This window comes from Triticum aestivum, chromosome 7D, assembly GCF_018294505.1.
Source record: "Triticum aestivum cultivar Chinese Spring chromosome 7D, IWGSC CS RefSeq v2.1, whole genome shotgun sequence".
Lineage (NCBI taxonomy): Eukaryota > Viridiplantae > Streptophyta > Magnoliopsida > Poales > Poaceae > Triticum > Triticum aestivum.
In genome coordinates this window covers 425,724,827-425,795,459 of record NC_057814.1, presented here as the reverse complement: position 1 = coordinate 425,795,459, position 70,633 = coordinate 425,724,827, and the positions used below count along the sequence as shown (strand labels likewise).

General features: G+C 46.3%; 6 protein-coding genes across 11 annotated transcripts; 1 reads left to right on the top strand and 5 right to left on the bottom strand.

The window, feature by feature from the left end:
• The first annotated feature begins 29,776 nt into the window (after positions 1 to 29,776).
• LOC123168144 (PLASMODESMATA CALLOSE-BINDING PROTEIN 5) lies at positions 29,777 to 33,843 on the top strand. 2 transcript variants are annotated; one of them, XM_044586019.1, is made up of 3 exons: positions 29,777 to 30,276; positions 30,434 to 30,461; positions 30,591 to 33,544. In XM_044586019.1, the coding sequence occupies exons 1-3, from the start codon at positions 29,922 to 29,924 to the stop codon at positions 30,595 to 30,597; spliced, it is 390 nt and encodes a 129-aa protein (XP_044441954.1). In that variant the 5' UTR covers positions 29,777 to 29,921; the 3' UTR covers positions 30,598 to 33,544. The 2 variants fall into 2 exon arrangements, with proteins under 2 accessions (XP_044441954.1, XP_044441952.1); XM_044586017.1 differs by lacking the exon at positions 30,591 to 33,544 and adding an exon at positions 33,551 to 33,843 and having other exon boundaries at positions 29,780 to 30,276.
• An 83-nt stretch (positions 33,844 to 33,926) lies between these two features.
• Positions 33,927 to 34,776, bottom strand: LOC123168145 (E3 ubiquitin-protein ligase EL5-like). Its single transcript, XM_044586020.1, has one exon. It carries the CDS (start codon positions 34,757 to 34,759, stop codon positions 34,313 to 34,315), a length of 447 nt encoding a protein of 148 aa, XP_044441955.1. The 5' UTR covers positions 34,760 to 34,776; the 3' UTR covers positions 33,927 to 34,312.
• Positions 34,777 to 36,057: 1,281 nt separating this feature from the next.
• LOC123169917 (RING-H2 finger protein ATL39-like) lies at positions 36,058 to 36,646 on the bottom strand. The gene has a single exon (XM_044587768.1). It carries the CDS (start codon positions 36,631 to 36,633, stop codon positions 36,070 to 36,072), a length of 564 nt encoding a protein of 187 aa, XP_044443703.1. The 5' UTR covers positions 36,634 to 36,646; the 3' UTR covers positions 36,058 to 36,069.
• An 86-nt stretch (positions 36,647 to 36,732) lies between these two features.
• LOC123169918 (RING-H2 finger protein ATL68) lies at positions 36,733 to 38,320 on the bottom strand. The gene is made up of 2 exons (XM_044587769.1): positions 37,791 to 38,320; positions 36,733 to 36,906 (listed from the first exon to the last, which is right to left on the bottom strand). Exons 1-2 carry the CDS (start codon positions 38,313 to 38,315, stop codon positions 36,733 to 36,735), a joined length of 699 nt encoding a protein of 232 aa, XP_044443704.1. The 5' UTR covers positions 38,316 to 38,320.
• A 611-nt stretch (positions 38,321 to 38,931) lies between these two features.
• Positions 38,932 to 53,627, bottom strand: LOC123165520 (protein GFS12). 5 transcript variants are annotated; one of them, XR_006483024.1, is made up of 19 exons: positions 53,284 to 53,627; positions 53,011 to 53,045; positions 51,178 to 51,249; positions 49,019 to 51,088; positions 48,566 to 48,893; positions 48,233 to 48,448; positions 48,081 to 48,153; positions 47,800 to 48,005; positions 47,242 to 47,304; positions 46,925 to 47,130; positions 46,724 to 46,844; positions 46,132 to 46,641; positions 45,430 to 45,716; positions 44,808 to 45,051; positions 44,633 to 44,706; positions 44,178 to 44,313; positions 43,833 to 44,003; positions 42,043 to 42,184; positions 38,932 to 39,408 (listed from the first exon to the last, which is right to left on the bottom strand). XR_006483024.1 is itself a non-coding variant. In XM_044583181.1 (18 exons), the coding sequence occupies exons 1-17, from the start codon at positions 53,425 to 53,427 to the stop codon at positions 43,848 to 43,850; spliced, it is 4,941 nt and encodes a 1,646-aa protein (XP_044439116.1). In that variant the 5' UTR covers positions 53,428 to 53,627; the 3' UTR covers positions 41,867 to 42,184; positions 43,833 to 43,847. The 5 variants fall into 5 exon arrangements, 4 of the variants coding, with proteins under 4 accessions (XP_044439116.1, XP_044439118.1, XP_044439120.1 ...); XM_044583181.1 differs by lacking the exon at positions 38,932 to 39,408 and having other exon boundaries at positions 41,867 to 42,184; XM_044583183.1 differs by lacking the exon at positions 38,932 to 39,408 and having other exon boundaries at positions 41,867 to 43,218; positions 46,724 to 46,835.
• Positions 42,186 to 42,772, bottom strand: LOC123165522 (uncharacterized). Its single transcript, XM_044583186.1, has one exon. It carries the CDS (start codon positions 42,770 to 42,772, stop codon positions 42,413 to 42,415), a length of 360 nt encoding a protein of 119 aa, XP_044439121.1. The 3' UTR covers positions 42,186 to 42,412.
• Positions 53,628 to 70,633: the final 17,006 nt, after the last annotated feature.

The following is a 70,633-nucleotide window of genomic DNA, read 5'->3' as shown; positions in this document are numbered from 1 at the left end:
TCATTTCATATCATATTTTATTGCATTTTGGTTGATCCTAGAAATTCTACGCAACTCAAGGACCCACGGAGAGAGTTGGGGGTTTCGTTATTTTCATATTTGAGTTTTCTCAAATTTTGAAAAGAGGATCGTTTGATTTTAATTATTTTCTCTTTGAATATTTCTTTTATAAAAATAAAAGAGAGAGAGGATAAAATGACTTCCTCAAAATAAAGAAATATTGGAGATTTAATATTAAAATCAAATAAGAATTTTATTCGCAGTTTTATCGCTATTTTATTTGAATTAGGAAAAATATGTGTTTTTCAAAATTGCATTTTAGGCCCAAATAAATGTTCACCTTGTCCTGCCTATTTTGGAGGACGGGGAAAATTCATTTCGGGATTTTTGGAGTCCGTTTAGTACTTCTTTTCTTTCTTTTTCTGCACGTCAGAATTATTTAAAAAAAAGAAAAAAGAGAAACCGACTCCGGGTCGTACCCGAGCGGGACTCCGCCCGGGGGGCTTTATAAGCCGCCGCCCCGAGACACCCCAAGGCCCAGCCACCGCCGCCAGCCCGCCCGCACCCGCTCCCAAACCCTAACCCTATCCGCCGCCCGCGCCGCCGCCGCCAGAGCCGCCCTCGCCTCGCCGGACCGCCACTGGAGGTAGCCGCCGCCGCCGCCGTTCGTCTCCGTTTTTTTCGGTTAACCGTTCTTTTTTTTAAAACCTAGATTCGTTTTTTAGATTATATTGGTTCGGTTTTTTTTCGGTTTAGTTATTTAGCGAACGCCCGTTCATACATTCGTTTTAACGAACGGTTTTCACTGTTTAGCCGCAGACAGCGAACGTTCGTTCGTTAGCCTGTTCGTCAGTTTTTCTTTTTCTCGTATTTTCCGCGATTATTTTCGATCGCGATTTCTGATCCGATTTTCGTTTTAGTTTAACTTTTCGCTCGTTTATCGGAATCAGGCGATTCAAGCGCCTAGAGTTTTGTCTCGAAGCCCTCTTTCTATTTAACCAACTTAAACAAGTTTTTGCTACTGTAAAATTTGACTTTAGTCCAGATTAGTAAACGAAGCTTGTTTCTTTCGCCGTTTGAGTTTTGTTGCTTCGTTTGATTTGATTCTTTTTGCAAACCGGAGTTCTTAAGTTGAACTTTCTGGTTAGATCTCTTATTTGAGTTTTACCCGTGCCCTTGCTTGATTGCTTATTGTATGCTTGTTTGTTTGCGATAGAGTACCTGGAGTGCGAAGCGTGCTACTACGAGTCTCTAGGTTTCACGGATCATCAGCAAGGCAAGTAACACTTTGATCATACCTCTTTACTACCCAGTTTTATTGCATTAGATCAATCCTCAAACAATTGCATGGTTAGGATCTGATTTAAATTGTGGGTTTGGGAAGTAGATGAGGTAGTACCTATTCACCTATTTATTATCAAACCTTGGGAGTTACTCCTACGTTGCTTATACTGCTATGCTATGCTCATAGACGTGGATTGGGTTTGAGTGTATTCAGGTCAGATGTGAGTATTGTTGATTAATGGTTAACTTAAGGTGGCAACTTTAATACACATCTAGGTGGATTGAGGCACCTGGGGAATTCCAGTGATTGCCTGTATTTTTTTGGAAATCCCGGGGTACCGTGTGATTCTCCTATGGACTGCCACCCAGGCTCAAAGGGATCATAAGATTATTCATGCTAGAAACTTCCGTGTGCAGCCACATGCCAATATGGGCTCTGGCATAGTTGAGTAAGTTGTGGGAAACTTTTCCATGATGGGCTAGCGGATGTAGGGGATTGTAGGTGTACAGGCCTATCTATCGGTTAAAGGGACCTCTTCGGAAAGATTGTGTCTCGGTCATCCGTTTCTCAAACATCATGTAGTGCGAGAAATCAAATGGAGGAGATCAAGTCTTGTGGGAAAAAGTGCACAAACCTCTGAAGAGTGTACAAACTAATCATGGTTAGCCGTGTCCCATGTTGCAGACTTTTCTGACGGCGAGTAAGGAGCGTTAGGTCGTGATCTTTCACTCAGTGATGCCGTTGGAGTTGATGGACTCACTTTATCTTGCAAGCCTTCCTATGTTATCGTATTAGATGACCTTAAGCCAAATTTATTGTATTAAGTTCTCTTTTGAGACATTCGTTGTAATAAGTGTGTGATTGCTACTCTGTTATAAATTCTTCAAGTATTGTGCGTGTTAGCATTACCGATCCAGGGATGACACTGATGCACAGAGATCAGACTGTTTGAGGTCTGGTTGCTACAGTTATTCAACGATGGAAAGAACATTTCACCTATGATTTACCAAGTGGGAATTTAATTTCATTTTTTCCTTCAGGACCTTAATAATGTGGTCAGTCTCAGCTTGCTTCGTTTTAAAATTCACCAAATATTTAATGGTTGTCTTGAGTACTGCTACTGATTGTGTTGTTTGCTTCCTCAACATGTCAACTTCATCTCTAAGTGCAGAAGAAGAATCTCATTCTACCACTAGTTTAGCCTCTAGAGCATCAGCAGTTGGCAATTCATAATGCACGATTGGGCCGGTGCCACTACTATGGGATGATATAACGTCCATGGTGACCTCGCTCTTTGATCTTGGGCTAACCTGTTTTGCCATTAAAGTTCCGATTGGATTGAGAAAAGTTGAAGTTAGCAAAACATCTCAACTGGGAGTTATAACAGCAAACCAGTTAAACAAACAAGGAATTAAAGAGTTTCAATTCGATGCTGAAAAGTAGTTATTAACATCATTGTAACCCGTTGTTGCAGCAGCAAAGAATTTAAACAAACAAGTAGCTATTTAAGTTCGGGCAAACAGGTAATTCTTAACAGTAAGTATCAAACACATAGATAGGTGCAGTCTATAAATAGGATTAACAGGCTGTGGCATTATGTAATCAGTAGCAAACTACATTAAGCCAAGCAACATAATTGAACAATATTGCAATAAGTGGCTAACTAAAATTCTGAGAAGCAGGTAGCTGAACTTACGCTAGTTCTTTGTACAGGCACACTGCAACTTCTTTTTCACTTACAAGGTTGTACGAAGGAGTCCAGGGCATCAATTGCTTGGATACGCAGTCCCAATACTTCTTTCTTCCCACACTGCATTGGTAAGTCGAATGGTTAATCTGGTAAGATGGTGCGTCCTTGATATGTTATATGAGGACGTGTAGTCAGACTAGTTGTAGCCACACACATCACACTGGCTTTTACTGTATATTTCATGCGATTACTTTTGGCATATCGAGATCTAAGCAATCTACAATTGGATGAAAAGACGGGCATCCTTCACATTATTGGCGAACTCAGTTCATAGAAACAAGCAATTCAACCATTCTGTGGGTAAATCAAAAGCGCCACTGGAATATTTTTCACTACCCCTATCATACACGCAAAAAGGGGCGACGCCACCATAGGGGCTGGTATGGGCGGCCGCCTCGGGTGGCTTGAAAGTGTGCACCTAGTTTGAGTCGTCCAGGTTGGCCCAGGCTAGTTTTGTTCATCCCAACGCACGAGCCGGCAATGTAAAAAATGAATAAAAATGTTTCAGTTTGGATAGGCCAATAACATAAGGCAGGCCCTATAGTAGGCTCGCGGCCCAAACGAGCGCCACCCATATCGATCGACAGCAGGAAAAATCCCAATTCATCCGCTCCAGCCTCCAGTCTGGTTCGCTCCTAACCTAGCCGCCGCTGGACAGACCGACATAGCACTTCCTTGCGCCCTCGTTGGAGGGCGGTCGCCGGGCTTCAAGCGAACGGAAGGACAAGAAGATGAAGATCCAACCCTGGGTGTAGCCTGCGTGGGAGGCAGCGGCGGCAGCACGGGCATGGCATTGAGCTTGCGCAAACGGACAGTCGCAGCTTGCAAGAGTAGCATGCGCAACGAGCAGGTACATCACAGCCCTGATTATATCTAATTCAACTCTTCAATTTCTGACCAATAGTTAAACCTGACGGTGTTGTAAAACTGCTTGTATGTAGGGAATCTATGAGAAAATGAAACCAATTTCTACTTATTTTATAACTCCCCCAATCAATACTGAACTGACTGAATCTGATGTATCTAATCAAGTTTCCGGTGCAAACATCCAAGCTCATGTTGTTCTTGAGCCCGAAGTGTCTAATGAACAGACTGCTAATGAAGGATTTGATGCAAACATTTTACATGCTCCTGGTGATGAACATAGTGTCTAATGAGGCATCTAATGCAAGCATTTTGCAAGCTCCCATATTTAGTGTCTAATGATGATCTGCTATGTTGAGAGAGACATAGAGATTTGCAGGCATTGATGACAAGCAAATTATAGTGCATTTTCATGGCTTGAGGAAACATCGAGGCCATCTACCAGAAAGTCCCCATATCATGACAACGTAGCATAAATACTTTTCTAATCTGTAGTTTGAAACTATTGGCATACTTGTGCAGGATAGATATATTGATATGCAGTTTGCACACTGGTTATAGGTGCAATTACACTTCGATATTTTCAGCCAGAGAACGAATAATTCAAGCAGGTACAGACCATGTTTGTAGTCCTTCTACACCATGTTGCATTTTGTGTTTTTTGGTGCTTGCATCATTTAGTGTTTATAATTTGAACTACTTTGGATCATTAGCTGGTTTTCAAAGTGCATGTAGCTTCACATTTTTCAAGTTATGTTGATTTCCGGAGTGCAAGTGCCTTCGTATTTTTTAAGTTAAATGTTCGCCCCTGGTAACTTGAATTCGTGGATCCGCCACTGCACACAAATCATACACGAATGCCAGTACGAATTAAATGAAATGCAGGGACTTACGCTAGCTCGTTGTACAGGCTCACTGCAGCTCTGCTTGCGCTTGGGATGTTCCATGTACAAGTCCATGTTACCACTTGCTTGGATGTGCAGGTCTTGTGCTCCTTGCATCCCCCTCTGCATTTTTGACACGGCGAATGGCTGATCAAGTAAGAGGAATCGACCTTGCTGTTTTACCGGAGGACAGATACTTACAAGGTTATACGGGTGTGCAGGATGTGTACCAGATCCCGTAGCGCCGTCATGCTTCGCTAAAAATGGATTTGCTTGTTTCAGATGATATCTTCAGAAGAAATAAGAGTTAAAGTCAGAGTTGGATAGGTGTGTAAGCTAAGAGAGCAGTGAAAGGATATCCAAACATCGTCGGAACAGTGAAGGGAGTGATGTGTGGATACCTAGTTCGGGCCAGCGTTTGGGCATGCTCGCCTAGCTAGAGTGCGGGTCACTTCAGAGCTGTTGAGGGTGATGCGCTGGCGTTGGCTGGCCGCGCACGGATGCAGATCTTGAGTGGCAGCGGAGCGCTACGATGCGGTGGACGAGACCGTTGGTGAAGCCCCAGCGGCCTCGGGGGGGCGGAGGCGCGACGATGTGCTCAGTGAAGTAGCCCCGGTGAGCTGGGAGACGGTGTCGGTGAAGCGCACCTGATGCGGTGGAAGTCGGTGTCTGTGAGGCACGTCGGTTGCGGCGGCCGACGTTGTCAGTGGACCACCTGGTGCGGTGGACGAGGGCGTAGATGAGGTAGCTCCGGTGCGGTGGTGAAGCGCGACCGTCGTCTTCGTCGTCGTCGTCCGGCACAGAGGTGGGGAAAGAGACGAGACGAGGGGCGATTCGAACTTTCCTTGGGTTGGCGGCGAATTAGGGATTTGAGCAATCTGGGCGCGGAAGGGGACGGTGGAGAAGGGAGATTTTGTAGGGCTGGAATTGGGGCTGCCAGATATTTCAATCCGAAACGTGGAAATGCGAACTTATTTTGTCGTCGTCCTTTTTTTGGGTGGGTGGCTGGGTGCTACGCGTCTGTCCGACACACGCGACCACCACGACACAACCCTGGTGCGCCTACATTTGAGAATGCAAACAAATCTTCTTTCATTTGCAAACGAATCTATATGTATTACCATGCCCGTGTTTTCCTTGCAATAATTAGTCATTCGAAACGAGATGCTATAAATTAATTAATGAGTTATTTGAAAAAAAATCGAAACGGTATCCACGCTAACGTGGATTAGAGTGTGTGTCACATAATTAGTTATTTGAATTAGAGTGTGTGTCACATAGCGATCTCCAATTCTAACGTGGATTTCGCATTTCACTGTATCCACGCTACTTTTTTAATACAAATTCATATGTATATGATGAACACCATGGTAGTGAGAAAACTTTTGGATGGATTCAAACATATGACCTACAAAATAGCACAACAAATCGAGTCAATGTCAACTTTTCGAAACCTAGTATGGCACGAATTCGAAATAATTACCCATATGCATGGTCCTCAGTTCAAATCTTACAATGTACATCGAATTGAAACATCGATATTAAGTCTCGTACTATCTACATTCAAATGTTGCTTTTAGCCCCCCCCCCCCCGCACACACGCTACATACTTCCTATATCGGTCAATCTTCCTCTCCTAACCACCTTAGGAAGCTATTGGTTTCCAACACACATCCATTCTTTCTCTCCATGTTTCGATCTCTAACTCTCTCAGCTACACAACCCCCTTTTTCCACTCTGTTACGAAATGTATTTACCTCACACACCCGCCATTGCACCCCATGCCGAGCTCTCTCTCTCTCTCCCTCTCCCTCTCACCCTCTCGCGCTAAATACATGCATTGCCTATCTAGCCCCCCAACCTCTCGTGCGCACGCACGCACGTTGTCTATCTAGGTCACTCCCTCGAGACTGTCTCACTCTTTCTTCCGCACGGCAGGCCACACTCGCTCAATCTCGCTCACTTTATCTGAGTCTTGTTTAACCTCATTTTCTTTCACACACAAATGATATATCTCCCTGTTCGGGCCTCGATCGGCACACTCTATACTCTCTCACACAGATTGTCTATCTAGGTCAGTCCATCGAAGCCGCCCCCACTCTTTCGACCTCATGCCGGGCCACGCTCTCCCTCTCTCCCTCTCTCTCTCCCTCTCTCTCTCTTTGTATGTCTCGATTGACCTCGCTCTTTCTCGGACAAAAATGATATATCACCATGTTTGAGCCCAATTCGACTTATTCACATTGTATACTCTCTCACGCACATTGTCTATCTAGGTCACTCTCTCCAACCCGTCTCACTCTTTCGATCGCATGACGACTAAAAGAACATGCGGTGCCCCCATGTTTGGTTTTGGTAATTGATGACAATCTCTATGGACTAATGGTTGCCTTGAGTTATATTTGAAGTATTTGTCCATAGGCATTTCTTGAAGTCCATGTGTTGGTTTCAAGGAGTTTATGTGGTGACCAAGGTGTTATTAAGGAATTATCCAAAGATTGGTCATGTGAGAGTAGAACTTATTGCAAGCATGTCTTGAAGAAGAAGATTGTGTGATCATTCATGTTTACCTTCAAGACATCATCCAAATGAAGAGAGTTGGAAAGAGTCAAGGTTGATCAAGACTAAGTCAAGAGTGAATCAAGTTGATCAACACACAAAGCGCACAAGATGTACCGAGAGGGATCAAGCGATCCCATGGTGTGGTAAGCATTGTCGATTACGCTTTGTGTACTAACCCATGATCTTCGTGAGAGTTCTTTGTGGGGTTAGGTTGTGGTGTGCAAGTTCAAGTGAAGCATCATGAAGAGATCAAATGCTTGAAGCTTGCCGTCCATTGTGGTGACAATGGACTTGTGAAGATGTTGCGGTGTGCAAGTTCAAGTGAAGCATCATGAAGAGATCAAATGCTTGAAGCTTGCCGTCCATTGTGGTGACAATGGACTGGTGAAGATGTGCGGAAGAGTGGCTCACCCATAGTGGAGTATGGGGGAGTAATCAACTAGTCTTCATCGAGCCAACACAACCAAGAAAGGTGGTCCAACTTGAGGGAGTCAAGATCGTCATCATCTAGCTCAAGTGGACCATGTGCAAGGCAAAGGTTTGCTCTTGATAGGTTTTCTATTTTACCGGTCTCATGATGGTAGTTGGGAGACCGGGTTATAGGATCGATTGCCGTACTATCAAGGGGGGCTCTCGATGAGTAGCTTGATCGTATCGTTCATAGAGAGCTCAAACCATTGCATCCTTGCATCATCTTTGTTGGTTCTTGTTTGGTTCTTCTCTTTGTGAGTTTTGGAGCTTATGGTCATCTTGATGACAAGCTCGAGTTCATCGAAAACGGAGTTCACTCGCATCTTCTATGATGTTTTCGATGTTGGAGGTTATGCCGGTTCTTCTCGGTTGGAGGTTTCGCTGTTTTGATGCTACTCGTCTTTCTCAATCCAACAAGCTTGAGTTTGCTCAATTCGGAGCTCATATGCAGAAGTTATGGCAGTTTTGGTTTCCTAGCGGTAGTACCGCGGCCAGAGCGGCGGTACCGCTTATCACCCCAAGCGGTAGTACCGCTGTCCAAAGCGGTAGTACCGCCTATGGCCATAAGCGGTAGTACGGCTACGGTTCCGCGCTGGTACCGCCTCGATTTTGGGTCTTGCATTTTTCGTGTCGAGTTTTGCAGTAGTTGCACGGCAGTAAGGCACGCCAGTTCCACCTATAAGCGGTAGTACCGCCCTGATGGGCGGTAGTACCGCCTATAAGTGGTAGTACCGCTCCGGTCGGGCGGTAGTACCGCTACTGTTTTTTTTGGTCCCGTGTTCTGCTCCTCCAGCGGTAGTACCGCTGGGGTGCGCGGTAGTACCGCTTATAAGCGGTACTACCGCCCCAAGGTTCATGTTTGGTTGCTCCTTTTCCCTGCTTCTTCCGCCAGAGCGGTAGTACCGCTCGTGGAGCGGTAGTACCGCTCGTGTGCGGGCTGAGCACATAACGATTGGATTTTTCCCCTTCTATAAAAGGGGGTCTTCTTCCCCATTGAACCTTATCCTTTGAGCTCGTGTTCTTCCCCCATTGTTGACCTTCTTCGAGCTTGCTAACTCTCAATCCCTCCATGGATTCTTGCTAGTTTTTGAGGGAAAAGAGAGAGGAGATTTAGATCCACATTTCCACCAATCACTTTCTCCTCTATGTGAGGGGAACCCCTTGGATCTAGATCTTGGAGTTCTTGGTGTTCTCCTTCTTGTTCTTCCTCTCATTTTCCTCCCTAGCATTAGTTGCTTCGGTGGGATTTGAGAGAGAAGGACTTGGGCACTCCATTTGCCCTTGCCATTGCATTTGGTGCATCGGTTTGAGTTCTCCACGGTGATACGTGGAAGTTACAAGTTGAGAAGCTTACTACTCTTGGGTGCTTGGTGCCCTTGAGCTTGTTCCTCTTGGGTGCTTGGGCGCCCTAGACGGTTGGTGGTGTTCGGAGCTCAATCATTGTGGTGTAAAGCTCCGGGCAAGCGTCGGGGTCTCCAATTAGGTTGTGGAGATCGCCCCGAGCAATTTGACGGGTACCGGTGACCGCCCCCAAGGGTTGCCAAAGTGTACGGGTTCGGTGACCGCCCCCAAGGGTTGCCATTTGTACGGGTTCGGTGACCGCCCTCAAGGGTCCCTTAGTGGAATCACGGCATCTTGCATTGTGCGAGGGCGTGAGGAGATTACGGTGTCCCTAGTGGCTTCTTGGGGAGCATTGTGCCTCCACACCGCTCCAAACGGAGATTAGCATCCGCAAGGGTGTGAACTTCGGGATACATCATCGTCTCCGCGTGCCTCGGTTATCTCTTACCCGAACCCTTTACTTATGCACTTTACTTTGTGATAGCCATATTGTTTCTTGTCATATATCTTGCTATCACTTAGTTGTTTATCTTGCTTAGCATAAGTTGTTGGTGCACATAGGTGAGCCTAGTTGTTGTAGGTTTTGTGCTTGTCAAATTAACCGCTAGGTTTATTCCGCATTTGTTCAAGCCTAAACCGTAATTATTTTAAAGCGCCTATTCACCCCCCCCCCTCTAGGCGACATCCACGATCTTTCAACGATCCTATGTGATCGATCGACCTTGCTTCCTCCCACGCACAAAATATATCTACACGTCTGTGACTGGATCATCTCACAAGCTCTACTTACAGCCCTCACCCTTGCCAAAAGCTCAATCGGACAATATCTCTCCAGAGCATATATATTTGTTCCATGAATGTCGGACCACACTCACTTTTTTCCTCTATCTATATGTCTCTCGATTGACCTCGCTTTCTCATGCCGTATCTTCCACACATTGAAGCTACCTCTCCATCCCTCGCAAAGCCGGAGCTATTTACATTGCGAGGGGCACTCCAACCTTGGATTAATTTGTGTAGGTATTTATTCCGGTCGGTTTAGATTATATTTTCATAGTATTCGGCCCACAACTACTCAAAACACCGTTGCAACCCCCGCAACTCCCCTAGTTGATTTCCCTCTGGCTCGGTCATCGCTCTCTCGCACGTCCTTTCTCGGCTTCAACGTCGCACCATGGTATTATTGCAAAAAACTCTGTTGTTCTCTTTAATTATTATAAATAAGCTACAAAACTACACACCGATAGTCCACTTGGAATGGAACAAATTTGGACCCACAAATTAAAGTGCTACAAACTACACACCGAGGGGCCCACATGTCATGAAACAAATTTGGACCCATATACAAATTAAAAAATAAAGGACGAGGATCGAACATGCGACCAGGGCCTTCAAGCCGCACGTCAATAGGCAACATACGTAGAACAACAATGTTTGTTGTACCTCCCTTTGTTCACATAATGTTTTATATTACCACAACCTATTTAATTGATAACATGTAATATTATTTTTAGTACTATTCGCCTTCACTTACTGGTGGGTTCCATGTGTGCTCTCTCTCTCCCTCCCCTTCTGCGTTTAGACGCACGGGCATACACGAAGAACTCGCGGGCGATGTTGCCGTTGACCATATCTGGACGCATTCATAAGTTACGGCACCAGTTTCACGTGCTAGCAGCACTAGTCAGTGTGTACGTGCAATGCACGTTAATTTGGAAGTATATTAAGTGCATGCGGATATTAAGTTGGATATTATTTGCGTGTTATTATGTGATTAGCACTATTTTTGGCATGAAATTAACTGCACGCTAAACGTGTTGAGCGCTCGACATTGAAGCAGTCTAGGTCATTGGATGACAAGGAATACATGTGGCTTGATGACGTTTTATATTTAATTTGATACGGCTCTAGCAGAACATTCAATCGATCAAACCATAGATTTCATTCAGTCTGACTCCAACTTTAAATTATACGACGATCGATCTAAAATAAACAGAAATGATAAACGTTCAGATTTTAAGCATGGCAATCCGAACGTTTTTCATGGCAAATTTAGATTACGCGGCGGCGGCGGGGGCGTCTTGCGGTGGGAAGCGGCTCCTCTGCCGTGCTATGTGTGTCGCCGGGCCACTGACCGACGGCGACGGCGGCGTCTTGCGCCGTTGTTGCCGTACTCGTGGACGTTGGCCCTACCTTCAAGGAAGGCCACAATGTTCTGGACTTCGGTCTCCAGGAGCGAGTCAACTGGCGGGAGGAGGCGACTAGCGTTGGTGCAAGGAAGCGGTCGACGGCGGCCATCCATGCCGCTGAGGGGGCACTGGCACCCGCGCGGGGACATGCGCTGTCAACGGAGCGACGGAGACATTCGTGTGCACGGGCACGGGCACGAGCACGCACGTCAGTGCATGCGCTGGCAGGTGCACGTGCACTGGCACGGGCATGCGCGTCAGTGCACGCGCAGGCGCATGCGCTGGCAGGTGCACGGGCACGTGAAAGTCGGCGGGGACCTCGTGGAACCCCGTGGCATCAAGCTCGGCGACAATGTGCGGCTCCCAGCCCATCAATGCCACGGGGATGGGCGCTGGCGTAGTCGGGGCGACGGGAGCCGGAACGGGAGCGGGGACAGGCGCGGCGCCTTCCCGCAAGGCCAGTTCAAGCTCGTCCCAAAGCGCCTTATGTTCTTGAGACCCCGGCTGGGTGTCTTCCTCAGGAAACTGGAAGACTAAGGGCAGACCATCGTGATGCGGCAAAGCGTACGTTTAGGTCAGGCTGGTTGGAGGTAGACGACAAGAGAATCGGAGAGGAAGAGAGAAGATTGTAGCGATACCGGGTAGTGCGGGGTTGATTTTAAACTGTGGCGCCGGCCACATTAAAAGTGGGAGCAGTTGGGACAAAGGTGGGCGGCGGAGCCTGGTCAAAGGGCTCGCCTCCCGGTGAGCCTGCACAGCGGTCTGCTCGCACGCCTCCCTGTCAGCCGACGCAGTGGTCTGCTCGCACGCCTCTCGTCGACTCACACGCTTGCTCGGACGGCACCTGCCGATGAGAAGCGGGACTCGTGGCAGCACGTAAACGCCCACGGTTTCAATAGTGAAAGCGTTCGCCTTAACATGACAGGTCTTTGTTCCAAAATACCTTGGCTCTTCATTTGTGCAACTTGTCATAAGCAGCTTGTCTCAAATTGAAGAAAAAAATTACGAAGTAATATTTGTGCCATATCACATGACCATGCTCAGTTTCAAGAATTTATGGTCACTTTTGGATTTTCTGAAATTTAAGATCCAGGATTTGAAACAATATCATAACCTGCATCATGCAATAAATTTTCAAGCCATACATCTGTCCTGTTGTATTTCTTAAGAAAGGATTTGGTCAAACATTTTGCTTAGTTAGACTTCAGACAAGTTATATATGCAGAGCAAAAGGATAATCCCTCCGTACCAGTGCATTGCCTGATATATTAACTCAAGTACTATGCACGAACAAACGGGCTCAATTCTGTGCTCATCCTGGTGTAGTAGTAGTAGTAGTAGTAGTAGTAGTAGTAGTAGTAGTAGTAGTAGTAGTAGTAGTACTACTACTAGGCAATGCAGTTGACGGGTGGCCTTGGCGAGCGGCGACCGAGGGAATTGAACCGTGCTTGGCACGGTAGGTAACGTTGTCTAGTTACTTTTTTTGAACACAACGTTGTCTAGTTACTAAAGCATCCCTCCGTTGTTCATCGGTAGTCATTATGAACCGGGGACATGAGGGGAATTTCCTAGGGCTGGAATTCTGTCCGCCAGATATTTCGACTCGAAACGCGGAGGCTCGACTGGTTGGGGTTGCCTAATGTGCGTACCACGCACGCCACCAGAAGGACACGAGCCCGGTTTTTTTATTTTTTATTTTTTTAGGATCAACACGAGCCAAGATCTGGCTAGTACGCCGTTGGGTCCTACCATTCGAGAATACGAAAGGAACCTTTTAAGTTGCCGAACGAATCTATGTGTATTACAATGCCCGTATTTTCCTTGCAAATACTAATTTCAACGTGGTAATTGATTTATGACGAGTTGTTGAATTAGAGTGAGTTTGTGATATAGTGATCTCAACGTGGATTTCACATTTCATGGTATCCCTGCTAAGTTTTTCAATGCAAATGACACCCACACACGAACACAACAACAATCCAATAAGTATAGTGCATCTATTTTTCCAAACCATGCATGTATGACACGAATTCAAAAATACTCCTTCTGTTCCTAAATATTAGTCTTTTAGAGATTTCAACAAGCGACTACATACGGAGCAAAATGAGTGAATCTACACTCTAAAATATGTCTATATACATCCGTATGTGCCAGTCCACTTGAAATCTCTAAAAAGACTAATATTTAGGAACGAAGGGAGTAAAATGTAAGACATGCATGGTCCTCAATTCAATATTTAAAACGAACATGAAACTGAAACATGAATATTAAGTCTAGTACTACAGTACATGCAAATGTTGTGTTTAATTAGGCGGAGCTATGATTGTCGGGGGTCACCCCCTCGACCTTAGATAAAATTGTGAAGCTCTGTTTAGGGTTGTTTAGATTATATTTGTCCCCACCCTCCCAACCACCGATTGGTTGTGCACCCCCACCCCTCCTCCCCGGGAGAATATCATGTGCCCCCATACCTTAGATGCTATATGCCGATACGAGTTGCTTGGAGTTTGTAGATCTGAGATATAGCAGCTCACATGATGTCTTAATATTTTTACAGGAAACCTTGATGAGTTTGAGAATTGCACACAATTTGTACAAAACTACTTAGATGCCCTTGGATCCCATATCCAACGACCTCGAAGCTAGTATCACCGTAGCATCTAAGATGAAGGAGGACATCATATTCTCCTGTATGTAAGAATATCATGTGCTACCACACCTTAGATGCTTTGGTGATACAAGCTCTTCGGAGCCGTTGGATTTGTGACCCAACGCCTCCTTGGTGGTTCGAATGGTTTTTTGCAGAAAAGCCCCCAAAGAGTTCGGCCACTGCTTACAAGCACAAAGACTGCTCAGATGCCATTGGATCTCGGATCAAACGACCTCGAAGCTCGTATCACCGTAGCATCTAAGATGAAGGAGGACATCATACTCTCCTGTATGTAAGAATATCATGTGCTACCACACCTGAGATGCTTTGGTAATACAAGCTCTTCGGACCCGTTGGATTTGTGACCCAACGCCTCCTCGGTGGTTCGAATGGTTTTTTGCAGAAAAGCCCCCAAAGAGTTCGGCCACTGCTTACAAGCACAAAGACTGCTCAGATGCCATTGGATCTCAGGTCAAACGACCTCGAAGCTCGTATCACCGTAGCATCTAAGATGAAGGAGGACATCATATTCTCCTGTATGTAAGAATATCATGTGCTACCACACCTTAGATGCTTTGGTGATACAAGCTCTTCGGAGCCGTTGGATTTGTGACCCAACGCCTCCTCGGTGGTTCGAATGATTTTTTGCAGAAAAGCCCCCAGAGAGTTCGGCCACTGCTTACAAGCACAAAGACTGCTCAGATGCCATTGGATCTCAGATCAAACGACCCCGAAGCTCATATCACCGTAGCATCCAAGCTGCGAGAGAACCTTATGTTTTCTCGCACGGGAGAATATGAGGTGCTCCCGCACCGTAGATTCTATGGTGATACGAGTTCACGGAGATCTAACGGCCCACAGTAGGAGGTTTGAATGTTTTTGCAATATACGGCTGAGAGAGTTTGGGAATTGCGCAGAAAGTACAAGTACGACGCATGTGCCATCTGATCACTGATCATACGACCTAGATGCTCATATCACCGTAGCAGGTAATTAAGCTACGGGGAGCACCTAATATGAGCAACAGGGAGACGTTGGATCCAAGATGCAGCGGCACACACGAGGCCTGAATGTTTTATTTGCAAAAAAACCTTTGGAGAGTTTGGAAATTGCGCATAATTACAAAGACTACTCCCAAGCCATTGGATCTCACTTCCAACGGTGTAAAAACTCGTATCACCATAGCATCTAAGCTGCGGGGTGGATGTGATATTCTATGCCGCTGTCATTTTTGTTCGTAAACTTGCAAAATACGTGTAACTTGTGCCGTTACTTGTCTAACCGCGCAAAGTGTTTGTTAAAAAAACCATCCTACACTGAAATATCGGAACAACACACGGGGGTCCCACTTGTCATTAATCAAATTTGGACCTAAAACTAACAAATCTGAAAGACGAGATTCGAACTGGCAACCTGGACTACAAAGCGTAAGTCGATAGCCTGAAACAACAACGGTTGTTGGCTTTGTCCCATAACTTGATTTTATACAGTATTACGTTGAGTAGAGTAGAGGGAGTGCCTCGTCTACACGTGCATGACCGTTGACTCACTTACTGGTGGGTCCCAGGTCTGCGATCTCTCTCTTCTCTCCATCGTCTAACCTTTGCACGGGCACACACGAAGAGCGGCGCTAGCTTGCCGTGGTGTTATTACAACTAAAAAAAGCTTGGAAAATAGAAGAATCGCCTAGAACAAGAGACGTTGTGGCTGGTCGAGACGGAGCTAACCACACCTATCCTCCGTGCCATGTTAGCATGATGAAGCTGTGTGGCTAGTGGGGTGTTTTCGACCGACTGGCTGGGTCCCGAGGTCGAACCATAGGTACTACGTCTGATACAGTAAATTTTTACACGCACATTTTTCCTCCGTGCCGAGACATGGCACACCCTACCGCGCGGTTTCGGGGTCCTCCCGGGTGGTGCACGCATATATTCTTCCTGACGTGGGACGCCCTACCGCGCGTTTTCGCCGAAGCAAGTAAATAAATGAGTCGTCAAATCACGAAAGACCACTTTTCCCGCCGAGTACATCAGTGAAGCACGGTGGCTAGCTAGTTGGGCTAGTTCGACCGATTAGCTAGGCCGCCGCCACATTTGTTTTTTCACCCCTTTTTTTATCTACTTGCCGGCAGGTAAATTTAAACATCCACCGCGGCGTTGCTCTGGTGTTTGAGTGCGGCAGGATTTTTAATTTTTTGATTGACGGGAGCAGGCGCGGCAGGATTTTTAATTTTTTGATTGACGGGAGCAGGCGCGGCAGCAATTAGTCACGATGACTCCGCCTGTAAAACCCACTGCTCCCTGATGTGAGAAGTCGTCGACTGGTGTTTTACCATGGTGAAAACCAAAAGATTCCCCGCTCCTCGGCTGGCTCCCTCCGCCTTCCCGTAGATTGCATTGCCTTTCAGCCGTTTCGCCCCTGCATCACCAACGTCGTGCGCCTCGAGAAGCAGAGGGACTTCGGTGGTGTTTAGGCGCCCTCTGCATGGGCATGTCCATGTCGCGGCGCAACATGACCGTTGGATCAAACTCAGACGGTGCAGATCAGTCACTGTAGCACAAAGCGTGTGGGTGTGTTTGGTTGCATTCTCATCTCAATATAGTGTGTAAGTCACCTTACGAAAACCAAATAATCCCAAAACACTTAGGCACGGTACATTAACTCCCTCCCCGTTTCTTGTTTTGTGACATATCAACCAATAAGAGACGTGGGCCGTGCATGCTTTCAATGACTTGAGACTAATAAACATGACATGCAGTGGTTAGTTCATTGCATGCAATGCTATTAATTAGCAAAAAGACATTAAGTTTTCTCGTTTTCCTCTCCGCCTTGGTCGCAGTGCACAACGTAAGATGACTTACACACCTAGACGGAGTAGTTGTTTCCTCTTCGTGTATTTGTGTTAACCTACTAGTGTGGACTCATGCACCCTTCATGCACTCTGCCAAACACCCAAAAGTGGGTCGAGAAGGGAACTTTTGCTCCCATCCCGTGCACCCTTCATACACCCTGCCTAACACTATTCGTGCTTCATATGGTTCATGTTTCGTGGAGTACTGTAGCACCGTACTCTCCGTGCGCTGTAGACCTAGTTCTGTTAACATTGATCTCACCGTTCATTCTCGACCGGACAGTCGAGAAAGCGGTACTATGTTACTACATTACTGTTCATATAGTTGACATGCGCACAACATCATTTGTCGTCGTCATATCTTACTACACTAGCAACAAGATTATGTAGTACTGACGTATGAACCACTGCACATGCCTAGTAGTAGGAGCACTGTGTATGTTCAAGTGGCTGCCGTGTTTCGCACTCCTCCGTCGTAAGAGTGGAAACGCTTGCTGTAATCATTTTTTTCTTCAGAAAAACAGTGGACACGCTCTACCGTGCGGATCCTCCTCCAGCCATGCACTAAATTACTCACTTTCGCCGACGTGTGGGACAGCCAGCATCGGGGTCCACCAGCCATGCACTAAATTACTCCGTAGTAGAGTGACGGTAGACTACCCCGATCGAAGCGCCGCAGTAATGCCCAATGAGCCGTCAAATCACAAAACCCCCTCCTTTCCAGCAGTAAGTTGGACGGACGAAGCAACCATCATTTCACTCTTCTCTCTCAGCTTCCTCTCTACCCAACCCTCGCTTCTCCCTCATCTTGTTCCTCATTTCTTCAAGAAAACCCCGACCTGCTTCTGCCATTGTTCTTCTCTCCCAAAGAAGGAAAGGTGAGCGCATCAATGGTGTTGATTCTGGCCAAGGCCCGGTCTTGCAACCCCGAGACTGATCCTATAACTCCCTCTCTTTTCTTCTTTTGGGTTTGTGATTATGGTTTCTTTTCTTTTATTTCTATTTGACAGTTTCTTGATGGACGCTGGAGCACCGGCCGAAGTGATGTCTATGGCTCTGGCCAAAACCGTCGAGGCTCATGGTACGAAGAAGCGCAAGCACCCCGCCGAGACTACCGCAGACAAGCTCAAAGCCATCGCCCTGTCCAAGCCCCCCTCTCCGGGATCCCTCATTAAGCAAGTCCAGGTAATATCTCTTCTTGACGATCTTTTTCTCGATCTTGATCGTGTTTTTTCATCTAACACGCAGTACTAGTACTAGTAGTACAACTTTCTGGGTGATCTTGCATGTGATTTTTGTGTGCCAAATGACGGTTCTAAATTCCTCTTTTGACCAAAACATGCGAGAGGTTGACACTGATTTCTTATAGATTACTTTCAACTACTCCCTCTGTCCCAAATTTCTTGTCTTAGATTTGTCTAGATACGGATGTATCTAATACTAAAATGTGACTTGATACATCCGTATCTAGACAAATCTAAGACAAGAATTTTGGGATGGAGGGAGTACTTTATGAACATCAATGCTACCTTTGAAGAGGGCATATTTGCCTCAGTAACTTGTGTTATGGATATTGCAAGTAATCCCTCTGCTCTCATGCCTTTGAAGACATGTTCTAGTGTCTTTGTTCACTCATTTCTGTGCGTATATGTAGTCATATATGGAGTATAATATCGAAAATCATCTTATATTTCTGAACGGAGGTAGTAATAAAATATGGTTTCTGTTTGAATTAGAACCAGGTCCGCGGTGGAGATGAAGTTCTCAAAGTCATGCCGTGTGAACTGGAAGACCTGAGGATGAGTTCTACTGCTAAACTATCCAGCTGCTGTGTCCTTGTCGCCACGTGTCCTGAACTAGTGTTTTCCTGTAGCATTGTTGTCAGGCGTGTTCTCGAGTCTGTACTTGACCACAACAATTTCCTGGCTGTGCCTTCGATTACGAAGGGTGTGGTTCTTGTAAAGCTTCCCAACAAATCTGATGCGGCCTGTCTTCATGATCATGTTTATGAGTGGAAAGACCACTCTGTTAGGTTCTCCAAGGTTGACAAGATGGTGATGGTGCATGTAGACATCTCTCACGAAGTCCATGGCCTAGTCAGTTATGCGGGGTTCATCCCGTAGGTCGGTGGCAAGAATAGTCTGCAGAGTTTAATTAGTGCAACTTTGCTTGTCTGTAGTAAGTACTATTGTTCAGTACTTGATTTGTGTTTGTGAACCCTGTATTGTTTATTAGTACTGCCGCTTTTGGTGTGTGGTCAGTCCTGAGAACGGTCTATGTTAATGTCTGTCCACTCAATTCAGTCTGTATATTTTGAAGTATCCAGATCATCTTTTTTGTGAGGACGGTTTATCAATTATGGTTACACTCCAATATCTGTATGCATTGCAGGGTTTATCGCACCCACCAGGATTTCCAGTCCCATGGATGTTCGGTCCATACGATTTGTCACGACCTTTGGACTGTCCTGCTTGTGGGAGTAGGCGGGGCCCCTGCATGCCACCCGTAGTTGGACGATCAATCTTCTGTTTAGTACTTCAACATAGTGATTTCCTGGTAAGGATTCACTCGTGTCACATCAAGTAAATCTTATTGATTTACTGTCTAAATCTTATTGATTTAATGTCATGTTTTCTTTCTTTTCCTGCAATTTTACGATGCAGGTTTTGCCATGTGACATTCATCACAGAATAAACCGTTTGGTTTGCTCTACGATGGCTATTTTTGCAGGTTTCACTTCTTATGTCGTGTCAGTAACGAAGGCACTGTCCATCACTTATATTACTGGAAAAAATTGGATCAGTCTGTTGTCTGAGTACAAGCTGAATCCCTATGATGAACTGCAGTTTGGTTTAACAAAAACGCCACAATTAGTCCTTCTCGCGTTTAAAAGAAATGAAGAAAAAAACTGGATCACGGTCACGAAGCCTAGTCAAGTTAGAAAGCTGATCATACCAGACCAGACACGATCGCCGCTGTCTCGCACATCGGTACCACCTTCAGCAACGGATCGAGCACCGGCAGTTGCTCTAGCACTGACAGCGGCAGCAGCTCAGTCTGATCCAGCTGAGGATTGGGCACCGACCGCGTCAGCGGATCAGGCTGATCTACCGGAGGATCGGGCATCGACACCGGCACCTGCTCCGACACCGGCACCAGCTCTACAAGGAGCACCATCTCCGGCAGCAGCAGCGGCTTCGGCACCTGCACCAACACTTGCACTTGCATCTGCTCCGGCCCGTGCAGCGGCAACCGAACGAGCAGTTGCACCGGCAACAGACTGGGCTGCAGTTCGCACTTCATATACCAAAGTCCTTACAAAAACCGACATGTCCACCTTCTTGGTAAGCATTGGCCGCCCAAGTGTTTCGTTCTTTTTTATTTCCATGTTGTTTCGCATGATTCACTGTGTTGATCTAACTGTTTGGGTATGTCTTCTTGTTTGCAAACAGAGAATTCCTAGAGCAACGAGGGAGTCGTTCAACAATCCGGGCGACAGCGGCCAAGTTTCTCTTACCATGCGCAGCCTTGGTGTGAATGAACCTGCTCAATATACCGTAAGTACAAAGGATGGTCGCATGATGATTGATGCTAAAGGATGGTCAAGGTTCAAATCTAAATCATATCTTGCGGTAGGGGATGATGTCAAAATCGAACTTTCTCGGCAAGGAGAGCTGGTCCAAATCAACTTTGAAATTCTTCAGTACTGCCGAACTGATCTATCCGCCGAGAGATTTTGATGTAATACTCTGGCATGGTGAAACAAGTGTCCTGTGTGTATAAGTAGTACGACAGTATCATTGATAGAATTGCAACTCTGATTGCTGGTTAGGAACTGTCGTTTGATTTCATTCCAACAGCTGCTGTGCTTTATTCAATTTTGTGTATTCGCCTTGCGACAGCATCTAAAACCAGCGCCGTACCGACCGCTTGCAATATGAAAAGCGCTGAGGTAGAACACATGGGCCCCCAAACATGCAGGCCCACCGGCCTATGGCCCAAAGTCCAGAACCGTGAGCCTGTCTGAGTATTTCTCAGCTGAACCCCCATAATGCCCGTGCGTTGCACGTAACATCAAGATGCATTTGTATGAGTATTTTATCTTGTGAGAGAAAAGGATGAACGAGGGAAGGCCTTATTTGCAAATGCGGAGAGGTGTGTGGGTACCTTTTTGCAAAATTGCCATAGTTTCCTTCCTATCCGTCAGATATAAATCGGACGGCCTATATTGCAGGATGACAGGCACACCATCATCACCAACTCGTCTATACCGTGTTAAAAAACTCTGTTTTTTATAATTATATATGTTATATATATTCCCCTTGATTTTTCTTATGTATAAAGTTGTGATATAAAAGATCTTTATATTTCTTTACAGAGGGAATATCTCTCTGTCAAAAATATATTTATGTGTAATAACTAGTTACTCCTGTCTTTCTACTTCCTTGCGCTGATATGTGGGGCATCCGGCAACGGGGTCCACATGCCATATGCACCAAATTAGAGTGCACAACTGCACGGTAGACACACCCCGGTCGTAGCGCCGCATTAATGCCCAATGAGCCGTCAAATCACAAAAACCCCCACCTTTCCAGCTTTAGCAGTAAGCTGGACGGACGAAGCGGCAATATTTCACTCGGCCTGAATCCCTTCTCCCTTGTCTGCTTGTTCAGAGAAAACCCCCGCTCGGCGATTGCATAGGGTTTTCTCATGGAGAACCTGGTACGAATTCTTCATCCATCCCCGATAAATCCAAGTCCCTTGGTCGCGGGTACTCCTAGGATGGCAGCCGCCGCCGTTGATGCATTTTTCTTCCTACTGAATCTAGTGTGTTTCATTTGCAGTGCCCAAAGTGCGAGGACCCTACAGGTTTCTGCGCCCTCGGCGAGACGCCACACTTGTTCCTTCTCATCCTAACACAGGATTTTAAAACGCGCACAGTATGTTCCTAGAATCCTCTTTTCTATCCGGGAGGGTGGGGTTTTTTGAACATGATGTCGACTAATTTGGAAATTTGGATTGCTATATTTGGATAAAAGGTACTAGTACCATGGTCAACACTGACGTGAAGGAGGAAAGTATTTCTAGATTTGGATATAGGGAATACATTGTGTTCTCATATTATTTTTCCTGCAGTGCATTCCTTGCTCTGCCAGAACACATGTACTCAAGATGCTCGGCCTTGCCATAACTGAATACACCAGTTTAATGGTAACAGTGAAGACAAGCCATGGATATAAGTTTCGAGTTGGGTTCATGAACCAAGAAGATCGCTGCTTTTTTATGGCCGAACTTGGATAAACTTTCTCAAGTGTTACGGACTGAAAGTTGGCGCACGAATGTTGATGGAAATAGCAGAACCTGGTCTCATCTTCACTGCGATCTTCCACCCCGACGTCGTTCCAATTGTTCATCCATGTTAGTTTTGTATCTGGTTCTTGCTTGTTGCCTCGATTACTTCTTAATCCACCTATTCTGTCTAACTGATCACAATTTAACTTTAGAAGTAGCAACGAATCTCTCACGAAGATGCTACTTCTAACTAATATTTTCTTATAATTGGTGGCACGTGTAGGTTTTTTCAGAGTTAAGCAGGCTGCTCGTTTGTTATTCTGTAACAACTCGGCTGTTACTGATGGCACTGAAGTTGACTGGGACGACATCCACAAGTTCCTACACTTTATTGATCGTCTTGAGGTCCTTGTGGGGCGTTTCAATGGTGGAAGGCCACGTGGGATATGTGTGCCACTGCTGCACTCGTTGAACAGGTCCAACTGTGTCGAGAAACTTATGGTACGAGCTATTTTCTGTTATATATGTTGTTCATAAACTATTGCTTATACACAGTTTTACAGCTGTGATCTTCTTGAAACAGAAACTGCCCAGTTCTATTGTTCCTATACAGATGCCTGACCATGGTCGGGTCAGACTTGCGCTTGGTCACAACATGATGTTTATGTCGACCTACTCCATTCCCCTTGGAGGTGAAAAGATACTTATTCATGGGTGGTCTCAAATAATGAAGGCCCGTCCATCTTGGAGAATAGGACAGAAGATTATGTTCCTGCTTTTCCATGGATCTAAAGCGAATATCCTGTTTATTGACCACATTGCGAGATGAAGCCGCTTTCAGAAGGTTGTGGATGCGCGGGGTGGCGCCTGGGCCTTGTCCTGGGGCTTGGCGGCCTCACCCTTGGTTAACTGTAGGCAAAGTAGCACTGTTCGAGGCGTGCTTTGTACGGTTGAACCTGTATAAGTACTCATACTGCTTTCAGCTATGGTTGTTAAGTGCCCCTGCTGGTTTCAGTTAAGGTTGTTAAGTACTCCTGCTGCTTTTACAGTCTGTCGTGTTTCTTCAGTCCTGTCTTCCTCCAGCCGCCAAAACCAAACCAGCGCCGGCGGGGCCGCCTGCTTCCGCCTCCCACGGCTGGCTGCGCCTCAGCGCACGCATCGCCGCCCCATCATCTCCTAAATCGTTAACGCCGACGTCCGAGGCCTCGCCGTCGTCCTCCGCGCGCTTTGGTGCGCTCGCCGCGGCGCCGCCCTCTCGCGTTGTCAACATGGTCAACAAACAACAGGAATCGGCAGAAGTACGTGGAGAGGATGACATTAGGGCCCACCATGTCAGCGTATGGAAAAATAAAATGCTTCCTCCTAGTGTTTTCCTGACATCTGGGACCCACGACATTGTGAGCGTATATAGTCAATAGACAAGAGAACAGCACAAGATCGGCTGACACCTGGGACGTAGCAGCTCGAGCAGTATTTTTTTGTTATTGTTGAGACGGAGCAGGGTTTGAACTGGGCTGTGGCCCGTCTAGCCCAGGTTTATATTTTATGTTCACCATGTGACCAGCCCAGCTATTTTTTCTTTGTGAAAATGAGCCCAGTTTATTTTTTCTGAAGAATACCCAATCCAGGCCTACTTATTTTTCTACGCCCTGATGGGCTGCAACTCTTTCAAGACGCCTGCAAATCTTGAAAGTAATATGAAATGGGTTGTAAATATAAAAACAGATGACAAATTGGCAATTACTTTATAATTTCTGAATTTTTTCACATTTTCAGATTCCTATTTCACTGGGCATTAACCTAATTTAAATATATCTTCAAAGTACTTTAAATCTGGCTCGACATTTCGGTATTAAAAATAGTTTGGAACCCACAGAAATATGCGAAATTGGCCCTGGCCAACCAAAAAAACGGACTGCAATAAATTGCATAAGAAGTCGCAATGAGCTATATATAAATTATTAAAAAAAGAGGGAATGGTCTGACTTATGGGCCTATTAAGTTGACGCGTATGCAAGATTTTTTAGTTATTATATACGTCAACAAACGATTCTAGCAGACGTAACCGTTGGATGTCAATCCAACGGCCGTCGTGTTTCTTCAATCTCTGATCTTCTTGCTACAGCCGCCAAATCCAGCGCCGGCGGGACCGCCTGCTCCCGCCTCCCGTGCAGGCCTCACCGCCCCCTACTACTCCCACCGCTGGCCAAGGCATCCCTCTACTCACCCACACCCCATGTTATTCTGCGGTGACGGCAGCCTCACACCGCAGCCGAACCAGTGAACCCTCGTACTCCTCTCCGCGTGGGCATCCACTGCCGCGTCTTCCCCGGCTCCGCGTCGTCCCCTTCCTAGGCCTCGCCGTCGTCCACCGCCCTGGTGCTCACGGCGCGGCGTGGTCAACGTGGTCAAGGAACGACTTCCATTGGAAGAGTACTGTCGTGGAGAGGCTGACAGCTGGGTCCACGGCAGCCGCAAGGAAGTGCCTCCTTATTACGCGGAAAATAATTATTCCTCCACCTGACAGCAGGGACCCACCGGACGGGCAACTGTATTTCGCGAAAAAAACGTTTCCCCCTAACTGCTGGGACCTACCAGCTACATCTTCGCACGCAAGGAAGTGCGTCCGGGCAAAAAAAAAACGATTCGCCCCCCTGACTGCTGGGACCCACCAGCTACATCTTCGCACGCAAGGAAGTGCCTGACAGTCAGGACCCACCGAAGCATATGTAGCGTTGTTATTCTGGTCGCGAACGTGTACGTACATACTGGTCGATGTAGAGGCGCGCACGTGTCGTAGTAGAGGCGCGCACGTAACATGTACACATACGTACAACGGCCAGTGTGCAAGAAAGAAAATACGGGCACGCACATACATACGGGCAGGGTCTCGAATGCCTACTCGCGCATACGTACGGCCAGGGCTCGTGTACATGGCTGGGTCGGAACGGAGAAACAACGTCGTCGTCGTGTTCATGGGGAGCCAACCGGCTGGGTCGGAATGGAATGCGTCGTCGTGTTCATCGGGAGGGCTTGGACGGAACAGCCGATGGAAACGAGGCCTGGCGTACCGCAGAACGGAGGAAACGGCCTTGTGTTCGACCGGCCACGTTCGAAACGGGATCCTGTTCATCGGGAGGGGTCTGGCGTACCGCAAAACGGAGGAAACGGACCTCCTACGGTCGAAATGGGGGTCCTGTTGATCGGGAGGGGTGTGGCGTACCGCAAAACGGAGGAAACGGACTTGTGTTGGAGCGCTACGGTCGAAACGGGGGTCCTGTTCATCGGGAGGGGTGTGGCGTACCGCAAAACGGGACTCCACGGGATACTGTTCATCTCCACCGTCGACCCCCTCCAGCCTCCACGGGCTACTGTTCATCCACCGTCGACCTCCTCCAGCCTCCACCTGCGACTGTTCATCCACGGGCTCCTGTTCATTCAGCCTCCACCACGCGCTACTCCACCGGCTACTGTTCAACCAGCCCTCTCCATGGGCTCCTGTTCAACCACTCCTCCACGGGCTACTGTTCATCCTGCCGTCCACGGGGTGGTCCTGTTCATCCTGCCCTCCACGGGGTCCTGTTCATCCAGCCCCAACAGCTCAAACGATCGGGGTCCTGTTCATCCACCCCCACCGGAACTGTTCATCCAAACCCCCAGCAACGCTCACTGTCATCCAGAGGCAACGCCACGGGGTCCTGTTCATCCACCCCCACCGGGAACTGTTCATCCAACCGCCCCCCCCCCCAGCAACGCTCACTGTTCATCCAGAGGCAGCATCGATCGGCTTCAGTTAGCAGCAGTAGCGAAGGAATCGCTCGATCGGGTTCAGTTAACAACCATCGATCGCTCGGGCTCAGTAATGCGTAGCCTGCAGTGCAATCGCTCGGGTTCAGTTAGAGCCCAACGCCTCGCTCGGGTTCAGTTAGAGCCCAACGCCTCGCACACACGCGCGTACGTACGAGAGAAACGCGCATCGCTCGGCCCCCGACCACCCACCGTAACCGGGGACTCCCCGATATTTTCCGCGCCCTCGCTTCTACCACGGTTTTTCCGTCATGGACGACCCAAAGAATGTCATGCAGCTGCGTCTCCGGCCCGCCCAGGACGAAAAGCCCATTTTCTGTCATGATTTTTTGTCATAGAAGTAGGACCCCACCACATCTATGATGATACCGGGTTTTGTCACAATTATCGTCATAGAAGTGTCATAACTATGACAGAAAAGATTTTTGTTCGGCCCAAAATGTCACGGATGTGTCTTTTTTTTGTAGTGGCCTCTACTAGACTAGCTCGTTGATCAAAAGATGGTTAAGGTTTCCTGACCATAGACATGAGTTGTCATTTGATAACGGGATCACATCATTAGGAGAATGATGTGATGGACAAGACCCATCTGTTAGCTTAGCATATGATCGCTCAGTTTATTGCTACTGCTTTCTTAATGTCAAATACATATTCCTTCGACTATGAGATCATGCAACTCCCGAATACCGGAGGAATACCTTGTGTGCTATCAAATATCACAACGTAACTGGGTGATCATAAAGATGCTCTACAGGTATCTCCGAAGGTGTCTGTTGAGTTGGCATGGATCGAGATTGAGATTTTGTCGCTCCGTGTATCGGAGAGGTATCTTTGGGCCCTCTCGGCAGTACAACATCACAAGAAGCTTGCAAGAAAAGTGACTAAGGAGTTAGTTACGAGATGATGTATTACGGAACGAGTAAAGAGACTTGCCGGTAACGAGATTGAACTAGGTATGGAGATACCGACGATCGAATCTCGGGCAAGTAACATACCGACAGACAAAGGGAACTACGTATGTTGTCATAAATGTTCAACCGATAAAGATATTCGTAGAATATGTAGGAACCAATATGGGCATCCAGGTCCGCTATTGTTTATTGATCGAAGAAGTGTCTCAGTCATGTCTACATCATTCTCGAACCCGTAGGGTTTGCACGCTTAACGTTTGTTGACGATATAGTATTATATGAGTTATGTGAAATAGTGACCAAATGTTGTTCGGAGTCCCGGATGAGATCATGGACATGACGAGGAGCTCCGGAATGGTCCAGAGGTAAAGATCGATATATAGGACGATACTATTTGGTCACCGGAAAGGTTTCAGAATGCTCCGGGTATTTATCGGATCACCGGAAGGGGTTCCGAGAAGGCCACGGGGAGCTATTGGGCTTATTGGGCCAACGAGGGAAGCACACTAGCCCACGAGGGGCCGGTGTGCCCCACCTCTAGGCCGCCGACCCTAGGAAAGGGAAGGGGGAGGGCTAGCGCCTCCTGCCCCTCCCCTACACATGAGAGAAAGGAAAGGGGGCGCCTCCCCTCCTGCCTTCTCCCCAGGTGCCAAAGAAGGAAGGTGGGGCGCGGCCAAGGCGGCCGCCGGCCCTCTTGGGGCGCCCTAGGCTGCCTTCCCTCCTCCCTCACCTATATATAAGAGGAGAGAGAGGGGCAACACACACCACGATCCCCAAGCCGTGTGCGGCGCCCCGTCTCCCTCTAGTTCTAATTCCTCCTTCGTCCACGTCCGTTGTGCTTGGCGAAGCCCTGCAGATAGTTTCACCACCACCGCCACCACGCCGTCGTGCTGCCGGAACTCATCTATTACTTCGCCTCTCTTGCTGGATCGAGAAGGCAAGGACAATATCGAGCTGAACGTGTGCTGAACGCGGAGGTGCCATACGTTCGGTACTTGACCGGAACGGATCGTGAAGGTGTATGACTACATCAACCGCGTTGATAAACGCTTCCGTTTAGTGATCTACAAGGGTATGTAGATGCTCTCCCCCTCTCATAGCTATGCATCTCCATGGATAGATCTTGCGTGTGCATAGATTTTTTTTCCATGCAACATTCTCCAACAGTAGGCTAATTCTGGTTAACACAGTGATCGGAGCTAGACCCACACACCACATGCTGGTGGGAGACGCGCCAAAATGGGCTCTAGATCGCGTGGACAAAGGCTGTCGAGCATTCTTCTAGGCGGGGTTCGGAGCATATTCATGGAGGCAAGTGTCTTGTTTCTTGGCAAAGGGTTTGCTGGCCCAAGCAACTTGGTGGTCTGGGAGTGCTAGACCTTAACAAACACGGACTGGCTTTGAGACTGAGATGGGAATGGCTTAAATACACTGACGAGGCTAGACCCTGGCAGGGCTTGCCGCTGGCAATGGATGCCAAAGTGAAGGTGCTTTCAACAACATAGTTCATTGGAAGTTGGGAAACGGAGAGCGGGTACTATTCTGTAAGGATCGTTGGATCATCTATGGAAGAGCTTGCGCCCTTGGTCTTTGCGCGAGTCCACACGCAAGTGGTGAATAGGCGCACTGTCCGTGAGGCACTGCTCTCCCATAGATGGGCAAATGACATTACTGGAGATCTCTCCGTGGATGGGATGTTACAGATCATCTATCTTTGGGAGATTATGATCAACATGGTCCTTGATCCGGTGCAAAGTGATGTCCCTATATGGCGATGGAACAACAACGACTCTTACACCTCGAGATCTACATATGACATGTTGTGGCATGGTAGTGTTCGCTTCGCCCCGGCTCCGGCAATCTGGAAATGTTGGGTGCCCCTATCTTGCAAGCTGTTCATGTGGCTTGCTACACAATACCGGCTTTGGACGGTGGATCGACGGCTACGCCACGGAATGCAAGATCAAGCCTCCGCTTGCTACATCTGCGCTCAAGAGGAAGACTCGGTTGATCACACCTTGCTCCACTGCGTCTTCGCTCGGCAAGTTTGGCATTGTTGTTTCCTCCGGGCCAGGATCAACATCATCTTGGTACCAACGACGAATGACAAGATTGCAGAGTGGTGGTTGCAGGCTCGAAAGCAAATGCCGAAGGAAAACAGAAAGGGCTTTGACTCGGCCGTAATGCTCATTTGTTGGATCCTTTGGAAGCATCGCAACATATTAGTGTTCGGTCCGACAATGGAGGTCTCGACAGTCATCAACTTCACCTGTCGGATCTTTGACGATCTACGTTCTTGGGTTAGGGCGAGAGGACACGGAGTAAACATCTTCTGTGAGTAGTAGAGTAGAGTTTTAGGAGTGGAGTACCGAGGGCTGGTCGGTGACCACAAGTGTGGTACCAGGGCCTTGTTGTAATCATCAACTTCTTGTACATATTTCTGCCTTCTATAAAGCAAAGATACGCGATTGCGTAATCTCAAAAAAGATTGTATTGCTGGATGAAGCTATACGAGAAATATGTTATTGTGTCACTGCTCTTTATTTTATAATATTAAAATGGGTTGGATCATGTTATTCAATGGGACATGAGGTCAGCCACTACTGGACCGTTGGACCGGCTCTATGTCCCTAAAAAACAGCGGGACCAACGAGCCCCGGCCCCGAGCTAGAGTAGGCCGACCCATTCCCATCCTTATTAGACATCATAGAAAATGTTTGTATTATTTTTCTTTGACAAGAATGATCAGCAACAATTTGAAATTCTTAGTCTAACAAAAACTCATTTCGAAATTCAAATCACTTCTAATCATTTCCCGCTGCAATGGCGCGGGGTATTTTCTAGTTTTAGTTTTAAAAAAAGGGAAAGCTAAAAAGGAACAGCAGATTGCTGGGTCCGGTACAGACCAGAAAGCAGCCGGAAGCGAGGGCGAAAGCTCCTCGAGACGCGCCGTGCTCTCGCACATTACGCTACGGCAGCACCCCACTTCACTCTGCTGTGCTTTCCCCGCCGAGCTGTTTCTTCCACTCAAGCCGCAACGGCGCCATCCGCGTCCTCCAATCCAATGGTGGCAGCCTCGCCTCCCTCCTTCCATCTCGCCCTCCTCCTCTTCGCAGCCCACGCGGCCGTCGGCAGCGCCGCGGGGGCGGTCGGGGTGAGCGGCGGCGGGCAGCTGTGGTGCGTGGCGAAGAACAACGCCGAGGACGGCGCGCTGCAGTCGGCCATCGACTGGGCCTGCGGCCCCAACGGCGGCGCCGACTGCCGCGCCATCCAGCAGGGCGGCGCCTGCTACGAGCCGCCCGACCTCCTGGCGCACGCCTCCTACGCCTTCAACGACTACTTCCTCCGATCCGGCGGCGCCGCCAGCCCCGCCGCCTGCGACTTCTCCGGCGCCGCCGCGCTCATCGGCCTCAACCCTAGTAAGCACCGACTCGGCTCGGATCCTCTCGTGAATGATGAAGCGTCCATTGATTTCAAATTTACCAACCATTGTTTTGCTTTCGTTAAATGTTGGATTCATGCTATGGAGTTGTAACACCGTGGTGTCGGTGCTGCCGCCGGCATTTGTTTTTGCAGGTCGTGGGAACTGCGTGTTTCCTTCCAGGTTTGTGCACCGCGCCTAGCCTCCGAGTTCAGTTTTCATTCCAATGGTATCTCTGCATTCGCTATCTTAGAGTATCAGTTAATATGCTGGCTTCCTTCTAAATTGTTGATATTGGTCCTATTGTTCCAGGAACTGACTGTTTCATTTCGAAATGATGAAGAACCTGTGTGTGTGCGCGCACGCGTGTGCATGTGTGTGTGTGAGGGTCGTATCTTGGAAGTGTAACGCACATCATTGTCAGAAGCAACTTGAGCTCAGTGCTAGAGATGAACACCAAAATCTGTAGAAAATATAACTTCTGCTAAGTGCCCTATAGACAAATACTGTAGTCAATCTTGCATCAGAAGGGCAGATCGGATGATTCTATTTCAGTTATATTTTGCAAGCATCAACTAATTGCCAGGTTTTACCAAATCTCTGTATCAGTAACTACATGAATGCATGGCGTTTTGTGTGCCTGAGATTAGACTCAGGACTAGGATAAGCACTAGCTAAGAAAGTGTTCATCTGATCATAGGACCTAAGCATGATGTTAGGGGCTGTTTGGTTTCAGCCCCCACCAGCCCTTCCAAAACGAGGGTGTGCCAACTTTTTGGCGAAGGAAATCGCCGCCAACAACTTGCCCGCGTGCTGGTATAGAATTGCAAGGGCGTGCCAAAATCTTGGCTGAGATCCGAAATTTTGGATGTGATCCAAACGCTTGCCAGCCTGTTGGTCAACGACCAATATTTTGGAAGGGCAGCCGTGGGCTGCCATCCAAACAGCCCCTTAGTCTTTCATTCTCCTTTCTCTTCCCGGAGTTCATGTGATGATACCCTTTTAGTCTTTTACTGCTAGTATGGTCAAGGCTAGTAATGCGGTTTGTCTAACCAATCATTCTTCGTGAGTTATGTAGTGCCGGTTCTTTCTTAGTTTTAAGGATGTTACATGATGTTCATAGAAACTAATCAAGTACTCCCTCCGTTCACAAAAATAATATGTTTTGGATATTTCAATAAGGACTACATACGAACTGAAATGAGCGAACAAACATACTAAAACGTATCTATGTACATCTGATTCAGAAAAAAAAGTTAGAACATCTTATATTTTGTGAACGGGGGGAGTATTATTTTACTTCTCCATTCATCATATATTAATTTAGTGAGAGTGTGAGCGGGTTTCAAATATCATTCGTGTTTATCTGGTTGGTTTGTGACTTTGTGTCATCCCTGATTCTCCGGTGCAAAGTTTTAACTTTCAACTTGGCTCATCACCATGTCCATTCCTGGCTCCGCCCTTGCACTAGTTGTTCGTCCACCATTGTCAGAATCAGGGCTCCGCAGACCCAGAGAAGGTTGGTTCGAACTCTGGGGCGTGTACGAAGGATCTCGCTCCACAACGACGCACTGCTCGCCACACCCAAGGCTTGATCTCACCGAGCGTGCGGAGTCGTAGAGAAGGAATGAACACATAGATTTACCCAGGTTCGGGCCACCTTGCAGTGTAATACCCTACTCCTGCTTTTGGTGGATTGGCCTCACGAGGAGGTTGAGTATGAACTAGTACAGTGGATCAGCAGCCTCGCGAGGGCTCCGGTGATGAGGATGAATCGACGCCTCTCTACGGTGGAGACTAGTCTATATTTATAGTGGCCATGGTCCTCTTCCCTCATAGCTTAGGCGGGAAGGGATTCCACAGCGACCAATTTTGAAAGGGGACAGGAAGTACATCTTATCCTGACGAAAGATGGTCTCCGCCTGCAAAGCTTCTAGCCATGACGCCGCGGTGGGCTCGGTGATGACATCCGTCCTGCCGGGCTCATGATTGCGGTCTCGTTGCACCGGAATGGAAACCTTTGGGGAATCCCTCGGGAACCCGTGTGCGTCCTTGCCTCCTTAGCACAAAAGGGACTGCGCCCGCTGGCGCCCGCCTGGCCTTGGTCGTCATGGCTCACGTCATCGCGCGCCTCGTGAGGCGGGACGCTCGCATAGAGATCTCCGCTCCTCGGGAGGCAGCCTGGGGAGGCCGCTCCTCTGGAGGTCTTGGTGTCGTTCTCCTCACGGCCAGGGGCCCTCGCGAGGGTCTTGTTCTTGGGGTCTTGGAGCTAGGCCGTATCGGGCCGTTGATGAAGCCATGCGCCGGGCCGCAGGCAGGCAGGTCTGGATACCCCCGATCCCAGAACGCCGACAACCATGCTAGCAAGTAAATATCCTTCTAGCTCACAAGGTCATGATCTGTTTCATCCATGTTGATGGTGTGGTCGAGGTAGTGGTGTAGCTTACTTATTTTTTCTGTCACAATGAAATACTAATTTATCGCTTTCATATATATACACATTGCTTAACCATATCACGCATTGGAGGTTACCAACTATTAATTCGGCCACTAAAATTGTTGGCTGTACAGTTCAGTAATGGAAATTAAAAAATGATCAACTTTAGGTCTATTTGTTCTATTGAAGGTTTGCGCTAAGATGCAGTTTTGATGATCTGACATCCTTCATATGATTTTTATATCTTTGATTGACTGAGAATGATCTAAGATTGGCATGCATGTCTGCATGTAGCTATACACATAGTTAGTTGACAGATAAATTTTACCAGTCATAGGCATCCACTAGAACATTAAGGTGAGGTATTAATTGTAGCTCTGTAGCTAGACACTTACCCAAAGTTTTGAAGGTTCTTGCAAAGTGATTAGCATATCTGTTACATGGAATGCAAGAAGCAAATTTTATAGATTTAGCTCGTGGTTATTGTGTTGTGCTTGTTTTGAAGCTTCTGCAGAAAAGAAGTTGTGAAAAATTACTCTGTTTTGATAAATTAAATTAAATTAAGATTAGATTTTTCTTGATCCGGTCGTCTTCTCACTATATCCCTTTTTGAAACTGGGTCATGAAAAGAAGGCAGTTAGCCAAACACCCAAATATCTAAAAACAGCTTCACCGACAAGATTATCATAACCAAGAGTCACGACAATGCAGCCACTTTGCTTATTTCAGTTCTTAGAAACTGAATCATAGAAAATTCCTTTTTGAGCTACATATTGTTTAATTTAATATGTCAAGTCTCTGCAGAACCATTAACCCCATACTTGTTCCACTGCAGTTCATCCCCCAGAAATGGCAGCTTCACAGGAATAACAACCTATGGCCGAACCGGTGCAGATTTAAGCCAAAGTTCTTCATGGCGACTCAACACCCGGTCATTTATTTTGTGCATGTCTCTGTCTGTAACATTTCTTGTTGCCTCGCGTTTCTGATGGGTTTGCTTAAACTCCTGTCTGCGTGTCATGTATATGATCAACTATTTAGCTGCAGCAATGCAGTGTGTTCTCTATGTGGTGGAGCATGGAGTGAGGAAAAAAGATCCTCTCTCGGATGCCTCCCCTTTTTTTTTCCTGTACTTGCATTTTTTTGCTTCGATTTCATGCATTCATTCACCTCCTACTACAACATTTATTTGTTTTATTTCTTTCAAAAAGACATTTTATTCGGCTTGCTTCCGTTTTATGTATTTACCTCCTGCTATGTGTAATATCTCATTATTGCATTCCTGATGAGTACATTGGCATTATGTCATGTATTCCCCTGCTGCCCTGCTCGAATGCTGCATCGGCCAGAAATATCTCGGTCTCACATGTTGACACTGGAAATGTGTAATTTGGCAGTCAGTTCGTGCCTTCATGGGATCCTGACGTCTGAGATATCCAAATGCAACTCCAGTGAAACACACGAGTCTACGGTTCACACACTATACACCAGCATCAGCATACATGCAGATTTTATCTCGAAGTTCAGAAAAAGGAAAAAAGAAAAAAAAACTGTACAAATATCTCTCGCGGTGTTGCCTATGTGATGGTCGATCAATCTATGCAGGTGAAAGACAAGCAAGGTCCTGAGCCGAGCGATCATCGCCGACCCTGCACCGGCAGAGAGGGCACGTCGAGTGCGAGGCCAGCCACAGGTCGATGCACTCGACGTGGTACACGTGGGCGCACGCCGGCAGCAGCTTCGCCATGGCGCCGACCCGGATGGCGGCGAGGCAGACCGCGCACTCCGCCGAGCCGGCGTCGTCCTTGCCACTGTGCCGGACGAGCCGGTTGTACATGAACGGTGGGAGAAGGCTCGACGCCACCGTAATCACGGCGAGCGGCAGGCGCTCCTCCGGGTCCCCGTCCGGAGCCTCCGCGCGGGGGTTGTGCCGCCGGCGGCGCAAGAGGTGCTTGTACAGCGAGAAGAGGCCGAAGGCGGCGGTGACGGCCGCCGCGACGGCGTAGAAGAGGAGGAGGCTGTCGGGCGACATGGCGAAATGCATAGCGCTTGAGGCTGGGAACGGGCAGTGCCGTTGAGTAGGCTAACTGGCGCTGGAGCAACATGATTCGATTTTATGTCTCTTGTGGTTGCGTGCACAGTGCTGCCTCCTCTTCGAAGTTTTCGAGCTGAAGTGGACTCTTCTGATGATTACGTTTGGTTTGTCTGAATAATTGGAGCCTCAACCGACGCTTCTCTGGTGGTTAACATACCAGTAGCAGCAGCCGCATCAGCAGCGAGAGCGACTACTCCTTTTATTCCACTGATTTGAAGGGGTCAATAGCAGTACGGGTTCGTAACAAATGAAGAGATCCTTGTGTGCATTAGGACTAGGCGCATGGCTCGTATTTATATCGTCAGATTATTCGCTCGGGATTATGCTGGTGTGCCATTGACAGGGACTACATATTTGGATGTGGTTACATCAGCGCTTTGTGAAGGGAGTTGTTAGATAGACCAAACTCAAATTTATACTTATAGTTGGGGGAATTTGTACTAGTTTCCCCTAACAACAAGTACTTTGATACGGATGGTGTAGTAACTAATTTTCAGACATAAGAGTAATGTATTCCTCGGTGTGGGAAGTGAAACGCGCTCCATCGAACCAAAGGAAGCAACCTTAAAAGTCAGAACACACTTGAGGTTGGTTGTAATGGAGAGTATCATATACTAGTACATGCATATGATACTAATTTATGATACTACTTCCGTAATATATAGTATCATAGTAGCATCTTAGGTTGCCTTATTAATTATCATGCATGACACAAAGTATTACAACATTTAATATGATACAGTATCATGATATGATATCACATCCTCTCTTTCCTCATTTAATTGTGTGTCACATCATCTTAAAAATCTAGTTGACATGCATGATACCCCTTGTGATATTACCATTACGACCAGCCTGATCACCTGCAGCTCAGCTCCTTTTCTTCTGAAATCATGCAGGAGAGTTGCATGTCATTTCACTAAAAGAGAAAAAAAATGCATCAATAGTTTGGTTGGTTCTCTGTGAACATTTTGTTCTATAAATAATTCATGACGAATATTCCATATTATGTGGGAATATTCCATAAAGGATTTTAGTATGTTGAATGAAAATGTTCAACCTATTTGTGAAATTTGTCCACAAATAACAAAACAAAAACAAAATAGTACTACATCATTTCTAGTATATTTTCCCGCCTTCTGTTGCATAGATGCAATACAAGCAAAATAAATCTCACAAAAGAATACCCTCGAGAACGTGTGATACAAACTCTGAAGCAGCACGGGTACTACTATAGACCTCGCCACGTAAATAAAAACCTAAACAGGCGGTAGCCAGCCGGCGCCCGCGGCCGGGCCGGTGTCGGAGCGGCAGATCGGGCACGTCGAGTGCGCCTCCAGCCACGGGTCGATGCACTCCGCGTGGTACAGGTGCAGGCACGCCGGCAGCAGCCGCACCGTCTCCCCTAGCTGCAGCACGCCGAGGCACACCGAGCACGTCGCCGCCTCCTCCCCACCGCCCGTCACGTTGTGCTTCACGGACGGGCTGTACGTGAACGCCGGGAGGCCGGCCGTGGGGCTGGCGGCGCAGGCCCGGCCAAGCTGCCGCTCCTCGACGCGGACGCCATTACGTTCCGGCACGGGCCACCGCCAAGCGGCGGCCGCGGCTCGGGCGCGACGATCGCGGTACTCCCTGCAGAGGGTGCACACGGCGGTGAACACGATCAAGGACGCCACGACGCCGACGAGGAGGCCGGCGAGTATCCTGCCTTGAGTGGACGATGGCTTAGCATTGGACGGCGGCGGCGGTGGTGAAGGATGGAATGGCCACCACGGTGGAGGGGGAGAAACAGTGGGGACGAAGCCCGGGGGCAATTGAGCCATTGGTGCGCGTCGTTCGCAACTGCTGTTTGCGGTATGGTTTAAGCAAATTATTAAGCCGAATAAAAGCAACTATTACTTGCAAGCCTGTGGTCAAAGGGGTTAATTAATTGATTGCTGATTCAGGGCCAAATGCGCGTTCAATGAAGGGGAAACTGCGGCACAAAACCAATCGACGTCGTGGCACCGCTGCGTCGACGTCATGGGCTTCGCTCGGCGGCATCCTTCGGCGACGTTGAGGAGATGAAGGCTAGGAAGGGTGCGAGTGTGGGTGGACTGCGGACATACCCAATTCCAATTGTAAGTGAAAAAATGCATCCCTTCTACTCCCTCCGTTCCAAAATTCTTGTCTTAGATTTGTTAAATATGGATGTATCCTTGTAAGTGAAAAATGTATCCCTTCTACTCCCTTCCTTCGTCCCAAAATGCTTGTCTTAGATTTGTCTAGATACGGATGTAGGACGGAGGGAGTACATAATACATAATGACACACCTTCTTTTTGCGGGAGCTACATAATGACAACTTTTTTTTGCGGGAGCTACATAATAACACACATGATCCTTATTTCAGCTCAAATGATAAGTGTGACAGGAAGCATTCTGGCCTTGACGTTTTTTACAACTAAAATTTGTCATCTAAAAAAAAAACTAAAGCTTGCCATTTGAAAATGAAATTGTCATGCTTAACAACTAATGTTGACATCCGCTTGTCATTAAACTTGTCGTAAAAAAACGTTCGGAGGTGTCATGTGTTTGTGCAACACGTGTGGCATTTATGAGAGTCCTCTTTCAGATGGTTCGACGATGCCAGTGTGGATGTTCTCGACAGTTCTACTGGAGAACCGTGTAATAAGAAGGTTTTCAGAAGAAGAAAAAAAGGCTATCACCCCCACAAATATCTGATCCCCAGACAAAACCGGGAGAGTGAGATCTTCGAGACATTGGAGATCAAATGACCATCAGGACGTCCACAAATACTACTACTATTAGCAAATATAGGACAGATGCATCATTTGGACATTCCAATCTTATGTTGCCCAGACAACTGAGTAGACGTATTTTTCAATATATACAGAAAGCAAAATCAATCCAACAAATTAACACCCGTCAAAATGTGCATCTAGCGAGACAGCGGCCGGGTCGGTGTCCGAGCGGCATACCGGGCACGTCGAGTGCGCGGCCAGCCACGGGTCAATGCACTCCGTGTGGTACAGGTGCAGGCACGCCGGCAGCAGCCGCACCATCTCGCCGACCTGCATCGCGCCGAGGCACACCGAGCACGTCGCCGCCTCATCCCCTCCGCCCGTCACGTTGTGCTTCACCGACAGGCTGTACGTGAACGCCGGGAGGCCGGCCGTCGGGCTGGCGGCGCAGGCCCGGTGAAGCTGCCCCACGTCGACGCGCACGCTGCTGCTTTCCGTCAGGTTCTGCGCCCGATCGGCTGCGGCCACGTTCTGCGCCGGCGCGGCCGCGCGACGCCTCTTGCAGATGCTGCACACGGCGATGCCAAGGAGCAAGCAGGCGACGAGGCCGCCGAAGGTGCCGGCGACGGTCCTGCCTTGAGACGAACCGCCGGACGGTGGCTCGTGCTTGTATCCGTATGGTGGCGGCGGCATGGAAGGACGGTATGGCCACGTCGGTGGAGGGAAGGAAAAGCCGGGGAAGCCCGGCGGCAACTGAGCCATCGTTGCGTATGCAGCAAAACTGCAAACTAACTCTATCGTTGTTTGCTGGATTTATAATGGGATATACCGTAGTAAGTTTTATACAAGCAAATTGTTTTTTTGGCGCGCAACTTCATGGAAACTGACCCCGTGGACAAACTGACAGCCGACGTTGAAGCAAACTATTATTTTTCTCCGCGAAACGAAGGGGAAATCACGGGACTCGGCACGGTTGGTTTCGTCTCGCTTGCACGCTAGGGTAACTGGGTGGTGGCGGTAAGCTGACGTTGCCAAGGCTGTTCCTGTGAATTGTGTGGTGTTGGAGACAAGCAGGTTAGATAGAAGTAGCTGTTTTTTTCCGCATAGACGGGAGACTGCCGCTTCACTTCACTTCCTGTTTACACAGGATTTTGAGCTGAATCGGGTCTCTACTCTGGTCCTGCAACTGATACCGTGTTATCCGATCACGACCGAATCAAACCAAGATTTAGCGCCATCTGATACCTCTGTAAATAGACCAGGTTACAAAGTCATAAACCAAGAACGATCTCAGGGTCAGGGAGCATGTCGATAAGGCCACGAAGTAGAAAAGCGCAAGCAAATGACACCACTTGTGCAGCACCGAGCTTTTACACCCCTGTTGACAAACATGCCCTTCCATTTCGAGCGCAAAACCACTCTAGTAGTCTGCTACATAAACCCATGAGATATAGGAATAGGATCAAGAAGAGACACAAGCAACTGAAGTTCATGAGATCTAGTCTGCTATATAAACCCATGAGATCTACAACTGGGACCAAGAAGAGACACAAGCAACTGAAATGAGCTCCCTTTCAATGAAGTGCTTGCTCTTTTCGCAAAAAAAATAAAATAAAATGAAGTGCCTGCTCGTCACCTCGGCAGTCGCCGCCCTTGCCCTTTTCCACATTGCCGCTGTAGGCGCCGGCCTGAAACTCGGGTTCTACAGTAAGAGCTGCCCATCGGCAGAGAACCTGGTTCAGCAGGCAGTCACTGCTGCCTTCAAGAACAACCGCTGGTGTCGTCGCTGGCGCCATTCGGTTGCGTTTCCATGACTGTTTTTCAAAGTATGTACGCGGCATTTACTTTCTTATACCTGCACTATCAACAGGTAAGCCTGAGTTGTATGTTCACCGTGACACCAAAAGGAGTCCTTCTTTGCACCCCTAGTTAGATTTATTTATAAACTGCAAGAGAAGTGTCAGTTCTGCAGCATGCCACACAGAAGTGTAAAAGTATTCAGGAACATTTATTATTGTCACATATATGTACAGTATAATGTAGCAGGAAATGCGGTGCCATCCTTTAATCAACATATATTTGGCTAGAGATCATCATAGACAGATAGATGCAGACAAGAGTGCAGCATATAGGCAGTTAGCCCAGTTTTCTTTCCCTGATGATGATTCTTTTGCATCAATGAAATATTTCATTGATCAATCATATTTGCTCTGTCAAAACTCCCAACGGACAGGCAAAGATTGGTTAATGGCACACATTTTCGTTGAAGTCTCAATTTGTATGACGAACTTACATTTAGCCTTATGGCCCCAAAAAAAAACCAATATTGATCAGTGGACACTGCTTTTGTTTTGTATCGTATATACCAACAAGAAACATGCATGTAAACAAAATGCAAAAGAGCAACCAGCATATATGTCTATCATCAAATCTAATACCCACAGTTCATACTCAAACAGTTATTTGTGAGGTGATCTACTGCTATAGAACACAACTACAATATGCCAAAACGGTCGTGACGGCTCAGTCCTGATTGACTCGACGGCAAACAGAACTGCTGAGAAAGACGCTATCCCCAACAAGCCCAACCTCTGTGGATTCGAGGTAATTGACGCTGCAAAGAAGGCCATCAAGGCCCAATGCCCCAAGACAGTCTCATGCACGGACATCCTTGCCTTCACTGCCCATGACAGCATCGCGCTACCAGGAAATGTTACTTACAAGGTGCCTGCTGGGCGCGGCGCGGCAGGTATCCAATGACCAGAACGCCCTCAAGAACCTACCCTCACCACTCTCAACAGCTTCTGAGCTGGTCGGCAACTTCGCCTCAAGGACCTCACAGCCGAGGACATGGTCATCCTCTCTGGTGCGCACACCATAGGCTTCTCGCACTGCTCGTCCTTTACAAAGATGTTATATGACTTCAGCAACACCAGTCAGGTCTGATGGTGTTCAGAACTACTGCTAGATGTCAGATATTTTCCTTTTGGACCTTATGGTATGCATCTAGTCTACTCCCTCTGTACCGAAATACTTGTAGTTGGGGAACACTAGCACAAGTTCTCCCAACAAGTATTGTGGTACAGAGCTATAACGATTGTTTTACTGCCAGGTTGATGTATTATGTGGGTCTGACAAAGAACCTAGGCCTGTTCACGTAAGACCAGGCATTTCTCACAAACTCGAATCTGGGAGCATCAGTTGACGAGCCTGTCAAACTCGAATCTGCAGGGTCTTGAGCTTAATAATGACCCTTGCTCTGGTGAATTCACTGAAATAGCGACAAGCTAGTGGCTGTTGTGGACTGGTGTCTAGTAACTCAATAAAAGCTATGGTTAGGTGGTTGCTTTGACAAGAATAAAAGAAAAACAAACATATAGAACAACTCAAGGAAAAGAAAAGATTGTCCAGTTTTCTGCTTTGTTCCGTCTGTTTAGTTTTCTTGTAATAATGCCAGATAAAAGTTCTTTTTACAATGTTGCGCATCAGAATCAGCTTTTGGTTACCATGCGGTATTTTCGGTTACCGCCCGGTAAGTACATTTACCAATCACCTCCGGTACACAGATGAAAACTACTGGCTTGATTCACATCAACCTCAATGTGAATAAGACTGCAGGTCCATAGAAATATCACAAGTGTTTGAGATCATTGCTGCTAATTCCGTATGACAATAGCAAAAGGAGGGCAACATCAATGCCGACAATTCCAGATAATGCTATTTTGGTCATAGCTCTCAGGAAAATTTGAGCCCAAACATGTGCACATAATGCTGAATTTTATTCTATAGCTGTGGTCAGAGTTGTTTACAACCTATTTTTCTTCAGCTTTGAGCTCAAGTCTTGACTATCTCCAGTTTTCATACACGCGGGATTCTTCAAGAACTACTCCTAATCTGATGATGACATCCAACGCCATATTTTCAGCTTTATTTTGGCACAAGAAACAGATGCCCCTTTATTTGGACTCTTAAATTTATGCTAATAAATGGCAACGGATTGTTATCTCAAGAAATATTTAGTAGTAAATATTTTAACCCAGAGATCAAATACCAGTAGTTAAACTAATATCGGGAGCATTTTTCTTAAATAGAACTCAAATTGAAAACTAATCTGCCTATATGCTAAAAGCTGACTTACCCTTCTTATACTTCATTGAGGCCCAAACGAGATGTCATATTCACATTCAAAGAAATTAGCATCAAGGGCCACTAGCAATTACAGGGTACTTTTAGGCTTTTAGCTACATGAGTATGTGATATAATCAGTGCATATCTCAAATAGGAAGACTAACATCTTAACAAAGAACATGATGTAAGTACAAGTAGTGGTTAGTTTACTTAGAAGTTCGTCAACGGTTCCCATTACAACTGGCATTTGTAGTAGATAAGTAGAACCAGCCATTCATAACTAAAGATGATGCCGCAATTTGAACCAACCCATGAATGCTCACAGAAAATAAACAAGAACCAAGATATACTGAAAGCTCACTGAGAAGAATGACGGAAATACTTAAAGAGACAGACACGGAACACAGGACAAGGTTGTGGTGATCCAGCTCATGGGTTCAAATCCTCACTCTCCAAATCAAAGATACAGCAATGGGACTTCGAACTCACGACAGCAATACAACCTGTAAGAAGTACACAAGGTTAAATAACAACCAAGAACAAGTCTTTTACACAGACACAGGACACAGATCACTTGTAAACAACACACAACACATAAGCCATAACACAATACTACTAAACTAGAGCAAGCAAGAAGCTTACTCTCTACCACCACGGTAGAATGCTGCACCTGCATAGCTCTAAAGAGCAAAATCTTAAACATCTAGACACCAAGACAGACAACAACACGATCAGGGATTGGCAGCACCATGAATGCCGACCACGCCACTGCTGCCGGACGAGCCACCAGTGCCAGGGAAGGAGCTAGAGCCCGGCATCCCGCCGAACCCTACCTGTGGTGTGACGCCGTTTGGCCCCGGAAACACCCAGTTGACCGACGGGCCAGGGTAGAAGCCACCAAACCCAAAGACGTTCTGGGGACGGTAGGACTCGGGCTCAGTTGCTGGGATGTCCCTCGCAGCATGGCAAGCAACGGTGGTGACGAGCAGGAGGCCAAGAACAAGGCTCGCGCTCATGCCGCTACGCCTCTCCATTGTTGCTACTGCTTTTGCTTGCTGACCTTCTGGTTTGGCCAAGAGCAAGTTGCACATCCCCCTCTTTTATAACCGCTAGTGTAGTGTACTGTGCATGATCGTTGTGGTGGCTGTGACTGAAACTGAAAGGTGAGCCTAACTTGTGTTTCTTTGCGGCAGGACCCACCTGCCAGTGAGCGTAGCTATGCCAGTGGCTCCAAAGGTTTTGGCTACGGTCAAACCAAAACATGGACCGCAGATCTCCATGGGACCATACATGTTTACTCTGTTGGTGTACTTCTAGCTTGAGTTAAGACCATAAAGCTAGACCTGACATGCTGAACTTATGTACACTATTTGATGCTGGGTGTATAGTGGGGGCTCATACAGAGGATTGCAAGGAGAAGGCAGTAAACGAGAGCATTCATATCAGGACCGTAACAGAAACCAAGCTCCAATTTACTTTTCATCCACAACTTCCCAACCACCCACATTTAAGCTCCCATGATCCATGTCAGGTAGGTCTGCAGCAAATTCAAGGTATCCTCAGCTTTGTGGCAGAACAAACCAATAGGGAATCGACAGACAACACTGTAACATTTCTCCAATAAAGGAGAGGCAGGTTTCAGGACAGATCTCAACTCAAGGGATAGAAGATGACTTAGCACAGTTAACAAGAAATAATTTATTAGCAGAGTGATCCAGACTCCAGAGTCCAGTACAACAAATGTATGCGATATATGCTGACAGGTATCCCTAGCGTTGATCAGGTTTTGCCAACTACAATTTGGATACATTGTGTCCAAAATCGGGCAAGTAAAACCATATGGTGCAACTAACTAGAGCAAAAAGTGAAAGCTACAAGCTTCGGCTTCACTAGAACAACAAAGCTAGAAAGTTCAAGGAATATATAGCGATGTGTTATTGCATAATTACAAGGGAAAAGATTAGACAAAACTTGAAGCTTATACTCAGCCATGAATTTTACAACAGTAAATTTGGCTACATATGTATCCTGTAACCTGTAGTGTCTGCTTGGCGAATTGAAGTAAACAAAAACTATAGGCACCACTAAAATTTTAGAAATGAGAGAGGCACTGCTAAAATATTTAAGTCGATACAAGGGAAAGATGATTACCACTACTGGAACCATCTAGTGGCAGATTTTGAGAAAACCATCTTCTGTTCCAACGACAAACAATCTTGACAAAGGAAGCACAGAAATAGCCGAAAGAACAGACATGTTTTTATATTTTACTCCTCTGTCAGTCGAATATAAGTTCTGAAGTACGAGCTGCTGATGTCCGATCTGCATGGATTTTTTTTTTGACAAAATGTACCAACAGTTACTTCGGCAGGAACAGAGTGGACTTGCAATTCATATGGTATGTGAAATTCCAAAAGAGGCTGCACTGCTGCTCCAAATAGTAAAGCTTGCAAAAGAGCATGGTGGTGAATGTGGTCAAGAGGAGAAAGTACATACCTCATTTGTTGGTCTCGATAGGGAAGTAAGTGCAATTTTGTTTCTTGACACTGATAACAGGTCTTGACCCCAAACAGAGAAGTCAAAGATGCCATCTGAATGGCTTCTGAAAATGTTTGACTGGACTGATAGGTTCCTGTCACATTGCGCACAAGACTTTAAGAAACTAAGAAAGTTTAAACTGGAAACAAATCATAAGCAATAAGATATATGCGTATATCCAAAGTTGAGAATCAAACTGCTGCTTCTATGAAATTGTGGATTCAGTGTGATATAACATAATCTTATCACTATCACTATGGCCCAAACAACATAGTCGTGTATCAGGAAAGTTTCAGAACACAAATAGTGCAAGAAAATACTGTATACTGCAGTAATACAATAAGAGAGTGGAGAACATGTCATATCAAAATAGGTAATACAACCAATGAATTGTTGCAGTCAAAGAATAATACCTTCTTAGATCCCAAATTCGAAGAGTCTTGTCAAGGGAGCTAGATGCAATCAAGTGGTCCTCTGGTGATGCCAACTTTATGCGCAAATAAAAAGGAACCCATCAGATACCAGAATAACAATTGCTCATGGTTTTGCCCTATGATGGATAGCAACCGAGTAGGGGCATTGGCATACCTTCGTAATGTGACCATCATGTGCTCGCCAAACTGCAATGATTTTTCCACTACGCTCGTCAAGTAATCGACAATAACCAGAGCTTAGACCTGCTGCAATCCAGGATGATGAAGCCACAAGGCTTCCATTCCTCGGCTTGTCTGAGCCAGACGAGCAAATAGTTGACACGAGTGATGAGAAGGAGATTTCAGCCGAATCACTCTTCCATAAATGCAGCTTCTGATCCCGAGAGATATCAATAAATCTGCATTTTAACTCAATCAATGTGCAGTTCAATAGTAGACAAATTCTTCGGTAGTGAGGTAGAAACAGAGTGAAATAACAGTGAGTTGCAGCGAGAAAGAAATATGTTCTAACTTGCATTACTAATTCTACAACAAAAACTAACAATGCTTCCAAGCTCACATAACAATGCCCTGGTTAAGTGAAGTAGATATTCTCCCTATTTTGTTTCAGATGTGCCTACCAAACATAGTCAAAATTGTGAACATAAATAATCAAGTGGAACGGCAGTGATCACCCATACACTTACCCCAGTAGAATAGTAGGAAGTATATTTTTAACGTATGTTAGAAACATAATAAAATGACCAAATCCAACAAACAGGTGACAAAGTGTATACCTGATAGATCCATTTCCCATGCCAGCAACAAGTTTATCTTCAGATGCCATGTAATGCATGGTCGTATACAAGCTACCACGAAATGCATTCGACAATATTCCACCTGAGAGCGCGTCCTGATTAAGCATGTTTGCCTGTTCAACAGATGCAGTTTGCAGCGGAAAGCTTGTTGACGACTCGGTATGAGCTGCTATGAGCTTTCCTGTCTGCCCATTCCAAATATGAATCGTGCCATCACAAGAAGCTACTTTTCCAGTAATTGACAGGATACAGATGGAATTGACAACCTATGTAAATAAAATATCAGAAAATGAACTGTTGGAATATATTGATAAAGCGCTATATCTAGGGGGTGAAATTAACTTACAAAGAGTACATCAATGAGTTCAAACGCAGAAGAAATGCAAGCAAGATCGAGCAATCCAATATATGGTATAGAATCTAATACTATTAGAACAGTTGAGCTAGAAATCAAACGGCATTTACTGAAAGAACACCGTCCTCTCAGTGATATTACCCTGTAGTGATTTATTGTTTCATCACAGCAAACATAACCACTGAACGATCAGAGCACCGTATTTCAGACACTAAGCTAAACATCACTACATGGTCTGTACAAACTGTGTTTCATTCAGAAAATAAGAACCATCCAACAATAAAAGCAAAAAAGAAAGTCATATGAAGGTAGCAAGAGAAACTGACCTCTTCATGCCCGTAATATCCAGATGTGCAATTCATGTTGGCCAACTCCCAACGCTGTATACTTCCTTTAAAACCAGGTCCAACTCCCCCAGTAAAAATCGTGCACTCATCATCATGGACTTCTAATGACCGCAGAGCCCCAGGGTGTGCACGGGCTGAGTAAAGGACTGAAGCTTCGATCTTCCATGGAAGTTCATCCTTCAAACCGCTACTGCGTCCAAGAAGATCTGGTACGCCCCAACTACTGTCAGGAGAAGGGAACCAAAACCAGGGCTGATTTCCAGAAGTTGATGCAGACAAATTGTCACTAGATGTTCCATGCTCGAGCCTAAATCTGTGCTTGGAAGCTGCCATCCAACCAGTTTTAGGGATTTGAGATTGAGACACAGACGACCCTGCCCCATTAAAAAGTTCTGTTGGAACAACCTCAGACGAGGTGTCGTTGCCAGGCTGAAACCTTTGAGTTTTCATGTTTTCACCACTTATAGAACATTTACTGGAAGGCTCAAACTGAAAGAAAGCACGGCTAGTCAAATAAGCAGGAAAACACAAATCTCACCGGTCAATAGGAACCAAAGCAGCTTTCACATACCTTCCAATTGTACAACCTTTGAAGAGACTGCTCCAATAGAAACCATGTAGAGCAGTATTCACGGAGCTTCTCTATTCCAACAAGTGATGCCAAGAAAGGATATAGCAACAACCTACAACAGCTACCTTCAATAAGTAAATATAATGAAGCGTGTACTTATACCAAACAACGTAACAGCGGAAAATACATGTTTCTACTTACACGAGATCAATTCTAGATTCCATTTTAATCGTCTCACTTTTGTTTCTTTCTGAGATTTTTAACCCTTTTGTAGGAAGGCTAACAGCAGAAGAGTCTTGAAAAAAGGCCAATTCAGCAAAAAGCTCTTTTAGATGTGGCAAAACATGTATGACAGTATTATCTGGTCCAATTCGTAGACAAAGGTCAACAAATGCAGTAGCTGCCACCTAATTAATAGAAAGCAAGCAAATTAACTCGATCAAATGAATTTGAAGGAGTGTTATTGGGAGAGAACTAGTACAAGAAAACATGTCACTTTGTCAGTGAAGAGTTATTGCCTGAATCACATCAAGGTCCAAATGGATCAGCATAAGAATCTTTATATGAAGACAGACTTGGTCCTGTAAATGCGGTCAAGGTAGGAGTAAGTACACATTTAATTTGACATATATGCCAATTTAAACGTAAGAATTTCATGGCCAGGTCATTATCTATACAAAGTAATAATATAATTCAATAAAATGAAAGAGGAATTAGCATCTAAATTTAAACTAACAAAATGATGCATTTATAAACCTAAATTCAAATTTAACAATGGTGGGACATCTTGTGCAAATTCATTTAAATATTGTAATGTGCTGAATTCTTGCTATAATTTTTTATATCATATTGACTTGTACATGAAACCCCCCAAAAAAGTGTAATTAAGATATGATGATTGGTATCTGGTAGTCATCAAAGTTGTGCTTAAAGTAGAGTGATAACGGAATTTGATTTGTGCTCACTTTTGAAAATATATGTTCCAATTTAGCAAAGCTCTAACAGAACTCAAAATATATCCATTTTCACCAATGATTATATTTATTCACCAAACTTAGTTTTTTTCACCAAAATACCTGGAGAAGCTCCCTGAGAACTGCCTTAACAGGAAGAACTGATACAAGGCCTTCCAACGCAGATAAGCCATCAATCAGAGCAAAAGAGTTCCAACTCTGCTGTGGTTCTGGCTTAGTCACCTTGGAGGAGTCGATACAAAAATGTATAACATTCCTCAGCAAGGGGAGAATTTGCTTGACAATAAAACTTTCCCCAAGAAGTCCACCTATTATGAATAACATCAAGCACCGACCAAAGAACAAACATTTTCACCACAAGGAGACAGTGTTAACTGGGATACCTATCCTGACCAAAGTTTCAATTCCGTCATCACATAAACCTTTGCCGAAAGAGTGGATTAGTGGTAAAACTGTCTGCATAAAATGGACACATTAATCAGTAAAGGATGGCGTCAGTGCAGTACACCAAGACAATGTGTTCACCGAGACTTACCTGATGAACAGTGATTGGTATTCCTAGTTCCTCACTTGAACCAATTAAAACAATGGATGCAGAAGATGCAGTGATCTTGTTAGGTGAATTGTGTAAGTTTGCTATGACCAACGGATGCACCTTCTCAATATAAGTTTGTTTTCCCAATTTTTTCCATAACTCTCGGACAAAAGAATCTTGAAGGAGAGAAACCTTCAGATGGGAATATTCTGGTACCTGTAGCAACAACCAGCAGAAATGACTTGTCAGAACAAAGACACATATGCAAAGACCAGAACCTTCAAATGAAAGAAAATATAAGAGAAATTTCCCCACTGATGTGTCTTAACCGGCCTGTAAGATTTTCTGAATGATGGGCAGAATATGTTTCTTAGCTGCTTGGACACTCAAGCACTTCAAAAACTCTTTAAGCAGACGCAAGCAAGACTCGGTGTCAACATCCAACCGAGATGATGAAACAAAAGGTAGGCAGTAAGGTGCACACACTTCAGCAGCAAATTCTCCCATGGCTTTAAGTGTCCCTTCACTTGCAAGCTTAGTAACATACTTCAGGCGGTCTCCAGATGTACACAGAAGTTGAAGTGGAGCAAGAAACATATATGCGGATCGAACTGATGGAGGAAAATATGGTGACTCCAGAAGATGCTTTGAACACGGCCTCCTGCAAGAGATCACAAAATTCAAAAACATTCAACAGTTTCTGCTTGTAAATTTAAGAAAAACATCACCAATGTGGCAGGGTATTAAACTACAAATATAAACATCAGACATAATTATTTAAGTTACCTTTCCCATTGCCTTTGGATGCATGACTCAACAAGCAAACGGACATGAACAGGCAATTCATGGAGTGCTCCTGGCAGCATACCAGTTTCTTTATATGCAGCTAGCAAGGAAGCATCAAAAAGTGGTCTGTGCAGATAGATTTCTGCTAAGATGCACCCTATTGAAAATATATCATTTGCATGATGCTCAATAACAGAACAAGACCTTTGCTTCCAGCGCAACAGCTCTTGATAACCAATAGAAGAACTATCATCAGACTCAAAGCATTCAAGATAGGAGCCAAAATCAAAATCAGGCACCACCGATAATACACTATCAGGTTGCAATACCTCCTGATCTGAAAATTGTCTCTTGAGATATTTGACTGATGAACAACAACAAGCAGCAGTGTTAGAGTAACTGTATATTGGATTCAAATGATGTTGAAGCTCCATAAATAATGTTGCTTGTTCAAACTCTTCCAAATAATCAACTTGTGAAAACATATTTGGGGGATTACAGTCATTTAACAATACATCAGTAGTTGAGTTACTTCCTTTTCTTTGGCATCTTGCACAAGATTCCACTTTATTGTGGTAGGCTGAGTGAGGTGTGCTAATAAGACGCTTAGGATGTGGCTTTGTAAAAAGCTGCCGTCGCCCAATTGATTTAGGCCTTGATGGATCACTGGGAGGCAACATGACATTCTTAGCTTCAACAGATGCCTCCCCAGCAAGTTTATAGCCAAAGGTTATATCAATCCAATGATGCAGTTGTTGTGAGACTCGGTCACTCTCTAAGGCATCCCTGTGAAGACAAATGAATTCCTCTGAAGAGGTCACCCAGGAAGGCAAAGCCAAATTACTCATTTCAGAATGAAGAGAGACAAAAATCCAGGGATCGCTATAGAACTCTGGGATGCATTCATCTGGAGTCCATTGATAAAGCCTTTGCATACTAGATGGGTATTCGTTGGGCTCGTAGACAGAGCGGACAGCTGACCTCAAGATGGTCTTTGATAGCCTTCTTGCTTTGTAACTGCAAACTGCTAGCTCTGAGAGACACTCATCAGAAACATGATATGGAACATCAGATGATGAGTAAGTAAAATCCAATTGTTCATCGCCCTTTGCCAACCGCCATTTACTTTTGGTGAGGTCTCTCCAGCCAATGTCAGAATTTTCGTCAGGCCTCACTGTGAAATCTATTACCCAAGGCATCACCGGATGAAAAGCTGGATCACCCCATCTCCTACCAGCTAACTTGTTCAAGACAAGAAGGTACTCATAATTGCTCAACTCACCCGTCCACCATCGTTTGAAGTGAGAAGACCAATCTAAGGATGATGGAAGATTGAAACTAGCAAAAATGGATCTGGAAGAACAATCCTCCTCAGCACAGCATGAATTAAGTATTGAACCTTCAGGTCCCCCAAAACCCCGGTTCTGTTTAACATGAGATATATCACTTATGCTGAGATAAGGCCATAGAGAATCTGACATCAAAATGGTTGATGGTTTCAGATTGCCGTGATGAACTCCAAAATCATGAAGATATGCCAATGCAGACATTATTTGGTAGATGAAAAATCTGATGTGCCAATCTGAGCACAATGCCTCTGGACTGTAGTGCATGATGTTCTCCAAAGTGTATGGAGCCTTTGGTTGAAACATGTAGCAACAATCAGATGATTCTACAACAGCTAACACAGGTAAGATGTTGGGGTGTCTCACAAGCCCAGAAGGATGTATATCATCAAATGCTGAAAATCCAACAAAACTGAGAAAACCTAAACCAGCTGGTCCACTAATGGTGTTTTCACACAACAGATTTAGTGAATTAATCACATCCTGTTCAATGGATAAATTCATATAACTTGCCATAAGATCTCTAATTTCTGTAGTGGCGACTCTGCCCAGATAGTAAACAGGAGTTAACTTGGTGATTATGTTTACAGTTAGTTGCTGATTATTCGAGCTAGAAGAACTTTGAAGATCTCCAACATGTTCAATACCAGGAGAGGAATCTGCTTGCACAGCACAATGATTATCATCTTTAAATATGAGTGATTGCTCCAATGGGTTGTTTTCACTGCAGGGATGAAAAATGTGGAGCATGTAATATCTTGAACATGGATGCCTTTTGGAGATGTACATAATACACTTGATAAGAAGCTTTACCATTTTTTTGTATCCACATATGTCTTACCACCATTTAGTACCACCAACACAAAATAACCACAGGTCTTCTGGCTGCAAGATACATATTTGTCACTTTTTAACAAATAAAAATAGAAAATTATAAGAAAGGGGAAACTGGTAGTTGAGTTTGCCGATTTTGCCGCAACCCTTTCACTAAAAATATTTTAGCCGTTAACGAAATGCCACTATTCCACAATGCTTCTTTGATTTATGTGTAGAAGCGGTAGTAGTGAAGAAAATGGAGGGAGAAGAAACAAAGCGATGTGACACGAGAATAGATCACATCCGACAGCACTACCTGATAAACACGGACTGCATGGAGGTGCTAATGTTAATTTTCTTTAGCTATTGCTTTGTTTTATGAGTGTTTACTGGTATTACATATATGACTAAAGTACGGCACTATCCATATTGTTAAAGTATGACTTATCCATATGATTAAGTTGGCTAGTTTTGCAACTACTTTCCATTGAATATAATTTCTCATTATTCTTGTTTCCAAAACTGTAAGGCTTGTCAACACTGTCAAGACTTGGTTTCATAGTACGCAAATTTATTCCATGTATCTGGCATTAATTCTCAGTATCTCCTCCTAAAAAATTCAATGTAAAACAGAAACGTTCACAGTAGCTTTGATTAGATCAAAAGTAGAATCACTACAGTTGGATACGTCAATTGACAAGTACCTACTTGTATTGGTGTGGTTACAAGTTTAGAAAAACAAATTACTTAAAAATGTAGAGAAGTATGTTTTAACTACCCTCTCGATCTAACTAAGGTATAAAGTTGTGTTTTCATAACAAGTTAATAGGATGTACATTCTGATCTTATAGTATGATTTGATGGATTATGGATGGGCTTAGGCCCATATAAGACAATAATCCCTAGTTAATCTCTAAGGCCCATGCATGTGTACGGCAAGTGGTGGGAAGTGTGGGAAGTTTAGTCCCATACTGCTACAGTAAGAAGAGTGAGACCTCTTTATAAGGGCTGCTCTACCACTTGCTATTGGGAGCTTGGGAATAGGAGCTGTACACGCGCGCTCCTCCTCCTCCGCCGCCCGCCTCGCCTCGCCTCGTCCGAAGCTTATTTTTGTCGCTCAGGAATGGTTAATTAATTGTTAATTAATTAACGAGTCGTGTACGGAAGCGCCACTGTCCGAGACTCGGTCTGACGGCCTATATAAGAAGGCACTGGCCAGTGGAGTGAACCCTAACTCAGTTCACTCACTCCCTCTCGTACAACCCTAACCGTCATCTACTGTTCCTCTCCTTGTGCTGCTTCCGGCGATCCCATCCCGACGACCGCGTGCACGGTTGGTCGGGAGAGCAGGTGCCTCCGGAACCCTGTCGTTCGAGATCCTGCCCGGGAGAACGGCAATAAGGTTTTTGGGGAGCGTCTCGACGCGACTGCTCCCGATCCGTCCCCGTCTTCGTCCGCCTCTGCTTCCACTACTTCCCCTGCATCGACCCCATGGCTGACGACGCCGCCGCAAAGAAGAAGGCCTCGGCCGATGCCGAGGCTGCCGCTGCCGCCGCCGCGTTGGCCTGGCCAACCGGAGGGTATGACTCGTTCATCCCCTATTTGCTCCTTCATGCGCTAGCCGTATATATGCTGTTCATAGATGTTTCGGTTCTATGTACTGTACGTGCTCACATGCTTAGATATCGGTATGAGATGCATACCGTATTTGCCATGATTACTGTTTACTCGTGGTTTAGATTAGTCGGAAAAGTGCTAATATTTCCAACATGATTCGTATCCAAATCAAACGAAGAAATATGACAGTAAACCAAGAATGCCTAGGCTTACCTCCCAATACATTGGTCGGATCCATCAGATGCCATCTGCAATGAAGAGAACACATGAATTATGCATAAAGTACAATAATTAGCTCTTCTACAAGCCTACATGGACGGGGCTTTAGCATGCTTCTCAAAAATGAACTAAAACGCATACAGAAAGGTGCTTGGCTAAAATCTTTGTCGGAAAGGGCAGGTGGCTCGAACTGGGCGCGAGCTTCAGAGACCGTATAATCCAGGACAGGAGAATAGCGAGAAATTAGGAGACGGAGTGGCGACGGACCTGGACGACAGCGGAGGAGGCGAAGGGGAGCGGGGAGTCAGAGACGCCGTGGACGAAGGAAAGTCCGGAACCAGCGAGGTCGGATCGGATGCGCCGCTCCAGACAATCGGGGCACATCGCCCCCGTCCCCGGCGAGCGAGCCATCGCCGACGGCGAGGCCGGCCTGGCTCGAAGGTTCAACAGGCAGCCTCGCTTCCCTGCTTAGCCCGGCGCGGTGACTTCCGGTCGACGGCCTCGGAGGGCACCCGGCGGCGGCTGGACACCAGCTCTGCGTGAGCAGGGAGAGAGAAGCAGGAACAGGTACCTCTATGCTCGAGTCATTCCTTAGCAAAGCAAAGAATAGACTGGTTGGGTTGAGAGCATCTCCAGCCGTTGGCCCGGGGCGCCTAAAATCGCCGCCTAGGGTGACCCGACGAAAAAAATGGGCCTGGGCAAGTTGGCCCCCAGGCTAAAACACGCCAAATTTCGGTAAACTTGGGCTTATATTCGCGGATTTAAGTCGAGTAGTCGCCATTACATATAAAAACTAATAAAAAAACTTGCTGAAGGCCGAGAAGTCGCCGTCGTCGCCGCCATCGTCGGCCTTCTCCCCCTTGACTCGGGCGCCCCTGCTGGCCCCCTCCCCGGCTGGTGGCGGCGGCGGCGCGTCGTCATCGTCGTCGCTGTCGTCGATGATGACGACTCCTCCTTCGTCGCGGCCTCGGCGGCGCTGCTCAAAGCGCCGCAGGGCGGCGCGCTGGCGCTCCGTCGCCATCTTGATGGAGTCCTGGCGCCCATTCAAGGGCCGCGTCGTCGTCGAGATCGACCTCGCCGTGCTCCGTCTTCACCGGCGCGAGCCCCGGTTCCGTCTTTGGCTTGACGAAGCGCGGAGGAGGAGCCGACGAGGAGGCGCACCGACCGCCCTCGTTGATGACGATGCCGGGCTCGGCCTTGACGCCGAGCAGCGTCGGAGTGCCAGAGGAGTGGGAGGAGGAGCGGGAGGAGGAAGAGGAGGAGAACGCGCCGAACCTCCTTGGCGCCCATTGCCCGTCGCGTCGGCGGTGCGCTGGGGCGGCCACCCTCGCCGGGGGGTACGCCAACGGCGGGTTGTTGCCGCCCTCGAGGTGCGTCAGCTTGCCCTCAAGTGTGCGGCCGGGGGCGCCCCACCACAGGTGGCGCCCCTCGCTGTTCTTCACGCCGCCGACCACCGACGCCCCGTTGGTGGACGCCAGCTGCTGCTGCTGGCGGCGCTCGAAGTACGCCGCCCAAGCCGCGTGGTTGTCGGCGGCGTACTGGGGGAGGGAGAGCTCGGCGTCGGTGAGGGAGGCGCTCACGATCTCGACCTCGTCGGCGAAGTAGGATGGTTTGGCCACGGCGTCGGGCAACGGGGGAATGGGCACTCCCCCATTGCTGAGCCTCCAGCCCGTCGGCCCGGCGCGCATGTCCGGCGGCGTCGGGATGTTCGCCTGGAACAGGAGTCAGGACTCCTGTTCGCGGAGCGAACGGCGGCCGAAGCCGTTGGCCGCCGCCTCGTCTCCGGGGAAACGCTCGGCCATCGGGGAGATGGAGTGGCTGGGGAGAAGAGATCGGCGGCGGCGCTCGGGAGATGGAGTGGCTGGGGGAGAAGAGATCGGCGGCGGCGCTCGGGAGAGGGAGGGCTGGGGGAGAAGAGCTCGGCGGCGGCGCTCGGGAGAGGTGAAGAGGTGGCACTCATCACAGGCGAGCGAGGCCATATATAGCCGCGCCGCGTCCGTGTGTACGCGTCCGAGGGAGGGGAGGCGTCGGCGCGCCGCCCCGTGAACGCGCCGCCCGTGAGGAATCAATGGCAAAGCTGACCGGCGGCAGCCTTGCCATTGATTCCCCGCGGGAAACCGAGGCGTCGGGAGAAGACGAGGCGGGCGGTGTCGCTGACGCGGCTGGCCCGCGGCGCTTTCACGCCAAAAACGATTTGCCCGGCGCCCCAGCGCGCCGGGTTCGGGTTGGGTCCGCCGGCGCCAATTTCAGTCCGAGCCGGCGAAAAAGGGCCCCTGGGGACGTGACTGGGCCGATTTTTTGGCGCCGGCGGCTGAAAAATCGCCTGGGGGGTCTTGTTGGGGGCGCGGCTGGAGATGCTCTGAGAGCGCTCAAATCTGCGATTCTAGTAAAAAATGCACCGAAAAGATCCTGTAAAATAGCACATCTCCTTAAAAAATTATATCTGCAGTTTTTGAGCCAATTTTTTAGGTGAACCATAAAATAGTCAACGTCGGAGCAGGCGGTAGGAACGTCGTTGTGGCAAGCAGATGAGCTTGGCAGCGGCCGCCGGAGAAGCGGGGATCGGCGGCGATAATCAGAGCATCGCCGGAGCAAGCGGAAGAGCTCGGCAGCGGCCGCTGGAGCGTCACTGAAGCAGCGTAGCTCAACAGCGGTCGCCGGACCCTCGCCAGAGGGTCGCCGGAACAAGCGGAGGAGCGTCGTTGTTGGGAAACGTAGTAGAAAAAAAAAAGAATTGCCCTACGAACACCCAGGAACAATATGAAGATGCATATCGGGTTTGGATCAACTATCGTTACCGACTCCGGAGTGCAGGGGAAGTAAACGAGTCGGTGTAGATCGTACTTGGAGTCTCTCGAACGTCGATGATGATCCCGCTAACCGCCCTCGAACGATCCCTCAAATAGAAGACCGAAAGCACGACCTCTCTACTTGGTTGCAAGCATACGGTCTTCACAATCCGGCAGCGCTTCGCCGTCCAGAGTTTATCATCGTCGGAGAATTAGAGGGAGGAGATTAGAACCACGCAGGGCTTCTAATTATGAGGATTAGAGATGGCTAGGGCTAGTTCTAATTAGTCAACTAGGACCAATTAGAACTAGAACTAGATGAACTAGAGGAGGCTTCAAAACTTGTGTGTACGATAGAGCAAAATCCTCTAGTATATATAGGTTAGAGGGGAGGGAGAGGGCAGCCACCAAGGGGGAAAAGCCCCCCTTGGTGCGCCGGCCTATGGGAGGAGTAGGAATCCTCCCCAAGTCCAATCCCCCCCCCCCCCGGGGCACCTTCCCACTTGGGCCCTTGTGGCTCAAGTTGCCTTCCACCTCTTGGTCTTTTTAGGCCCATTGATATTCAAATTAAATATAAAATATTCTAAATATTTTCAGATCATTATATATATAATTTAACATCTCCGGGAATATTTTCCACCTATATATATTTATCAGTAATACCCGGTATTACCCGATATTCACCGAAACCCTTCTGGTTACCCCGAAATGCTTCCGGAACCTCTCGGAGCTATTCCGGATATTAATGAAACAATTTCACAAATATATTCTCATTACTTCCATACCACTAACACTCAGCAGATCATGATTACCTTAAGCTTGTGACCCCGTAGGTTCGGTAAATCATAGACATGAACGAAACCCCTTCGTTCAATGACCGATAGCGGAACCGTGGACATCCATATCGGACCCTATGATTACATGAATGATATTCGAGTGAACCTTTGGTTATCATGTGATGTTCCCTTTGCTTCGCGATACTTTACAAAACCTGGTGTGCATTGGTATCCTCCCGAGTCATCACCATGCTCACTATACCATTGCTCCCGTTACCGGTTTTTGTTCTTCTTTCTTGTTGGCGTGTTCCGGCATCCCTGTGACGTAGTCACCTGTGTCTGGCCAGACGATGATGAATACTGTCACACCGAGAGGGCCCTAAGAATATCTCTCCATCATCGAAGGAGCAAATCCCACTCTTGAGCTATCCGGTCACTTGTCAAACTTTTCGGTGAGCCTGAAAGTTGTCGTTATGATCACCTTGTTACATATGACGTTTGAGCAACCCCAAAGCCCATCGTCTGGTAGGAAGTGACCGAGACACTCTCATGGTCTAAGGAACTAACACACATGCTAACACTCTGTGTTATAGCAGATGATTTCAGACAATATAATCACAAAGTATAACAGACAAGATTGGGTCGATTCAATATGATCATCCTTCCAACGTCATAATCTCATTGTTGTTTTAGGACTATCGTTACACTTAACGATATCCTAAGATCTGGAAAACGTGATCACCAAGAACACTTGAGCTAGTCTTAGAGGCGAGACTAGGAACTGAATCGCATATTTCAGGATCATAGTAGTTATAGCATGAAATATGAACTCTTAACTATGAATATGGAAATATAATAATACAAATATTATTGCCTCTAGGGCATATTTCCAACAGTCGCCAGAGAAAGCGGAGGGTTTTTTTGTAGTACAATTTTGCGGTATCTGTTCTGGTAGACCCAATTTCATACCGAAAACAGTTTACGGTGAACTGTAAACTGATTTTACAGGACCGCGATATAGGGTATCTGTTAGAGTTACTCTTAGAAGGAAAGTGGTATCCTAGCCTACCAGAATTCAAGTACTAGACTTTGACACAGTTTATTTTAGGCCTTCCGGCGATATGCATTTTCTTTTGAGCAAGCACAGTGGGGGAAACCCCCACTGTAACTCCTTTTCATTAATATGGATTGAACATATACATGGTTTTATACGAGGGGATTACATTAAGGATCTAGTTCACAAGTAATCTAGCCATGATTGTATCCCTTCTTTCAGACTTGGTTTTGCCTTCTTGATGAGGATGCCAAAGTGCTCCTTAAAACAGGCAATGTAGTATGCTAGATTTTTGGTTTTGTTGTCAAAGATGATGACATTTCTATGCTTCCATAAGCTCCGACATCCAACAATTAAGCATTCCTTGTAAAATCCTGAGTTGTCCATTTTCCTTCCATCCATCAGCATCTCTGTCAGATCATAATCAGTGTTTCACTGGAAACCTAGTGCAAGCCAAAAAAATGGCGGAACTCACAGTTGAAAAACAAATGCATCAAGTTCTCATTAGGTTCATCATTACATAGCTCACATCTGTTGTTTTCAATATAGAAGTTCTTTCTGAGAAGAAGATCTCTGGTGTTTAGCCTGTCATGTATGAGCAACCAGAAAAAGAATTTCTGTTTAGGTAAGCTGCAGGACTTTCGTATCCATTGGTATGGTTCTGGTGCATCAGGTGGATTTCTGAGGAATTCCAAGTAGACTCTTTTGTTGGAATATTTGCTTGAGCCCTAGTAGAATTGCCGAGAATATCTGTTACTGATGTTTGCTCTATCATTTATCATGTTCAATAATTTCTGACTTTGCTGAACTGCAATGGAGGATATCAGGCGATATGCATTTAGTGGGAGAAGATGTTCTCATCGACTACGGGCGAGCATATATAGGAGTATACACTTGGAGGGCAAGAAGGCTCTCTCTTAGAGATAAGATAGGAGACGGATTACAAATCCTGAACTACTAAATACATGTAACCCAAATATATCTCTAACACTACTGATCCGAACACCATCTTCTGTTTTTGTCCTCTGTTTCTATTCCCATGGTTTTACCACAGCAATCCTTTGCTTTCACCAATTCCTGTAATATTACACAGAAATTTAGTATAGCCAGAAAGTCAGATACCATACATTAGTGCTGGGTTTGTTATTCTGCTATCGTTCCATGTTGGTTAGCGGTGATAAATCAAATTTCTAGAGCAGCAGATGATTCGTGCCAGGTTTCTTTTAGAAATCGAAATATCTCTGGACTCCGAAGTAAGTAGTACGGCGTCCAGTTCTGCATAAGTTGTACTGTAGAAAGCATACTAATCCCATTTACATACTATGCAAAATTACATGGCCTTCTAAAGCTCTGAAACTACTATTTGTTGTGTAATCTGTATCCCCTTTTCATACTCTGTATATGCTTTCTACTACCTACTAGGAAAAAGCGCGTGAGTACGATGGCCTCGAGGATGCAAATTGCACTCAAATATATGCAGATTTCGTGCCAAACTAACTGCCGCTATTGTATTTCAGGTGATTCTTCTGTAACTTAGTATATTTTGCTGGCTCTTCTCATTTCCCGGCAACAAAATTAGTGTGTACAGTTTGAATCGTTGGAAGTTTTTTCTACTATCTTTAGAGGTTTTATCCAAACTATTAGCTGTCTAACTTGCTTTTTTGAAATGAAGTGTTCCTAGGATTGCCTTTTTCTACATATGGTTATGCTCCATATGGCTACCAATGTACACATACGAAGGTTCCGTTTGAACTACTCAAATCGCGTGGAGCTGTTAAAGTTCCAATTTGTTGCTTTGTTGTCGTGTGCCATCGCAATGTTTACTATAGGAAAATGGAATGTGCAAGCTTCTTTCTTGATTAGTTACTTGCTTTTCCTTAAAGACAATCCCCATCTATGTCTCAAGTTTTCTTTTTGTATGAATTTCGTATTCCCTGGAATATGAGAATACACCGTCCTTATAGATCAGTGGACCAATACATTTCCATGGGATTTTAGAAAAATATATGTGAATTTGCATTCATTTTCTAAATTTCTGTCTTTTCTTATCCATGCTCCCATGTGGACAAATAGTAGGATCAACAGAAATGAATGTTCACTTGTGTTCAAATTTCAATGAAGTGTGCTACACACTTCTGTTTCTGCAATATGTTTCGGAGTATATGATTTAATTGTCCTACTTTCCTAATTATACTACTGTGTACTTCATTCTTAGCTTTGCTTTTGGAAACAATATACAAGCTTTAATTACCATAAAAGTCTAGAAATGCTAACTTGAAATTGAACGAGAAACAATCCAGTTGCACTACTTTCTTTCCCTCATAAACTTGCTGATAACAGGGGCAGAACCAGAAAAAACTGGAGTGGGGGCACTTCTTCCATAAAATATGAAGTTCAGAAGTAATTTTCAGTGAGGTCCAAACAAATTTTCAATGGCATCTATGTAGGTCCGCCCCTGGCTGACGATATGGGTGAAGATCCATTAAAGATTTCTCATGGAATGAAAAGCTAAATATGATGGTTCGAAAATTGTTGGTCAAGAGCCATTCATAGGAGAAAGGCATTGAAGGAAATATGCCCTAGAGGCAATAATAAAGTTGTTATTTATATTTCCTTATATCATGATAAATGTTTATTATTCATGCTAGAATTGTATTAACCGGAAACTTAGTACATGTGTGAATACATAGACAAATAGAGTGTCCCTAGTATGCATCTACTAGACTAGCTCGTTAATCAAAGATGGTTAAGTTTCCTAACCATAGGCATGTGTTATCATTTGATGAACGAGATCACATCATTAGAGAATGATGTGATGGACAATACCCATCCATTAGCTTAGCACTATGATCGTTTAGTTTATTGCTATTGCTTTCTTCATGACTTATACATGTTCCTATGACTATGAGATTATGCAACTCCCGAATACCGGAGGAACACTTTGTGTGCTATCAAACGTCACAACGTAACTGGGTGATTATAAAGATGCACTACAGGTGTCTCCGATGGTGTTTGTTGAGTTGGCATAGATCGAGATTAGGATTTGTCACTCCGATTGTCGGAGAGGTATCTCTGGGCCCTCTCGGTAATGCACATCACTATAAGCCTTGCAAGCAATGTGACTAATGAGTTAGTTGCGGGATGATGCATTACGGAACGAGTAAAGAGACTTGCCGGTAACGATATTGAACTAGGTATAATGATACCGACGATCGAATCTAGGGCAAGTAACATACCGATGACAAAGGGAATAACGTATGTTGTTATGCGGTTTGACCGATACAGATCTTCATAGAATATGTAGGAGACAATATGAGCATCCAGGTTCCGCTATTGGTTATTGACCGGAGATGTGTCTCGGTCATGTCTACATAGTTCTCGAACCCATAGGGTCCGCACGCTTAACGTTCGATGACGATTTGTATTATGAGTTTATGTGATTTGATGACCGAAGGTTGTTCGGAGTCCCGGATGAGATCACGGACATGACGAGGAGTATCGAAATGGTCGAGACATAAAGATTCATATATTGGAAGGTTACATTCGGACACGAAATGGTTCGGGTCGTTTCGGATAAGTTTCGGAGTACCGGGGGTTAACGGTACCCCCGGGGAAGTTATTGGCCCTCATGGGCCTAGTGGTGGAAGAGAGGAGGTAGGCCAAGGAGTGGGGCGCGCCCCCTAGCCCAAACCGAATTGGACTAGGGCTAGGGGGCCGCCCCCCTTTCCTTCTCTTCTCCTCCTCCTTCCCCCCTTCTCCTTGTGGGAGTAGGAAAGGGGGGGGGGGCGAATCCTACTTGGAGTAGGACTCCCCCCCCTTGGGCGCGCCACCCCTGGCCGGCCTCCTCCTCCCTCCCTCCTTTATATACGTGGGGAGGGGGGCACCCTAGAACACACAAGTAGATCTTTTACCCGTGTGCGGTGCCACCCTCCACAGTTTCACACCTCGGTCATATCGTCGTAGTGCTTAGGTGAAGCCCTGCGCCGGTAACTTCATCATCACCGTCACCACGCCGTCGTGCTGACGGAAATCTCCCTCGGCCTCAGCTGGATCAAGAGTTCGAGGGACGTCACCGAGCTGAACGTGTGCAGATCGCGGAGGTGCCGTGCGTTCGGTACTTGGATCGGTTGGATCGCAAAGACGTTCGGCTACATCAACCGCGTTACTAAACGCTTCCGCTTTCGGTCTACGAGGGTACGTGGACACACTCTCCCTGCTCGTTGTTATGCTTCTCCTAGATAGATCTTGTGTGATCATAGGAACTTTTTTGAAATACTACGTTCCCCAACAGTGGCATCCGAGCTAGGTCTATGCGTAGATATTATATGCACGAGTAGAACACAAAGAGTTGTGGGCGATAATAGTCATACTGCTTACCAGCATGTCATACTTTGATTCGGCGGTATTGGTTGATGAAGCGGCCCAGACCGACATTACATGACCGTGTTCATGAGACTGGTTCTACCGCCGTGCTTCGCACACAGGTGGCTAGTGGGTGTCTGTTTCTCCAACTTTAGTTGAATCAAGTGTGACTACGCCCGGTCCTTGTTGAAGGTTAAAACAACACACTTGACGAAAAATCGTTGTGGTTTTGATGCGTAGGTAAGAACGGTTCTTGCTAGAAGCCTGTAGCAGCCACGTAAAACTTGCAACAACAAAGTAGATGACGTCTAACTTGTTTTTGCAGGGCTTGCTGTGATGTGATTGTTGGAGAACGTTGCAGAAATTCAAAATTTTCTACGCATCACCAAGATCAATCTATGGAGTAACTAGCAACGAGAGAGGAGTGCATCTTCATACCTTTGAAGATCGCGATGCGGAAGCATTGCAAGAACACGGTCGGTGGAGTCGTACACGAAGCGATTCAGATCGCGGCCGAATCCGATCTAAGCACCGAACAACGGTGCCTCCGCGTTCAACACACGTGCAGCCCGGTGACGTCTCCCGCGCCTTGATCCAGCAAGGGAGAGGGAGAGGTTGGGGAAGACTCCGTCCAGCAGCAGCACGACGGTGTGGTGGTGGTGGAGGAGCGTGGCACTCCAGCAGGGCTTCGCCAAGCACTGCGAGAGACGAGGAAGGAGAGGGGTAGGGCTGCGCCGAGAGAGAGGGAGACTCGTGTCCATGGCAGCCCCAAAACCCCCACTATATATAGGGGAAGGGGAGGGGCTGCGCCCCCATCTAGGGTTCCCCCCCTAGGGGTGGCGGCCAGCCCTAGATGCATCTGAGGGGGCGGCCAGAGGGGGAGAGAGGGGGGCGCACCCTAGGTGGGCCTTAGGCCCATCTGAGCCTAGGGTTTTCCCCTTTCCCCCTTCCCTGCACCTTGGGCCTCTTGTTGGAGGTGCACCAGCCCACCTAGGGGCTGGTCCCCCCTCCCGGTGGACCCCCGGAACCCTCCGGTGGTCCCGGTACATTACCGGTGACGCCCGAAACTCTTCCGGTGGCCAAAACCTCACTTCCTATATATTATTCTTTACCTCCGGACCATTCAGGAACTCCTCGTGACGTCCGGGATCTCATCCGGGACTCCGAACAACATTCGGTAACCACGTATATCTATTCCCTATAACCCTAGCGTCATCGAACCTTAAGTGTGTAGACCCTACGGGTTCGGGAACCATGCAGACATGACCGAGACGTTCTCCGGCCAATAACCAACAGCGGGATCTGGATACCCATGTTGGCTCCCACATGTTCCATGATGATCTCATCGGATGAACCACGATGTCGGGGATTCAATCAATCCTGTATACAATTCCCTTTGTCAATCGGTATGTTACTTGCCCGAGATTCGATCGTCGGTATCCCAATACCTCGTTCAATCTCGTTACCGGCAAGTCACTTTACTTGTTCCGTAATGCATGATCCCACGACCAACTACTTAGTCACATTGAGCTCATTTTGATGATGCATTACCGAGTGGGCCCAGAGATACCTCTCCGTCATACGGAGTGACAAATCCCAGTCTCGATTCATGCCAACCCAACAGACACTTTCGGAGATACCTGTAGTGTACCTTTATAGACACCCAGTTACGTTGTGACGTTTGGTACACCCAAAGCATTCCTACGGTATCCGGGAGTTGCACAATCTCATGATCTAAGGAAATGATACTTGACATTAGAAAAACTCTTAGCAAATGAACTACACGATCTTGTGCTATGCTTAGGATTGGGTCTTGTCCATCACATCATTCTCCTAATGATGTGATCCCGTTATCAATGACATCCAATGTCCATGGTCAGGAAACCATAACCATCTATTGATCAACGAGCTAGTCAACTAGAGGCTTACTAGGGACATGTTGTGGTCTATGTATTCACACATGTATTACGGTTTCCAGTTAATACAATTATAACATGAACAATAGACAATTATCATGAACAAGGAAATACAATAATAACCATTTTATTATTGCCTCTAGGGCATATTTCCAACAGTCTCCCACTTGCACTAGAGTCAATAATCTAGTTCACATCACTATGTGATTGTAATGAATCCAACACCCATGGGGTTTGTTCATATCTCGCTTGTGAGAGAGGTTTTTAGTCAACGGGTCTGAACCTTCCAGATCCGTGTGTGCTTTACAAATCTCTATGTCACCTTGTAGATGCAGCTACCACGCGCTACTTGGAGCTATTCCAAATAACTGCTCTACTATACGAATCCGGTTTACTACTCAGAGTCATCTGGATTAGTGTCAAAGTTTGCATCGACGTAACCCTTTACGACGAACTCTTTTCCACCTCCATAATCGAGAAAATTCCTTAGTCCACTAGATACTAAGGATAAGTTCGACTGCTGTCATGTGATCCATTCCTGGATCACTCTTGTACCCCTTGACTGACTCATGGCAAGGCACACTTCAGGTGCGGTACACAGCATAGCATACTGTAGAGCCTACGTCTAAAGCATAGGGGACAACCTTCGTCCTTTCTCTCTCTTCTGCCGTGGTCATGTATTGAGTCTTACTCAATACTCACACCTTATAACACAGCCAAGAACTCCTTCTTTGCCGATCTATTTTTGAACTTTTCAAAATCTTGTCACGGTATGTATTCATTTGAAAGTACTATTAAGCGCTTTGATCTATCCTTATAGATCTTGATGCTCAATGTTCAAGTAGCTTAATACAGGTTTTCCATTGAAAAACACTTTTCAAACAACCCTATATGCTTTCCAGAAATTCTACATCATTTCCGATCAACAATATGTCAACAACATATACTCATCAGAAATTCTATATTGCTCCCACTCACTTCTTTGGAAATACAAGTTTCTCATAAACTTTGTATAAACCCAAAATCTTTGACCATCTCATCAAAGCGCATATTCCAACTCTGAGATGCTTACTCCAGTCCTTAGAAGGATCGCTGGAGCTTTGCATATTTGTTAGCATCTTTCAGGATTGACAAAACCTTCTGGTTGTATCACATACAACCTTTCCTCATGAAAATCGTCGAGGAAACAATGTTTTGACATCCTATCTGCAAGATTTCATAAATAATGCAGTAACTGCTAATATAATTCCAACAAACTCTTAGCATCGCTACGAGTGAGAAAGTCTCATCGTAGTCAACTCCTTGAACTTGTCGGAAAACATCTTAACGACAAGTCGAGCTTTCTTAATGGTGACACTTACCATCATTGTCCGTCTTCCTTTTAAAATCCATCTGTACCCAACAGCCTTACGACCATCAAGTAGTTCTTCCAAAGTCTATACTTTGTTTTCATACATGGATCCTCTCAGATTTTATGGCCTCGAGCCATTCGTTGGAATCCGGGCCCACCATCGCTTCTCCATAGTTCGTAGGTTCATTGCTGTCTAGCAACATGACTTTCAAGACATGATTACCGTACCATTATGACGTAGTACGCATCCTTGTCAACCTACGAGGTTTGGTAGTGACTTGATCCGAAGTTTCATGATCACTATCATCAACTTCCACTTCAATTGGTGTAGGCTCCACAGGAACAACTTCCTATGCCCTGCTGCACACTAGTTGAAGTGATGGTTCAATAACCTCATCAAGTCTCCACCATCCTCCCACTCAATTCTTTCGAGAGAAACTTTTCCTCGAGAAAGGACCCGATTCTAGGAACAATCCCTTTTGCTTCCGGATATGAGACAGGAGGTATACCCAACTGTTTTTGGGTGTCCTATGAAGATGCATTTATCCGCTTTGGGTTCGAGCTTATCAGCCTGAAACTTTTTCACATAAGCATCGCAGCCCCAAACTCTTAAGAAACGACAACTTAGGTTTCTCTAAACCATAGTTCATATGGTGTCGTCTCAATGGAATTGCGTGGTGCCCTATTTAAAGTGAATGCGGTTGTCTCTAATGCCTAACCCATAGACGATAGTGGTAATTCGATAAGAGACATCATGGTATGCACTATATCCAATAGGGTGCAGTTATGATGTTCGGACACACCATCACACTATGGTGTTCCAGGCGGTATTAGTCGTGAAACAATTTCCGCAATGTCTTAATTGTGTGCCAAACTCGTAACTCAGATATTCATCTCTATGATCATATCATAGACATTTTATCCTCTTGTCACGACGATCTTCAACTTCACTCTGAAATTACTTGAACCTTTCAATAATTCAGACTTGTGTTTCATCAAGTAAATATACTTAGCATCTACTCAAATCATCTGTGAAGTAAGAACATAACGATATCCACTGTGTGCCTCAGCACTCATTGGACTGCACACATCAAAATGTATTACTTCCAACAAGTTGCTCTCTTGTTCCATCTCACTGAAAACGAGGCCTTTCAGTCATCTTTCCCATGTGGTATGATTTGCATGTCTCAAGTGATTCAAAATCAAGTGAGTCCAAATGATCCATCTGTATGGAGTTTCTTCATGCATATATACCAATAGACATGGTTCGCATGTCTCAATCTTTTCAAAAACGAGTGAGTCCAAAGATCCATCAACATGGAGCTTCTTCATGCGTTTTATCCCAATATGACTCAAATAGCAGTGCCTCAAGTATGTGGTACTATCATTACTATCTTATATCTTTTGGCATGAACATGTGTATCACTACGATCGAGATTCAATAAACCATTCATTTTAGGTGCAAGACCATTGAAGGTATTATTCAAATAAAAAGAGTAACCATTATTCTCCTTAAATGAATAACCGTATTGCGATAAACATAATCCAATCATGTCTATGCTCAACGCAAACACCAAATAACAATTATTTAGGTTTAACACCAATCTCGATGGTAGAGGGAGCATGCGATGCTTGATCACATCAACCTTGGAAACACTTCCAACACATATCGTCAACTCATCTTTAGCCAGTCTCCGTTTATTCCGTAGCTTTTATTTCGAGTTACTAACACTTAGCAACTGAACCGGTATCTAATACCCTGGTGCTACTAGGAGTACTAGTAAAGTACACATTAATATAATGTATATCCAATATAGTTCTGTCGACCTTGCCAGCCTTCTCATCTACGAAGTATCTAGGGCAGTTCTGCTTCAGTGACCGTTCCCCTCATTTCAGAAGCACTTAGTCTCGGGTTTGGGTTCAACCTTGGGTTTCTTCACTAGAGCTGCAACTGATTTGCCGTTTCATGAAGTATCCCTTCTTGCCCTTGCCCTTCTTGAAACTAGTGGTTTTACTAACCATCAACAATTGATGCTCCTACTTGATTTCTACTTTCGCGGTGTCAAACATCGCAAATAGCTCAAGGATCATCATATCTATCCCTGATATGTTATAGTTCATCACGAAGCTCCAGTAGCTTGGTGGCAGTGACTTTGGAGAACCATCACTATCTCATCTGGAAGACAACTCCCACTCGATTCAAGCGATTGTAGTACTCAGACAATCTGAGCACATGCTCAACGATTGAGATTTTCTCCCTTAGTTTGTAGGCTTAAGAAACTTGTCGGAGGTCTCACACCTCTTAACGTGGGCACAAGCCTGAAATCCCAATTTCAGCCCTTGAAACATCTCATATGTTCCATGACGTTTCAAAACGTCTTCGGTGCCTCAATTCTATGCCGTTTTAACATTACGCACTAAACTATCACGTAGTCATCAAAACGTGTATGTCAGATGTTCGCAACATCTACAAACGACGCTCGAGGTTCAGCACACCGAGCGGTGCATTAAGGACATAAGCCTTCTGTGCAGCAATGAGGACAATCCTCAGTTTACGGACCCAGTCCGCATAGTTGCTACTATCAACTTTCAACTAAAATTTCTCTAGGAACATATCTTAAACAGTAGAACTAAAGCGTAAGCTACGACATAATTTGCAAAGACCTTTTGACTATGTTCATGATAATTAAGTTCATCTGATTATTTAATGAACTCCCACTTAGATAGACATCCCTCTAGTCATCTAAGTGATACATGATCCGAGTCAACTAGGCCGTGTCCGATCATCACGTGAGACGGACTAGTCATCATCGGTAAACATCTTCATGTTGATCGCATCTACCATACGACTCATGTTCGACCTTTCGGTCTCTCGTGTTCCGAGGCCATGTCTGTACATGCTAGGCTCGTCAAGTCAACCTAAGTGTTTCGCATGTGTAAATCTGGCTTACACCCGTTGTATGCGAACGTTAGAATCTATCACACCCGATCATCACGTGGTGCTTCGAAACAACGAACCTTCGCAACGGTGCACAGTTAGGGGGGACACTTTCTTGAAATTATTGCGAGGGATCATCTTATTTATGCTACCGTCGTTCTAAGCAAATAAGATGTAAACATGACAAACATCACATGCAAATCATAAAGTGACATGATATGGCCAATATCATCTTGCGCCTTTTGATCTCCATCTTCGAGGTGCGGCATGATCACCTTCGTCACCGGCATGACACCATGATCTCCATCATCGTGTCTTCATGAAGTTGTCTCGCCAACTATTACTTCTACTACTATGGCTAACGGTTAGCAATAAAGTAAAGTAATTACATGGCGTTTTTCATTGACACGCAGGTCATACAATAAATTAAGACAACTCCTATGGCTCCTGTCGGTTGTCATACTCATCGACATGCAAGTCGTGATTCCTATTACAAGAGCATGATCAATCTCATACATCACATATATATAATTCATCACATCCTTTTGGCAATATCACATCACATAGCATACCCTGCAAAAACAAGTTAGACGTCCTCTAATTGTTGTTGCATGTTTTACGTGGCTGCTATGGGTTTCTAGCAAGAACGTTTCTTACCTACGCAAAACCCACAACGGTGATATGCCAATTGCTATTTACCCTTCATAAGGACCCTCTTCATCGAATCCGATCCGACTAAAGTGGGAGAGATAGACACCCGCTAGCCACCTTATGCATCAAGTGCACGTCAGTTGGTGGAACCTGTCTCACGTAAGTGTACGTGTAAGGTCGGTCCGGGCCGCTTCATCCCAGAATGCGGCCGAATCAAGATAAGACTAGTAACGGCAAGCAAATTGAACAAATCATCGCCCAGAACTACTTTGTGTTCTACTCGTGCATAGAATCTACGCATAGACCTAGATCTGATACCACTGTTGGAGAACGTAGCAGAAATTCAAAATTTTCAACGCATCACCAAGATCAATCTATGGAGTAACTAGCAACGAGAGAGGAGTGCATCTTCATACCTTTGAAGATCGCGATGTGGAAGCATTGCAAGAACGCGGTCGGTGGAGTCGTACACGAAGCGATTCAGATCGCGGCCGAATCCGATCTAAGCACCGAACAATGGTGCCTTCGCGTTCAAAACACGTGCAGCCCGGTGACGTCTCCCGCGCCTTGATCCAGCAAGGGAGAGGGAGAGGTTGGGGAAGACTCCGTCCAGCAGCAGCACGACGGTGTGGTGGTGGTGGAGGAGCGTGGCACTCCAGCAGGGCTTCGCCAAGCACTGCGAGAGACGAGGAGGGAGAGGGGTAGGGCTGCGCCGAGAGAGAGGGAGACTCGTGTCCATGGCAGCCCCAAAACCCCCACTATATATAAGGGAAGGGGAGGGGCTGCGCCCCCATCTAGGGTTCCCCCCTAGGGGTGGCGGCCAGCCCTAGATGCATCTGAGGGGGCGGCCAGAGGGGGAGAGAGGGGGGCGCACCCTAGGTGGGCCTTAGGCCCATCTGAGCCTAGGGTTTTCCCCTTTCCCCCTTCCCTGTGCCTTGGGCCTCTTGTGGGAGGCGCACCAGCCCACCTAGGGGCTGGTCCCTTCCCACACATGGCCCACGCAGGCCTCCGGGGTTGGTGGCCCCTCCCGGTGGACCCCCGGAACCCTCCGGTGGTCCCGGTACATTACCGGTGACGCCCGAAACACTTCCGGTGGCCAAAACCTCACTTCCTATAAATTATTCTTTACCTCCGGACCATTCCGGAACTCCTCGTGACGTCCGGGATCTCATCCGGGACTCCGAACAACATTTGGTAACCACGTATATCTATTCCCTATAACCCTAGCGTCATCGAACCTTAAGTGTGTAGACCCTACGGGTTCGGGAACCATGCAGACATGACCGAGACGTTCTCCGGCCAATAACCAACAGCGGGATCTGGATACCCATGTTGGCTCCCACATGTTCCACGATGATCTCATTGGATGAACCACGATGTTGGGGATTCAATCAATCCCATATATAATTCCCTTTGTCAATCGGTATGTTACTTGCCCGAGATTCGATCGTCGGTATCCCAATACCTCGTTCAATCTCGTTACCGGCAAGTCACTTTACTCGTTCCGTAATGCATGATCCCGCGACCAACTACTTAGTCACATTGAGCTCATTTTGATGATGCATTACCGAGTGGGCCCAGAGATACCTCTCCATCATATGGAGTGACAAATCCCAGTCTCGATTCGTGCCAACCCAACAGACACTTTCGGAGATACCTGTAGTGTACCTTTATAGCCACCCAGTTACGTTGTGACGTTTGGTACACCCAAAGCATTCCTACGGTATCCGGGAGTTGCACAATCTCATGGTCTAAGGAAATGATACTAGACATTAGAAAG

Coding starts and splice junctions, on each gene's coding strand:
- LOC123165520 (XM_044583181.1), bottom strand. CDS start 53,427: ATGGCTCGCTCGCCGGGGACGGGGGCGATGTGCCCCGATTGTCTGGAG. Junction 51,089..51,177: donor TATGTGGATACAAAAAAATG/GTAAAGCTTCTT, acceptor TCATCCCTGCAG/TGAAAACAACCCATTGGAGC. Junction 46,642..46,723: donor AAAGGTTGTACAATTGGAAG/GTATGTGAAAGC, acceptor GCTTTCTTTCAG/TTTGAGCCTTCCAGTAAATG.
- LOC123168144 (XM_044586017.1), top strand. CDS start 29,922: ATGGTGGCAGCCTCGCCTCCCTCCTTCCATCTCGCCCTCCTCCTCTTC. Junction 30,277..30,433: donor GCTCATCGGCCTCAACCCTA/GTAAGCACCGAC, acceptor TTGTTTTTGCAG/GTCGTGGGAACTGCGTGTTT. Junction 30,462..33,550: donor AACTGCGTGTTTCCTTCCAG/GTTTGTGCACCG, acceptor GTTCCACTGCAG/TTCATCCCCCAGAAATGGCA.
- LOC123169917 (XM_044587768.1), bottom strand. CDS start 36,633: ATGGCTCAATTGCCCCCGGGCTTCGTCCCCACTGTTTCTCCCCCTCCA.
- LOC123169918 (XM_044587769.1), bottom strand. CDS start 38,315: ATGGCTCAGTTGCCGCCGGGCTTCCCCGGCTTTTCCTTCCCTCCACCG. Junction 36,907..37,790: donor CCGCGCACTCGACGTGCCCG/GTATGCCGCTCG, acceptor GTATGTCCGCAG/TCCACCCACACTCGCACCCT.
- LOC123168145 (XM_044586020.1), bottom strand. CDS start 34,759: ATGCATTTCGCCATGTCGCCCGACAGCCTCCTCCTCTTCTACGCCGTC.
- LOC123165522 (XM_044583186.1), bottom strand. CDS start 42,772: ATGTGCAACTTGCTCTTGGCCAAACCAGAAGGTCAGCAAGCAAAAGCA.